Source organism: Dermacentor silvarum, chromosome 10 (genome assembly GCF_013339745.2).
Source record: "Dermacentor silvarum isolate Dsil-2018 chromosome 10, BIME_Dsil_1.4, whole genome shotgun sequence".
Classification (NCBI taxonomy): domain Eukaryota; kingdom Metazoa; phylum Arthropoda; class Arachnida; order Ixodida; family Ixodidae; genus Dermacentor; species Dermacentor silvarum.
In genome coordinates, this window is record NC_051163.1 from 20,055,041 (window position 1) to 20,127,129 (window position 72,089).

Consider the following 72,089-nt stretch of genomic DNA (forward strand, 5'->3'; position numbering starts at 1 on the left):
AGGTAGGATATCGAATATCGCAGTTATTGGACGTATGGTCTTTACAGAAGGACCGAATATGGACATATATTGCACATTCTGTCCGCGACATGAATGCGGTCTTCATTTCTTCAATAGGGATGGTTCTGTTTATGCCATCGTTGCGCAAGTGAACGAATGTGTGAAAGTGAATTGAGAACATTCGCGCTTGCTTGCTGGTAGATCCAGAGCCTCGCAGGTGCTTTTACAGGTGTCACACGTACGGCGCACTTTTGATCATCGAGCCCGATCGGGAACGAATTTCTCGGTCGCGATTGGCTCTGTTGTGCAAGCTGCGGAGGGGATCGAACCAGTCATCGGTCAATAATTTCGATGCGGATCGGGCTCGCTCACGATCGGAAGTGCGCCGTGTGACACTGGTATTAGAAGATTCCTGACAGCAAGCTTTATTAGAGCTATCTACAAATACCATCTACATCTCAACTCCTCTGCGCGTGGGACTTTGTCTGGCTCCGGTGAGGACACTTTTTTGAATGGTGGGACAGTGAGCTTTCGCAATGCCCAACCGGAATCGTAATTTATGGCACGTTTCGGCTATCATTTGGAACGTGACATCTTAATGCTCCACTTTAATGTGCATATAGATGTTGCCTGTGTTGACGGACGACATAGGCACCATCGAGACTGGACCTTCTGCTATGCACCACGTTAGACAAAGCTGCATGGACCGAAGGTCATTGGCGGTGACAAAGGTTGTCCCTGGACTGTATAGACCACACGCGTCGCAAGCGCAGAAAGTGACACGCGTATCACTGCAGCTCGTGAAGTCGACAGGCCTCTGTGAACGACTATATAGCCTTGATGGGCACCTTCTAGATAAATTAACTAGAAGGAACTGTGGCACTATATCAGTCGAGAGTTTTAGCGTGTCCGGTATTCCGGTAAACGCAAGCGCGGACTGGGCGTTTACCGGGATACCGGACACGCTAAAACTCTCTAATGTCTACAGGAGCTGGAGGCGGTTCAGCTGTGATGGAAATATATGGAACAAGGATTGACTTCAACATCGTCCTAGCTTCCGGCTTCAACTGACTTCGCGGCTTCGCAAGTTGGCCATAAATATACATTCAACGAAACGTCGCGTTAAGCGCACCGAGGTATATAACGCGTGATAAATAACGCCACAAGAAAGTCTGTGGCCACAAGCACGAATATCACCCAAATCCACGTGGCTACCCACCAATTATACCGTGCTATAGCCGAACGATCGCAAAGCCAGAGTTCCCTGTAGTAGTGTTTCTGGGACAATGCACGGCAAATTGGACGTTCGCCTGGTTGACATCCTTGCATTTCCTTTACTTATATATATATATATATATATATATATATATATATATATATATATATATCTTTCCAAAGTAGACTTATTTGCATAAATAGCCGCAGAGTTACACGTCCCGCTTACGGAGATCTTGCTACGTGTTTGTGGAGTCTGGTCAGGGAGATCGTCTCGTACCTAAATGTCGTTGCTAAGCGCAGCAGCTTGAGCAAGTTCCAGAACTTCCTCCATTAAATTACGTGTTGCCTACGCACTTGCCCAGAAACGTGACCTCAAGCTCCGTCTCCAGGCTAAATAAGGACATTCCCCGGTTACAGCCGCAGCACCTCCCTTTTTTTGTATTTATGCGTTTATTTAGTTGGGTTTTTTTTTTCTGCGCAGCGGCAGTAATTGTTTTCTCGGGAAACCGCAGCGTCCGTGGATAGTATCTTACATATAGGAGCCATGCTGATGACGCAAACTAGACTACGGGTAGCTGACACCAGCCGTCGTTGCTAGAGTTCGCGTACAATTATGTATACATAGCAGCTCAGGACCTATATGGTTGGCCGGAAAGCTGTAATAAGCATGTCCAGTTCTATACTATAGCACGATATTCGTGCTATACACTGTAAAATAATTTACACCCCTAAAAGTGAAAAAGGGTGTAAATGTGTCTATAACTCACACCCTTAGGGTGTGATTTATATAAGTAACACCCTAAGGGTGTGAGTTATAGACACATTTACACCCTTTTTCACTTTTAGGGGTGTAAATTATTTTACAGTGTACTCTCACCTGCCGCGGCTATGGCATTGAGATGGTAAGCACAAGGTCCCGGGTTTGACTCCCGTATGAGGCGGCGGCCGCGTTTGGATGGGGTCGAACAGCAGAAACGCCCGTGCACTGTGCATTGGGGGCACGTTAAAGAACCCCAGGGGGTCAAAACTATTTCGGAGTCCTCCACTAGGGCGCGCCTCATATTCACATCATGGTTTGGCCCGTAAAAACCCAGAATTTGATTTAAGCTTGATTTCTTGGTCAGGAAACTCCGGGAAAACGAGTACGTTTACCGCTTGGACAGCCTACTCCCACTTAATGACATGCTTGCGAAAAAAACTAAGAGGGAGAGAGAGAGAGAGAGAAATGTAATGAAAAGAAAGGCAGAGAGGAGGGCAAGAGGCGCACATCTCGAGCTCAATGTGAAAGTGATCACCTCATCTGTGTTGGAACCGAGATTGCTGCAAAGCTGCAAGACAGAACCTCACTTACTGCTACTTTGTTAGTTCTCCAGTTGTAGAAACCTGCTCACGGAATATTTTCCTTATTACAAGTACACGCAAGGAAAATCACCGGCTTTGAACACAAAATCCGCTGTTCCCTTTCATATTGAACGAAGGTGTACATACATTTCTCTAGCCAGCTTCTTGGCAGTTGTGGAAAACGGAAGAGCGAATGAAAGAGGAACATGATGGCTGACGATGACGACGGAGGCAAGAGGCAAACAATATTCACGCAGAAACTCCTCTGAGAGTTGTCTAAGTATGCGTAAGCATTGAGCCACTTGCTCATCTCCACGCAACACGGTGTCATTATCAATGTTATGAAACTTGATCCGACCAGTAGAAACCCTTATCAGCCCTCATCGGTCGTTATAAACCTTATCGAACATGCTCCGACCCTTTTCAACGCTTATCGGTTCTTATCAACCTGGATGCCCGGCAAAGCTGTTGCAAAACAACCACTACAACTGCTGAGGGGGGATGCAATGCTTTATCGATGGTTCACATTGTTCTTTATTGAAACGTATGCTGTTCTATGTGTTGTATGGGTGATTCCAATTAACGTATGCAGTGTTCGCTTCCATTTGCTGAGCGCTCGTACCTTTTACGGGGTTGTGAGCCATTGTCGAGGGTGGTATGAGCCGTTGCATTCGTTTTACGTGACAGTCAGGATTCTCGTTGGGGAGGCATAGAAATGCTTACGCATTTAATACCCTGGCGGGTTAGTCTATAGAGAGTGTAAAGCCCGTAGTCTTTAAAAAAAAGTCAAAGCGATAAGAATACGCATTTGCAGAACAAGAAATCAATCTACCTGTAGGTGTCTCGCGCATGATACAGTAAAGGGAATCACACAGAATGCAAACGCACTACATTCTAGAGCAATCAAGTTCTTTAATATTCATCAGTTTGTTAGCACGAACCGCGGACTTTATCGGCCGAGAATAAACGCAGTAGAAGAAGTAAACATAGGAAACCTTGGTTGCACCTAATTACGGACGCTGATAAAAATCCAACCATTCATCTCACCCATCCAATACGTGTATGTGGAATGGAAACGCAAACTCTTCGTGTGCGTATACTTGTCGCGTACTCCGCCGAACGCAATATAAAATCGCTTCCGATGTGAAATGAACCCTAACATGTGTCATCGCAGGCCACAACAGCGATTGGCCACGCATACGACATGCGCATGCCAGCAGAACACGAACCCCAGAAACTGGTTGAATTCGGCGCCGGTTGAAGCCGACGATACATCCATCTTCCGCAAGGCTACACTGTTTCACATAGACGGGCCGTCAAACTTCGGCTGGCTTTTTTATACCAGCAGCCGCCAGTGCACCCCGCTGCGTAACCGACAACGTATAGCTGTGGAGGGAAGTTATTCTGTAAGTGTACACCTAGTGGAAATGTTCATTTCTCTTTCCAACCTCTACATCCCCCAACCCAGTGCAGGGTAGCAAACCGGGAACTCGCCTCTGGTTAACCTCCCTGCCTTTCATACCTCGCTCAACACCAGAATTTATCCTAGAAAAGCTTTAGTAGGAGACACTATACGCTGCTATACGACTTCCCTCCCCCGGAACAATTTAACGAGAGGCCATACTGCAACCTTCCGCCGACACGTATCGGCCGCGGCCCGACACCGAAGTGACCCAGCACGACGCTTAAAAAATTGTCTTCTAGAAAGAACAGCGCAGAGCGTCTCGACGTCGAGGCGGTGTGTGTGTGTGTGCCTGTTCAGCATGCAGAGCGTGCAGAGCGCGCACAACGCAGACAACCGCGCTACGCGCTCGCCGATCCGAGCAACACACCGAGAGAGGCCTCTTCGTGCGACCGAGAGCTACACGAGCGGAGGTAAGCGGGGAGAGGGTGTGCTCTCGCGGTGACACTGACGTCAGGGGCGGCGGCAATTAAGGCTCGGGGGGCCAGCAGAGCGTGTCCGGCGCGGGGTCGGGGGTCAAGGGGACCCGTCCCGCTTCCCTCCGCGAGCGGAGCGGGCAGCAGAAAATCACCGTAATTGCGGCGGGCGGGCGGGTGCTCCCCCCCCCCCCTCCCTCTATCTTTTGTGTTCTCTCTCTCTTTTTTTTTTTTGTTCCTTCCTTCTTTCATTCTTTGCTCAGGACACGCGCTCGGTCTCTCTCTCTCTCTCACTTCGGACCGAAAAGCTGCTGAGGACGGCGGGGCTCCTTGCAGTTCGTTCGTACGTCCACGCTGCTGCTGCCGCTGCTGTTGGTGTGTAACTGCAGGAAGAGGAGATAGCAGGAACAAGGAGCTCGGCCGAGAGCGTCTAGAGAGAGAGAGAGTGAGACGCGAGAGGGAAAGAGGGAGGACTCCGTCGACGACGACGTCGACGTCTCGTCGTCCCAGCGCCAGCGACGACGGCGCGCCGGGCGCCCGCCGCTCGGTGCTGTCGGGCGCGTGGCCGTCGGGAGCGGCGATTGAGGAGGTGCGACTCCGAGGGGCGTCTTGCGGAGCGGCTGTACGCGCGTTACCACTTGCGGGGGGCAAGCCGTGTGGAACCTGATTTATGGAAAAGCCTGATAGGTGGATTTGTGTTTGCGTCTGCCGACGGTGTCAGTTTGGCGGTAAAAATAAAAGTTGATTGATTAAGTCAACGCGTTTATCTTAAGACTGTGTGTAGAAGACACGGATCATTTGTGAGGCGCACGGAGATACATATGGAAACTTCGAGTGCATACTTCACAAACAGCCGTTGCACCAACAGCGCGCCTCCCCACAGAACATACGAAAGTCGCATACAGTAACTCTACATAATCATCATCATCATCAGCCTTAAAGTGTCGTCGACGATCTTTTTTCTTAGCTTTTAGAGCGGCGGTCCACTTCGCGCATTGCGATGGCTACGTTGTGAACATGTTTGAAGTGTGTGGTTAATCTCCCTAGTTAACAGCCCAGTTTATCTATCTATCTATCTATCTATCTATCTATCTATCTATCTATCTATCTATCTATCTATCTATCTATCTATCTATCTATCTATCTATCTATCTATCTATCTATCTATCTATCTATCTATCTATCTCGCTCCATGTGGCTACCACGCTTATAGCTTGGTCCAACTGGACAGTACAACATCCAATCGATGAATATACAGCCGCTATTAGAGGCGTGGGAATACGCTAGCGCAAGACAGGCTTAATTGGAGACCGCAGGGAGAGGCCTTCGTCCTGCAGTGGACATAAAATATAGGCTGATGATGATGATGATGATGATTAGAGGCGTGAGCTAAACTCCTATATCGTCGACGCCTGTCGAGGGGATAGTCAGCTTATACGTCAAGCTTTATAACAAGAACAAGAATCTGTTGCGAGCATTGATGCACATGAAATGCAAACCAGAAACGCGGTGCGCTCACGACTAATCTCGGGTGGTTTACAGCTAACTTATGAGCGGCCAACCAGAGCAGTTCTTCCGTATACACGCGAAAAGAAGCAAGACACCCTCTTCTAAATCCGACATGCCGTTTAGTGCACCTCATTCCGTATACATTATACGGCGCTGCAAAGTTCCATAGCGGGACAGACTGACCGTGTTTAGCGCCGCTGTAGTTAGCAGCCACCTCCGACGGGCCCCTTTCTTCGTGTCTATATTGTCCCCGCCACGCGACGCTCACAATAGAACAAAAAATGCGCCCAGAAGTGGCTTCAAACAAAGAGCGTGTATGTATACAACATAACGACGCTGTGTGAACTGACAAAAGGGTACCGTGTATAACACGGGCGAGTATTAAGTTGTATAACGGTGAACAAAAGGCGGCACACAAGAAAGACGCGGGGGCAAACAAAAGCGCACAGGCGAAAGTGATTAGGTTTGTAAAACAAAGAAATAGAAAAAAAATGTCGTATTACTCCACGCTATAAAGACTCTTTTGTGACGCGTGATAAAGCCAGACAGCACGATGATAGACAGTCGTGGCAGACTGCCGGTCTGGCACTTGTATATACCGCACAAACCGGTATACAGCTGAGCTCGCGAGTTTTCTGCCCCCCTTACGATAGCTTAATCAAAACTAATTGGAACGGCTGACAGTCCTGCATGTGATACGTCTGCGGATGTGAGGAGAACATTGACCACTTATTGTGCCACTGTCCTCAATTTGAAGCAGAAGGACAATCTACGATTAACGCATTCAGGAAACTAGAAGATCGTCCTCTGAGTGAGCAGACTATATACTATAGAACACCGTCCCCACCGATCATCGGCTCAGAAGGCAGTGAAGGCGCTTTCTGAGAGCGTCTGGTTTGTACGAGCGCCTTTGACTCTGTAGTACGGTTCGTGCACGTCTCCACACCCCCACTCCTCTCTCTCTCCCTTCTTTCTATTCCCCTTCTCCCTTCCCCCAGCGTAGGGTAGCCAACCGGACTCTTGACTGGTTAACATCCCTGCCTTCCTTGCATCCCCCCCCCTCTCTCAATTGCTTTTGCAGCGAAAGAGCACGGAGCTGTACTAAGCACGAGCTGCCCCCCCCAAAAAAACTGCTATAAGCTCACGTGCTGCGTCATGCCTGCGCTTCAAAGGACGTTCGATCCGCCGCCAGGGCGGGAAGCGGCGCTGGCTAACAATCCCGGGACTAATCTTGTACGCACACACAAGTACCAAATGACTTCCCGACTATTTCTACACTTAGACTGAACGTAATAATCATCTTCCCCTATGATTTATCAGGCTTCAATGTCTGTTTTCTTCATTCGGCTGTGCCCAACAAAAACACTGAGCCGATCAGGACACCTTATTCTTCTCACTCGACCAGGAAGAGAGGAATAAAATGACCAGAAACCGCAGATATCCGATTCTCATTGCAAAGTCAAGCGATAGCTACCCAATAGACCTGCTGATATCTATTCTGCTGGGGATACTTAACCGGTTAGCTCTATCGGTTAACGGTATAAGTGTGTGGGTGCTGTGACGTTGCACTGCCTCTAAGATCGGCCCGCGTTGCAAACCACATTAAAGCTCATATTATGCACTGGTACCAGGATCGACCCTCATGGTCACCACCTTTGGTTACACATCCTCCGAGATCGGGCCCGCTTACCCGGCCATACAGCCGGCCACGAAAGGTGAGGCGGGAATGGAGCCAAAGAACACTTCGTTTTAATGGGGAGTGTCCAAATCCGCGCCTCAGCCACGGTTCCCTGCGCGTCATAGAAACAGACCTCGACGAAGGCTATGCCAACGAGCTATGCTTCAGCGCGATGTATTGTGCCGGAAGTAATTCCAGAGCCGGAAGCCCGTCATGGCCGCCATGTTTGAGACACCACTCATAAGCAGGCCAAGGTCCGTGCTGTTTTGCATTCGAGCAAAGTGAAAACCCACCGACGCCCGCTCCGGCCAGCATCGCGCGCTACCAAAGCCGGCCACATGAGACACGTTATTTTTAACCCACACATCTTTTTTACTTCTTTTTTCCGCTGTTCTCTCGTTTTCATTATACGGTTTCGTTTCGCCTCACAGGCGCACATAGCAGTGGCTTGCTTTTCTAAAACGACTGCTGCACGGTCCTCTCCAAGCTCGAGAAATAAAAATAAAAAATAAAAGAAGAAGAACGAGGAAAAAGCTCAGGACCGTCATAAACGCGCGAGCACACACACACACGCACTCCGCCGTCGGCAGGCGCACCGCCCTTGACGGCGGCGAGCGGCGATTGGCCGGGGCTCGGGTTTGAGCTCCGCCTCCTAGTGTCGATGACGTCGACAGCGGAAAAAACGAAGCTGCGCTCCTCACGATAGCGCGTCGCCGGCGCCGCTGCTGCGGCTCTAGGCTTGGAGTTGGCGCCGGCTTCACTCGCATCCGATTTCTTCAGCGGGAGAGCTCGCTTCTAAAGCCCTCTACGCGCGATCGCAGGCGCGTACTTTGTAGAGTTCTTTACAAACATTAACAGAAGGAACTCGGGCCCTACAAGCGCTCAGCTGGCACAGGATGAACGGCCATGGTACTGCAGTAATTTGCCTAAATTTTCATACTGGTGACTTCAGACGTTCGTCCAGGGCTATTTATTACGCTTTATTGTTCGAAATTTCCAAGCAACCATAACTTTATAAACTCACGAAGAAAATATGTATGCGTACACGCCTAATCCCTGAAAATTGTTTCATTTTATAACGCGGTATTTTGTAGAGGAGGATCGATTTGCAAAGTCGTTTGAAGCCAGAAGTTTAGACAAATCCATGCATATATTAACCACCATTCCCATGATGACTGAACACCCTGCATGTATAGCTCACGTACCGCTACGTACGCTCTCGTACCAGAAGTATCTCTAGTAATTTTTGTGGGAAACTCTCTGACGTACACAGCACAATTCCACGGGTCTGGTCACAGTCATGAACAAAATATACTTGGACGGCGGTCACAACGACCAGTATGCGCTAAATGCAACCAGCTTATAGGGGGTGCTGTTCGGGACATTGTCCAATTCCACCATACTGTCGAGTTCGCCATCTTGTCAGCTCTGATTGGCCCACAGGGCTGCTACGGCCTCTCTGATTGGCTCAAAGTGCCGCCATTACAAAATTCGACAATATGGAGGAATATGACTGTGGATTTTGACAATGCACAGAATAGCACCACAGAGTGCTTTATAGTTCGCTTCCTGCAGTCTATACGGTTTTGCGAGATAGACTGCGATAGTGACGTGTGCCGCCTCATAATTCTGTGCGCCGATTCGTTTCCCTATATACTCATCTTTCTCCCTTCATATCTCTTGGAAGACAAACTGCAAAATTTATTGAGTAGTAAAACGAGCTGCGGGAGACCGACTATGCCAGCCAAGGTTAACGTTATAGCAAGCGGAACTTGGCAAAGACGCATACGTAAGCAGTTAGTGGATATTAGGGAACTGACTTGGTCCTAAGGGGTCGGCATGTCATAACAAAGCAGATGGTAGTAGGAATATCTTTTAGCTAAAGCGGGCACTTAACGGCTTCTCATTCCAATTACAACTCTTCCATATACATCGGGGCCTTCGGTATACTTTCGTTCACCAACCTGTTTAGAATTTGCCGTTTAACGTCAGTACGCATGAAAGCTGTGTGGCCGACTCAGGCCACCACCTTACCAGCGCAGCATAATTATTCGGTCGTGTTCGTTGGCGCATGCGCTGAAGCGTCACACCAGCGAGGCTGTGTCCTGAAGTTCTTTACTGTTTTCTCGTGATCAATAGTTTTATCTCTATCTCATCAGAATGAAAAAGACCTCAGCAAATCATGGAATGGTATTCGGATAGCGCAGCAAAGCACGGACACGAGAAAGAAACGAAGACAGCAAATCGTTATTCCATGGACGCACGCCCGACGAAGAAGACCACAATGACAGTGTTTGCGAAGGAAAATATGTTCTGCGGAAATCTGCAACGTGGACAAAGTTTCATGAAAAGGAAAAGCCTGTCTTGCATCCGACAACATACCATGAAGCTACAAAGGAAACCCGTACAATCTTCATAGAAAGAAGACCTTTCTTGTTCAACATTTTGGTCCGAATTTTCATTTCAGAAAATAAGATTTTGATGTTTGAACGGGAAGTCTTCTTTCTGAGAAACCCGCGTGGGTTTTCTTCGTAGCATTTTCCTCTTTCTATTCCCCCTTTCTCTTACCCCTAGTGTAGGGTAGCAAACCGGACGCTCTTCTGGTTGACCTCCCTGCCTTTCCTCTCCGTGATCTCTCTCTCTCTCTCTCTCGTGCTATATATACTGTCAGTGTATATACTGCTATGTATACTGATAAGCTATATTGAGTTCCTCTTCGAGTTGTCGATTGATTTGACCTCAATCTGCGATGTGCTAGCTTTCCGGTTAGCTTAAATGGTAGAGCGACCAACTGATAAGCTATATTCAGTTCCTCTTCGAGTTGTCGATTGATTTGACCTCAATCTGCGATCTTCTATATAGCTTTCCGGTTAGCTTAAATGGTAGAGCGACCAACTGATAAGCTATATTGAGTTCCTCTTCGAGTTGTCGATTGATTTGACCTCAATCTGCGATGTGCTAGCTTTCCGGTTAGCTTAAATGGTAGAGCGACCAACTGATAAGCTATATTCAGTTCCTCTTCGAGTTGTCGATTGATTTGACCTCAATCTGCGATCTGCTATAGCTTTCCGGTTAGCTTAAATGGTAGAGCGACCACCCCTGACAGGCATTGGTCCCGGGTTCGATCCCCAGAGCAGGAGGAATTTTCCTTTAATTGCGAAGTTTTCTTTAGTTGGTACAGGTTTCCTTTGCAGTTTCGTGCTATGCTGTCGAGTGGATGACAGATTTTACACTTCAGTGTTTTGCACAGTGTAAAACCGTCTCTACATATTAGTGACGAAATTTTTCATTCACACCAGTCCCGTTGCAAAAATACTCCTATTCTGGAATTACCCATCTCATGGTAATCGGTTGTCTGCAGCTATCAGACGCACCTGCTTGTTCCACACGCCTACCTCCCCCTAATCCTCTGCCGAAAAAGAATCCACAGACATTTCCAATGTACCAAAGAATGAATGAATGAATGAATGAATGAATGAATGAATGAATGAATGAATGAATGAATGAATGAATCAATCAATCAATCAATCCGTCTAGACGTTAGCAAATGTCTCTATGGTTTGGTCATCCAATAATTATCAAAGTTTTACTCTCAACGCAGCAATTTGTGGGCCTTCAACTCTGAAACATGTTCACGATCCTGCCTTGAAACACGCCGCCGAATGGCAGCCAAGAAGTGGGAAAGAATGCGTGATTCGGTCATTGAGACTATAGTGTTAGTCTGATTGACTAAATGGTCTCTATACGGAGTAGCAGCACTGCATTTGTCCAACAATTTCAACGGCGGTTGTGGGAGCTATTGGCGTAGTACTAACGAAGTCGATTATATATATATATATATATATATATATATATATATATATATATATATATATAAGGAAAACCGTTGACATTTCACGAAAGCTCCCTAGCAGAACGCTATATGCGTCGTGCTCAGAGACTGGGCGCGATTATCAGCCCCGGCAGACAGAGATAAAGACCAGAGACAAGGGGGTGGTGGTCGCAACCGATAAACAAGGTCTCCTCTTATCAAGCAACGCAACGCGAGGCTTTCCGAAAATGCCCCCCGGCCATCGAGAAATGCGGGGCGTTCAGCTCCACACCTTATCTGACACCGGCAGGGGAATATCTATCTCCTCAGGTGTCGTTTGCCAAGTCGAAACGGTCGCCCATCCGTAATCGGCAGTCGCATTTTTCCGGACACATCTCTATTCTGCTCGGGTTCTTCTTTCTTTCTTCCTCTTGTTGCTTATCCCGAACGCTGTAGCAGCATCATATATAATACACACGCGCGTACTCCTACACGCAAGCCCACCAAACGCCATCGCATGGCTTCTCTGCTCGATGACCAATCTAAATAATCAATACTAGATGCGGCCACAAAACTACCCTCTGTGCTTCGGCACACAAAACAAGAAAAAAAAAAGCAGGACAGAGACAAAGAAACCAATTGGCAGACTCAAGACGTCTATGTAATGCAAGGCATTCATGATTTGTAGAGAACGGTTGCACGAATAACGTTACTATTAGGTGTTTCTATTTATAATAGTCCTCGGCTCTTTGCCGATGACTGCGTACTGTACCACCGCATAAGTTCACACAGCGATCAGTTGTTTTTACAGCGCGACCTAAACACAATTGAAAAAAAAAATAATAAGGAAATCGTTCACTGAGTGGCTCGTGCAGCTAAACGTCACACAAAATGTAAGTTCATGTGCGTGTCACGGGAACACCCTCTCATTTCACACCCTTACTCTTTGTGTTCCTTACCAGTTCGGCAGGTGCATTCATACAGGTACCTTGGCGTTACATTCACTAAGCAAACTTACATGGTCCGAACATATCCAAAATACGACTGCTGCAGCTATTAAAGCCCTTGGATTCATAAGACGATCCATTTCATCCGTAAACTGGCCTACGAGTCATTTATCCGTATATACTAAACTGGAATTCGCATCGGCATAATGGAACCCCCACCAAGCGTACGTACCTTGTTTGACCTACTTATAGCCGTCCAGAACCACGCAGTCCGATTTATCACTTCCCAGTAGGACGATCGGCTAAGTGTGCAGAAACATCAAATCATCCATACATGGAATACCGCCGAAATTATATCCCTTGTGTCTATTTCAAAAGCTTTATTGCAACTTTCCATATTTATGCGACTCGCTTCTTGTGCCACCAAACCGCATTTGACGCCGTCTGTTCAATTCGTCAGTCTTCAACGTCTTCACGGCTGAACTAAATATTTCAATAACTCCTTCTTGCCGATAGCTATTCAGGAGTCGACTAGTTAACCTGACCACGCTGTAATATCGAACGTAACCCTTCCAAGTTTCGGCATTTACTAACAACCAATCTGAGTCTTGTTGTCTAACATGTTTAGATATATTTTTCTTCTTCGCACATTTTGTTTACTTTGAGTGTACTGGTATGTAACTCCACTTTATGTGTTTGAATGTCACTGTAATACAGTGGTGGGAATGACCTTCAGTGTTTTGGAACAGCCATTGGAGCAGGCGAAATCTACTTTTGTAGCAGCTGCGCCTGTGTTTGGGGCAGGTGTGGGGTTTTCACGAAAGCACACGCCAGATGTACGAAATTTAGGTCAGTGTTCTCACTAGTTTACATGATCGTGAAAAGAACCATGAACAATATAAGTACAGGAATATATTATTTTCATAGTTGAGCAAAATTCAAGCCTCTGACCGGTTGAATAAAAATGTTAGCACAGTTCGTTACAGAAAAAGAAATGAAAGATCCTCATAATACTATAAACATCGCAGAAGGAGCCCCCTTTCAACAAAGGCGTGACTCTGTATTAACCTAAAGAACAGCATAACACATTATAAAACGTATATAATAGCCCATTCTATTAGTTTAACACAAAGTATCGCAGGGTCTATGCATATTAGGGAATTAACCGAAATGGTGTTATGATGTTGTACATAGGAACAAGCAGCTTGCAGCATGAGCATGTTCGTAAGAACACGCTTTTTCAAAAAATGAAAGCCCAGTATATATCACTACTTTTCCCTTTTTGTGCCAGCACAGTACCAGAACATCCAATAAGCACTAACAAGCATAAGATCTAGCAAACTGAACTCGTGATGTGCTTGAATTTTAACACAAGCATATTCGTATAGAACGTACACGTCAGTGTGCACTGCCCTGTTTTTTCTTTGCCGTATTCACCAACTCGAGCTGCTTAACACTAGCTGCCATTTTCTCCCTCGCTCGCATCAACACAGCTTGCCCACTCTGAATGTCACTGACATTTTCCTCTTCATGTCACGCTCAATTAGCAGTTCTGCATTATTTAGCATACGCTCTGCATCCGCAGCATTCGTTTCGTGCCTGTGCTTCAGATTTGATTTGTGTTGAAGATTGTTCGTGCTCTTCTTCTTCTTTCTGTGGTTTTACGTGCTAAAACCAGTTCTGATTATGAGGCACGCCGTAGCGGAGGGCTCCGGGTTAATTTTGACCATCTGGGGTTCTTTAACGTGCACTACAACGCAAGAACACGGGCGTTTTTGCATTTCGCCACCATCGAAATGCGGCCGCCGCGGCCGGGAGTCGATGCCGCGATGTTCGTGTTCAGTGCGTAGCCATTTAAGAGCCTGCTGTTCTCTTGCGGCGCGTTCTGAATAGCGTTTCGAAGCGTTTCTCACAGCTCTGACAACGTCTGTTCCAATCACAAACTTGCAAGGGTCATTGCCATATCTTCGTGCAAATGCTAGCATATGGCGGATACCATTTATACTCCGAAGAAACAGACTAGGCCTATCGTGCAGGACTTTGTTGTTCTGGCTGAAGCCACGCACGTTCAATATCTGCATTCCCATGTGGTAAGCAGAGTGGAGCCTTCACAAGCTTCGTTAGCAAGAAGTACTTTGTTTAATTATCTGCATCCTTGCGCTCAAACACATTTTGCCAGTACTTATCTAGCCGTCCATCCAAATCTTCAGGTAATGGCTCCAAGCTGAGTTCTGTCACTTCATCCAAGAGCGATGCCACCTCCCTTGCAAGGATGGTCTACATGAGGTGCATATCTAGCAAGTGGTCTGAAGGCCTCTCCCGAATACGCAGAAACTGAGGGCACCAGGCTCCAAGCACGACAGGTGGATAAGAACATGGCTTCGAAGAGGAAGTCGCTTGAGAAGGTATACTTACCACGCGTGATGTAAAATGTTCTCCCCTCAAGTCGGAAGGCTACTTTGTCTTAATTCTGTGTTCCATGACGCCATGGCTGCCTCAGTGTCAGCACCAACTTCAACGCTTGCTTTCCAGTTCTGAGAACACTCCACGTTCAGGTCGGCCAGCTCAGACCCGGACACTCTATGAAGGGTATTTAGTCTGAGAAATCGTCCAAGAATTTCTTTGATGAGCGTCACAGACTGAGTCAAGAATGTGAATAAGGGGCTCACTTTTCTGAAACAATGTAAAGAACACCTGTAAAGAGCGCAGCTGCGTTCTTTGCAAACACAGCCTTCGTATAAAAAGCTTTGTCATTTATGTTCCTCGTTAAGGGATCTTTCACAATGCCGCCATTGCAAACTGGTGTTTGGGCAGTTAGTACACTCTTCAAAGCAGGCAACTGTTGAAGCAGACGTTTCAGAGCTGGCATAAGTGACAGCCAGCGACTGTTGACGTGGCTCAGAAACACAGTCTCAGGCAATCCAAGAAGGGCTTTCTGTTCTTTCAGGTGACCGCTCTGTGCACCGCTGAGTGTTTAAAGAAAATAGTAGGTATCAACCACCGCAGCTTCAACTTCAACATGAAAAAAAAAATCTAGCCCACGCGAAAAGGCATTGTGCACTTTGTGCAACCAGCAAAACAAGTTTCTTTTTCAACGACTTCGTGGCATTTGGGCCGTCACCGAAGAAAGAAATAAAAGCCACTGCGGGGAACGTTCTCAAGCGAAATCATCGCAAATGTTGCACAACGAGTTCCTTCTGGACGTTCGAAAAGTAACGGACAACAACATCGAGCTGCTGACGACGCAACTCTGGCAGAGGTGTTTCGTCCACAACTATATGCTGCAAGAGAGAGCAGACTCTTGAAGTTCCGTCAAGACAAGGCCTTCAAAGTAAGGACCGATGACGTCCGAGACAATGTAACATGCCTTTTTCCTGCTGCAGGAAAAGTCTTCTGCTATTTCGGAGTCTGGGAACATTGCATGATACCAGTGGTCCGACTGTGTCCGCCTGCAGCAGTACGGACGTCGGTTCAACGCTATATAGCCAAAACAAAACGTGCTTCACTGGTAGTTACTGAGTCGGCATGGGACATGATGCTGTTTGATCAAGAGAAGTCCAAGATCCAGAAAATAGGAATCTAGGAATACACGGATCCACGGATCAAGATCCAGAGAAGTCGAGCACAGCCTGAACAATGGGCGGTCGCTTCAGTTTTCCGGCAGGCCTACGTAAAGCTCTGCAAAGCTCTACGTGCCTCTTGCACTGAGCATGCTTTTTGACTGCTGCTGCTCCGTGATGGAAACAGTGTATGTTTGTGCTGCACACAATGCAATGCGGTCACCATTTTCATCATCTTGGTTTAAGGTGCCGCAGAAAAGTGATTCGCACGGACACACAAAACAATGTTTACCACGAAATCAAAGGGGGTCGCATAATCCAATCATTACTTAAAAAAAAAAAAAAGTTTATGACGACTGCACTCTGGTGGCTTTCTGTGAGGATGACCGCATATAAGCCGTACGCGCAAGTTTTATCGAGTCTTAAACTCCTGTAATTCGAAAAGACCGCGGTGTCTATGTTCGCAAGAAAGTTCTTACGCTAGAACTGTTCGCAAGAGTAGGTTCCAGCCAATCATAATGTCGGTCGTATCTATTACTAATGCGCAGGCGACCGGCCATGTGCACTGGATGTGTTCATTTCAGTCATGGCAACGGGCACATGTGGCACAAAAAAAATTAAAAAATATATGCTGCATCACCCCCACGCCCCGTCTTCCTTCCGAGTAAGACAACAACATGACAAAAGTATGTCGACCTGGCATACTTGCACATTACAAGAACACTAAAGAGAAAAATAAGTTAATCTGCGTTGATGACTTGCGTTTCTACAATATCGAAGAATAAAGAGCCACAATCACAACCGTGAGAGGCGTGATAAGCGAAAATGAAATAGAGCTGGCGGCTCCGCCTTGACGTGATCGATGGCCCTTGACGGTCTGCTTGGACCTCAGCAATTCTTTTTTTTTTTCTTTTCTTATTGTATACAGGCAAAGATGGGGACGTACTCTCGGACGATCACTTTCGGCGATACTACTGCCTTCGCGTGACGCAGGGCTCAGCCAGCCAATAAGCTCATCCGGTTTTGCCTGACCAGCCAATCAGTGATTCTTGAATGTGGCATCGCCGAAAGCGATAGTCCGAGAGTACATCCGATTGACTATACATTGTATTCGAAAGGAGCCAAAGCGGCTGAGCTTAGGAAGTTCTCGTAACTCTTACTACGTCACAACGGCCCAAACACGAGAAAATACTTTGAAATTCATGACGTCACACTGACATACCGGTGCTGGTGTTTCTGCGCGAAATTAACAAAAAAAAAATGAAGAAAATTTAGCTTCATTTTCTCTTCTAGTATTCAACCTATAACCGCGAAATTAACCAAAATAGAGTTTCGAAAGAATACTTTATCAGTGTTAAAGTGATTCACTGGGTTTCCATCAGTGTCATTTTAACACCAACATCGCGTAATAACAAAGCGCTCAGAAGAGCGAAGGAAAACGTCCCCAGCAGCGACGTTTCCTTCTCCGTCTGCTTGTCTCGCGTCGTCTTATTTCTAAAAATGTCTATAAACAGTGACATTCCTATAATACGCGTCAATTGTTAGTCGGTGCACGTTGATGACATCTCCGCCACCTTTGTTCCGTCTTCGTTTACTTCTTCGCGTCGCGTATATAGTTGTTAATGGTGCTATTATCGTTGTATCGATCTCCATATAAAGTCTCTCCCCCCCCCCCCCCCCCGCGCGCGCGCTTCGCCGTCAATTAACAGCTGCGATATAGGCAGCGTGAAGGCAATCCCGCCACGAGAGACATGTCCGTCTGCAGCCTCGTGATCGCGCGAGACAAATGTTAATGGAACACAGAGGCCGCGTGTCGCGACGCGCTGTTCACAATGGAACGGTTCTGCACGCCAGCATAGACACATACGGAAGGCATTCAGCCATCACTCGCACGCATGACGCCCGCGCGCCGTCGTCGCGATCGAGGTCGCTGCCACAATTCTCCAATATTTTGAACTTTCCGCGCGAGACTCGCGTTGATGATGCCGCGCGGTGACAACAATGGGTGCGGCTTATGCGACACGCATTTACGGCGTGCATCTATCCGTTTCGAGCGTTTGCGCGGAAATCCTTGCGCGAATTGATCATCGCTACACGCGTCTGCCGCTCATGCCAGCCCAACCAGACAGGCTATGCAGGCATTGTAGGCTATGCAGGCTATGTAGACCATACAACCATGCTGGTCGCAAAGGTGCGCATCGACACGCACGCTATGCAGGCTATGCAGGCATTGTAGGCTATGCAGGCTATGCCGACCACACAACCATGCTGGTCGCAAAGGTGCGCATCGACACAGGCAAGATTCGCGACTTTTTTTTTTTTTTTCCCCGTTCGTAAGAGATATTTGGTTGGTGTTTCTTCTTATGAATTTGGTGTAAGAACTTGGGCTTGCGGCGTAAGAGAGAGAGAATAAACATATTTGATATGTAAATGCAGCTTTGGAGAGGCGTTCTCATTCCAGAATGCCTTGAGCACGGGCCGCGTCCTGGGCCCTCGCAATCAGCCGTTGCTGATCTTCGAGGTCGGAGCTGGCCAAGGCTCTCTCCCAAAGCTCGTTGGTGTGGTAAGGGTTTGGAGGATAAGAACCAACGTAAGAACGTGCGTAAGAACTTGCTTCTTGCCATTAGCTAGCCGCCTTCACTGAAGATGCGTCAAACGTGCACGATTCGCTGGCTGCTGCTCTTACGAGCAGTTTTCAAGCGCTGAAACCTCTTGTGAATACGGGCACTTAGGGAATACGGTACCAGAGCCAAAAAAAAAAAAGAGTCCTTACGCTAGAATTATTCGTATAAGCGCAGATGCAGGCCAGTCTGCCAATGGCGAAAACAGCTATTGCCAGGTGAATGACCAGCTCAATGGCAAACGAAACAGTTTAGGAATTCGACCCCAGGGCCGGTATTCACAATAAAGTGCTTACGCTAAAGCTGTTCAGTAATGTTTTCGTCGTCGGTACTTCTTGCTTCTTAGTTTTTTATTGGAGCGTGAAGTCTCTCGTGTGATGATCGGCAGCGATGATCAAACGCAGACAGGAAACGAGGCAGACCTGATTATTCCTGTGGCAGTGCTGCAAGCACGGCCAATGTAGATTCTACGTTGGCTAGTACTGGCTATACATAGGATTACATTGGTACTACGTCGGGATCCCATCGGCCCCGCTTCTCGTGCTACTTAGGATATCCCAAGGTTGATAGCAAGAAGAAGAAAACGCATTAGCGGCTTTACACGAGAACGCTATAGCCAATCTCTTACGCCAGTCACACCGAAGCCCCCGCTTATTCGGCGGGAGAAAGAGCCCATGGAGATTAAGCGTGTTCGCGTTACGCGTGATGTAGGCTATACGTTTCATGAATGTTCTGAAAAAGGAAACATTGGCGGCTTAGGGAAGATCGCGAGCCAAGCTTTACACACCAACATCACCGGGTATCTCAAGCTTATTTGGAGGGAGAATGGGTCAGGAAGATGAAGCGTGTTCTCATTAAGCGTGACGGAGGCTGAGTGCTATGCATTAGACCGACAAGAAAAATAACTAACGCATACACCATTTGCGACGCTATTTGTCACCTTTCACGCATAACCACTCCGCAATTCGACGTGAAGCGCGAGTCGTCGTTGACTGCACGAGCACGTGTTGTAAAGGCACGCGCCAGGTTATGAATGAACAGCTCTGTGAATCAAGCAAGGGGTGAGGAGGGGTTTGTAGTATACTACAGTGTATAATAGTGAATGGAGCAAGAGAGAGAGAGAGAAAGCGGCACGCGAGCATTCTTTTGTGCGCGTTTGTGGGGCCCACCACAATGCGGGCTTTCGTCAGTTTTTCTCCCTCTTTTCTTCAACCCAGCCACCGCCGTCGCAGCTTTTGTTCGTCCGATGAACAAAAGGCGCGTCACACGGATGCACTGGGCTGCCAAATGGCTCATCACACAGCGGCCGCGCGGCGACGAGCGAGTCGACGCGAGAGCGTTTTTTTTCTCGCTCGCGCGCCCGCACTGTGCACGCTCAGTGCGGACAAAGCGGCAGCCACAGCCAATTCGCATGTAAACACAGTCTGGGCGCGCGACTGCAGAGAGAAACGCGCGGCCTGTTGATACCGCAGTTACGCCGGTTTTAGCCTCCCCCGAAATTCGTGCACCAGTCGTCCGATATGCGCATTTTTTCCGCACTATGCGGCTTGCTGTGATGGGCGGCTCGAGCGTATAAAGAGTCCCTTATCCGCCCCGTGAGCGCTTTGGGAAGAGCGGAGAAGAGCAGGGACCACGTTGACTCCTCTGCAATATGACAGACGAAATAGGAAGTTCTAAGTTTCGTTTTACGTATACAGCTGCGTTTAAATCTAAACGATAAAGTCGGGTCGAGTCAGCTTGTTGTGATGCAATCCGGTCGTCGGGTCTTGGCAGGCGGGTTGGGTGATTCAACCCCCCATTTGCAGGCGGGCTGATGGAATTCCCCTCGACGTTTGCTCGGCCCGACCCGCTATAGCGCCCACACGAACCCGACGACCGGTTTTCATCCCGACAAGCCGCAACTCGATCCGACTTTATCGGGTTGATGTAAGCGTAGCTGTACCTTGTTGTGATGGTGCTCGGACATGTAACGACTTTGACACGTAGTGGGCTCCAAGAATCATGGAGCCAGTCCGTCTTGTAAGCCATCATCATGTAAGTTTGTACATAACACTTGTTTTCTCATCGCTCAGACGTCGATCTGGACCTCTCTCACGCCCGGCGCCTGGCACAGCAACAGCCACGGAACCCTCTCGGCCGCTCGGGCCCACGGCTTCACAACAACGTGAACGAAGCCTAAAACTTCTTATTTCGTTTGCGATTTTTTCGAGGCCGTCAACGCATTCTCTGCCGTTCTCTGCTCATCCCAAAGCGCCCGTGGGGCGTGTAAGGAACGAGGGAGGCTAAAACCGGCGTAACTGCGGTATTAACAGGCCTGCGCGTTTCCCTGTTTAGTCGCGCGCCGAGACTGAGAAAAAAAAAAAAAACTGCCAGCCCTTCCACTGGGGTAGAGATGGAAGACCAGCGAAGCTGTACTATGGTGGGAATTACGTATTTCCAATTATGACTATTAAGTTGTGATGGTGTAATTGGTTATTCGAACTATTAAAGAATGAGAAATATATATGATCCGGTGGTTTTCATTTATTTAGTGACCAACAGAGACCATGGCCTTGGTCCGCTACGGTACACCGCCATAGGGTGTACGGCAAAGGTTGGCACGTTCTTCATATAAACACGTCACCAACGCCACGCGCGTTCTGTGCGAACGCGGGCAAAACTCCGCCTCCATCGACAACAGTTCTGCGCGTTGCTGGTGCTGCTCCCCTCCCTCCTTCCCGTCCCCCCACGGCATTTCGCGCGACGGAAGAAGTCGCGTTTGCTCTCCGCCGTGCGTTCGCTCCCCGTGAAAGCGCGCGTCCCTCGCGCGCTTTCACTCGCACACTACAGCATACGGCCAATGAGTTTTTTTTTTCTACATCCGGACGCGACCATCGAAGACTGAGCCCTTAACAGTTTCGCTGTAAAAAATGGCTGAGGTTTAACTCTCGTAAACCTAGTTATCACGAGCGAAAAGTCTGTTTGGCTTGGTTTTGCAAAGACTATGCACACAGTGTTTCATTAATGCACGCTTCCGCGCTTGGTAAGCTTCTCTATAACGTGCTAATCTGACTTCCCTTTACTCCGGTGTTTCAGCAACCAACTTTGCCTTTGCTTGAGATTTCGCAGCCTGCTGTCTAGCTATATCTACTGGATGATCGGATTCAGCCTCTCACTTGCGCTGAAGCGCACGCACAGACGGCCCAGCTGGCGCGCCATCCAGGGCGAGACTGAGGGACCGAGCGCCCGCGAAGCAGCCGTTAAACCATCGCCTAGTCACGTGGTACCGCAGCGGCGAGGCTCCGAGCGAGCGCAGCTGCGACGCCTCTCCGCAGCAGATCACGTGATGTGACGTCACACCTGCCACACTTGCGCTCCTGCAGCTCGCGCTCCGGCGGCTGAAGGTCATTGTGACGAGATGAATGACCTTGCGAGACATGGTGTAGTAGAGCTTTCACTCTAAAATCACTCTCGCGTAGACTATCTCCGGCGGGAACTACAGAGAACTCTGGCGCTGTCATCAAATTCAGCTGCATAACCATATAGTGACGTCGTTAATCGCGCTCTCTCTTTATAAAATTCCCAAGAAACCACATTTTACCACGCATGAACGCAAATTATAGTTTCTCCGCACACGTGCGTAATCAATCCGAATCGCTGCACATGTAAACGCCATACAAATTGTTGAAAACGATCAATATGCAATGACACAAAGCCGTTTGAAGCCAGACTGACTAAGCGCATAGGCAAGTCCACGTTCGCTGACCATGATTACCGACCTCCATACTTGGTAGCCCATATACTAAGCAACTGCTGCTGCCTTCGAGCGAGACCGTGAGCCATGCAAACAGCTCCCAGAGAGTATACTATCCGAAAGATGTGAGAATTAGCTTCTACAGTCTTTGATGTCTATCCATGGTCAGATTGGCATATACATCTGCAAAGAAGATCTTTTTTCTTCTTGTAGGAAGCTCTACAGGAAGCTCTCCGCTACAGTGGCCGTAATATAGACTGCTGCTGCTGAGGGTACGCTACTGCTGCATGCTGACTACTGGGGAGGGGGGGGGGGGGGGTTGCATTCCATGCGACGTTCGTCGTATTCGATCGCGCCCGCAAACCGCTTCGGACCGCACGGCGGCGATACGAGGAGGATCCGACGGTCGTCGCCAAGGCAGTCCAGGTAGGTGTATACACATAACGCCGACCGCGGCATGCACGGGCGGCGTTCCAGCCCCGGACAGAAGCGTCGTCTTCGCGAGTGTCATCTGTGCAGCTCGGAGAGAAGGACGGACGTCTCGGACGCAGCGCGCCGCATGCAGCAGCAGCAGCAGCAGCAGCGGTGCCGACGACCACGACGACGAACTGCCTGCCGACCAGGCATCGTCGTCGGGTGTCGCGTGTCTGTCGTCGCCGACGCCGCCGCCTGCAGCTCTTATACACCGTCTAAAACGGTGCAGCGAGCTACTCATTGGAGCTAGGAATCCGTGCGTGGAATTCGTAAACAGCTACTTATGAATTCTCCAATTCCCAAGTCTACAGCTTTCGGGGATTTACCAAGTGCTATTTAAAGCGGAGCTATACCTTTGTCGAGTTTGGCGCGTGGCTGCATGACTGCTGCTGGAATGGTCGCTATCTCGGTGGATATATATGTGGATATTTATACAACGCTTACATGGGCGCAGAACGAAGTTATACCAGCAAGCCGGCTTATATATAATTGGCTGACCAAGCAAGCATGCCGGCCTCAGTTTCACGTAACTAAGAACTACTTCTTACATAAAACCTGAACATGTAATGCCGGCTCACAGGCATCTTTAAAAGCCACCGACCTGTTAGCGAAATGGTGAATTATATTGAACGGATTCTTCGATTTAGTTTATTTTCTTCGATTTAGCCACTCAGTATGTGCCACGGGGTCTATGCCCTTTTGTTGCCAATCCTCCAGAATGGGCCTGCATGTCCCACTATGACTTCTACACGAAGCCTGAATCTCGGCTGACATATATCTCTAAAGATATGCACTCTAACAGATATGCCCTCTAAAGCACGCCGCTTTATAAACGCGTGCGGTTACCCTCAGTCACACTATACTGGCTTATCAAACTATAATGCGGCCTAAACTGGAATACGCATGCGCAGTCTGGGACCCTCACCAAACTAACCTCATAACAAATATTACGATCAGTTCCACAAACCGCGCCGTTCGATTCATCCTCTCTGATTATTCCCATCATTAAAGCGTAACCGCAATGCAATCACGTGCTAACCTCTCCGACCTCTCATTGCGTAGTGACTCGTCTCTGCCTCTCTCATAAACTTTATCACGTGTTATCTCGAACGGCTCTTGCCGTAACACCAGCCCACCATTCTTCTAAGCCGCCTCAACTATCATGAACTAGTATGCACGTATACCCTCCGATAGCCAGTTTTTCTGCGCACCAGGGAAGGTATTCTGTGAGAGTCCACCTAGTCGACTTTCCATTTCAGCCGCCGCTGATTGGCTGGAGCTGTACTGCCTGTCTCCTCTTCGGTGGCACAGCTTTCCAGCCAATCAGCGGCAGCCGAAATGGACAGTCAACTTTGGGCACTCTTGCATCTCTCCCCCCCCCCCCCCTTAGTTATCATGTTTGGTGCGCACTTCAACGGATTGGAATGGTCTTCCCACCGGCAATGTGCAACCCTCTAACATGGCCCAATTCAAAGAAGTCATTGAAAGCATCTTCTACAAATAACTTCCCCCACCCCTCAAGTAATACAGTCGAACCCGGATATACCGAATTCACATATAACGAATATTGTGTATATGGAACAGTTGTAAAATGTCCTCGAACATTTCTGTGTCAAATTGTATTTTATATATCGATTTATCGAGTTATTGGGATCTTTCACGTATTCAAAATAAAAAAAAATAATAAAAACAGTACTAGAAGTTGTCCGTGACAACATGAAGTTTCGAATCTGCCGCACCGTGTCGAAAATTTCTCCGATGGCCGCATGCACCTGTTGACGCCAATGTGTGTCTTCAGCAGAACTGCACGCATTTAGATGAGTCACCGGCCAGGCGGCAGCGGCGAGGCATGCCGGGAGAAGGAGAGCCGATGAAGCCACCGCCGGCGGCGGGCGGGTTTCGTGTGGTGTCGGTGTCACCTGGCAGACGCCGACGACGACGACTCCGGTGCAAAACGACGCGTCGCCCAGGTAGGGACGTGCCTACGCGCGCGCGTCGGTCTACCCTACTCCGAGCTCGCATGTCCCGCGAAGGTCAAAGTGGAAGTCGAACTTCTTTCGTGACAGCAATAAAAAATAAATAAAAAAAAACCGACACGTCGAACAATCACCGCCCCGCGATGGCTGGGTGGTGTGGCGTGGCTGTGGTGGTTGCCGATGAAATTATTGGCGCTATTGCAGCCGAGCCACGTAAAAGGGCAACAAAGAGTGAGCGACGAATTATTCGTTGAGAGGGCTCACAAGAACAATCCTATGATGTCAGTCTAGTGAAGTATTTGCCTGGGTTATGCTTTCTCAGTACGCTTGATTTTCGATCTGTGCATCGTTTAGATGCCTCCTATTGCAGGTTAATCTGCCATTCTCATTCATGGGAGAGTGAGTGAGTGAGTGAGTGAGTGAGTGAGTGAGTGAGTGAGTGAGTGAGTGAGTGAGTGAGTGAGTGAGTGAGTGAGTGAGTGAGTGAGTGAGTGAGTGAGTGAGTAAACGAGCGTGCGTGCGTGCGTGCGTGTCACTGCAATGAATGCGTCATAGCTCCTGGCACAGCTCCCAACCACGGCAATCAAGACTTTATGATATGCAGCAAGCTTCTTGCTACGCATGGCATGAAATTTCAACGCTCAACTTTATGTTCGGTATATTTGCGTATGCGCACAATACCAGAAACACTTCATTTGGTCCTGCCACGGCGCTTCAATCTTGAACGGGAAACTCCATACTTGACAACCGGCAAACAAGAGCGTTTCCAAAAGCGTGTGTGGGGCCTAGCATGTCCCCCGAAAGGACCTAGGGTAGTTTGTAAGGAGATTACACGCCTTCTGCTCGCATATCTACGCGACCTTGAACTAATTGGCATCAGGTAATTAACAGATCCCTGAACAGCGAGAGAGACGAACAGTCGGTACAATTGCCAGGCCCTAGAATGCCAGGCTAACAGCGCGCCTGTATAGTAAACACCGTAAACAACCAATCAACCAACTAAACAGCCGGAAACAGGAATGGTCCTCAGGTGTTTCGCGCATCGACGACACCGCGTGAGCGATCAAACGTTCCTATATATCCGAGAACGGAACCTGTACGAGTCAAGCCATCGTCAGACCAGCAGTCGGCCGCGCAAGACAGGCATTGAGGGATCGATCGCAGGTGGCATCGGCACGAAAATATGAGATGAGGGGAAAAAAGAAAAACTGCCAAAACGTGCTCGAAAAAGGAAAAAAGGAAATTGATATTGACGATTTCTCGGGATGCGCGTAGACATCTATATAGCAGCAGCTACGCAGGCCGCAGGCCACTTATATATATTACGGAGCGGCCAGATGGGCATCCGCAAAATAAAAACACTCGACGCGTCGACAGCTCAACTGAAACGAAGAGAGACGTGAAGAAAAATAAGTACCGGACAAACACGCCGAAATGCTTTAATAAAAGTTAGCAAGAAAGCCGGTAAAGAGAGAAAGCTCATGCAGTGGGCAAAAAAAGGAAAAAAAAAAAGAAAGAAAGAAAGAAAGTTAGGAAAAGAAAGGAGCGAAATAGACAGGTACGCTAAGCCAATGTCACATGGATCATAGCATGCTAGGCGTATGGCGATGCAGATATTTCAAGCACCAGCTAAAAAAAAAAAATGTCTCTCTTTTAGACGCCTGCATCACCCCAGAAAAGCATGCTGTCTTGAGCGACCATCGTGAGAATAAGTGCAGGACCAGAGATAAGATAAGAATCAGTACAGGATAAGCACATCATTTAATGCTTCGTGAAGTGAGTAAGAAAGCTAGAAGTAATTGTAAAGAGCGAAAGAGAGGCATCGGGTGAGCGTGTCGGTAGTTGACCGACACGATCGTTATTGACCAAAATTGTGTCTATTTCATCAGAGATCAGATAAGAATAAGGCTCAGAAATCAGCTCGGGATGTTACATCAGATAAGAATAGGTACAAGATAAACACAGCGGAAAGATACAATAAAGGCGAGCAAGAGCACCGGTGAAATAAGAAAGTTCACTCGGCGAAAAAAGAACGAAAAAGACACGCACTCTATAGATCCTCTAGAAGCGTGCATAGCATTGAAAACGATAGCTGCCGTGAGCAGCCCTCGCGAAAATAAATACAGCATCAGAGATAAGATAGGAATAAGGGCAGAATAATCGCACCGAAACACTTCACTAAAACGACTGTGGAAGCCAGAAGAATAGTAAAATTCAATCGGCAAGAAAGAGGGAAACATCGCCTTGATGATCATGTCAGCAGCTATCGTGATTGATCGGAAGATTTTTCTATTCTATCAGAGATAGGAACAAGTAACGCTCAGAAAATAGGTGCCAGATCAGAGATCATATAAGCACAAGTGTAGGATAAGTTTAGGAACGCTACAATACAGCGAGTGAGAAAGCTGATCTCTTCAAAAGGGAAGTTCCCTCTGCAATTAATGAACAGGCAATCTATACATCAGCTGAAAGCGTGCAAAAATACTGAAAGCAATAGATTATTGTCATTCATCGGCAAGCTTTACAGACGAAGGAGAACGAATTTTCATTGGTCAACACTTTCGCTGTTGTATCGGCGTGATTGGTCGGCTCTGCAGATATCGTATCGGAGGCAGCCATGTTCACATTGCGCGTTGGCTATTTTTCTTAACCCTGTCGATATTACGAGATATAATCGTGAATGACCGACATCGCGATTATTTTATATGGCATGCTACTGCGAGTGGCCGGCACGTAGGATATCGCACTGTGCATATACCAATGCTATCAAAATTGTCCAGCGCCTCGAATACCGCGCCGAAAGTTAACGCGATTGGCCGAAACTATGTCGATATTACCTGGAATCATTGTGAATAACTGACACCAACACGACCACTGCTATTTTATGACAGACTATACCGCGATTAGCCGGCACAAAGGCTAACGCATCATAAGCTATTGTGACCTCCCGACCTCATGGATGTCATATCGAATATCCTTGTTATTAGCCGAGGCCTCATCAATGTTTTCATTATCAGATATTACTGTGAATGACCGACACCGCGACGGCTAATTAGTCTACAATATAGAAGGCTACTGCGATTTGCAGACACACAGGCTGTCGCATCCTAAGCTATCGCGATATCCCGACCATGCACTTGGAGAGGCAAGCAGCGCACAGCAGTGGATACGCCATCATGAATCGGTTCACTGCGCCCGCTTCCTCTCATCTTTATTGTTATTTTTCTTAAGAGGACTGCATAGCTTTTGCGAACAAGAAACAAAATGGACAGTTAATGAACGTTTGACGCACGTCGTCCCTTCACCACTCGCAGACTCGCAGTCGTGTATGCGTATAAGACTGACACGAAGACTGCCTTCGTTCGTTTAAAATGCATTTCCGTCGCTTTCCATCAAGTCTATCAAAAGGCCCTTTCTAGATTCTCTGGATCCTTCGGTTAGCGCAGTGAAAAGGAAGAGCATACGAGGAAGGGTGGAGAGAGGGGAGAGGGGGGAGGGAGGAGGGCATACAGAAGCACGTAGATAGCTCGTCAAAGCATTGTAAAAAAAAAAAAAAAAGTACGAAGAAAGCAAACACGCGATTTACGGATGTTCTGCCCCGCAAGTGTTCCTCGTCGTACTTACAACCGCTGCTTTTCTTGTAGCATTACCTTTTTCTCTCTTTAATTTCATCTCCCTGTCCCGGTTTTTGTTTTCTCTCTTTTTTTTGCCCATCGTCTATGGCAGACAGACAAGTCTCAGTCTCCTAGCCTTTCTTATATTTACTTCCCTACGTAGCTCCACATGCTTCACTTCTTTCAGCAACCATGCCAGCCAGCACGTGTCTCACAGCTCCTTTCTTTCTTTCTTTCTTTTCCCTGCCCGTCATATCGTCGTCAGTGGGATTCTCAGTGCGAAGAAGACACAACCTCCCACCCCCACCACATTCGCGCTCCGGCGCAACGTACGTACATCTCAGGCCTGATCCATTCTATGAGGGCCACACACTGCCGTACAAGTGTACGCTAGTCCGTTTGTGCGTAGCACGGCGAATGAGACAGGCCAGGCGCACACTTGCGGCCCGAGCTGATATCCCATCAATCTGTCCGGTGTCAGTGGCGCGAAATCGCTTCTGTATATATATACCTGCGAAGGCGCGGAGGACTCCAGTTGCACCCTGGCCGTGGGCCCCCGAAACCCCTGTTCCCCCTTGCCAGGAATACGCGTGGTGGCAGAAGATGTGGCATTTCGTGCATAGCGAGTCGATTGGCAACGGTCCACGGTTTTAAAGAGCACTCTTAAAGAGTGCACGAACTCACAACTACGAACGTACTCAAAACTACGAATGTACCCACGTACGTACTTGCGAACGTGCTTGCGAACGTACTTGCGAGCGTTCTTGCGAACGTACTTGCGAACGTACTTGCGAACGTTCGCGAACGTTCGCGAACGTGCTTGCGAACTCAAGAACGTGCTTGCGCTATTCAAAATATTTGCCATGTATACCAACAGGCCCACCCAAATTGCTTCGGTTGTGAACTTCACAACTTAAGCTGTATAGGGAAATTACGCTTCTGCATTTCCATTAAAAGCCACTCTCACCGTGACAGGACGGCGCGGTAAGCCAGTAAAGACGCAAATACAAAATACAGGTGGCGACGCTAGTGTCGAGTTCTGGCACCAGAGTGCCCTGACGTCATGAATTTTGACCGTGCTTGCTGGGGACAAGCTAACTTTCTTTCTTTAATCGATGACAGTGGACTGCACTGTACAATAAAGGGGCCAATGAATCGATAGTTTCGAGAATTTGGACTCCACCACAGGTTGCCCAAGTACGAGAAAAAAGTTTGAAATGCGTGACGTCCCACTGGCGTACCAACGCAGGGTATCGGCGCGAAATTGAAAAAAAAAAAAACAATTGAAGTGTCGGCTTCATTCTTCTAGTAATCAATCCATTGACGCGAAATTGGCGAACAAGGAGTTTTAAAAGACTACTTTATCTGTTCCAAAGTGGTTTAGTGTTTATATCCAGTGCCCCTTTAAAGTGCAACTTTACATCGGCGCGAAAGTGTGACCCCATTAGTTTGGAAGTTTATATATATATATATATATATATATATATATATATATAACGTTCATTATTACTGAAAAAATAATATAGGCGGAACTTTTTCTTTTTTAATATTCGGCCTGGAACAACGTGACGTTACTGGTTACAAAGCCATTTTCTTGCATTTGGATCATTTTGGTACGACGCAAGTTTGTCAAAACTCCCCGCTCCACTCTCTCGCATACTCTCAGTGCGTTCGGCATCTAAATGTTGCTGCTTGTCTATCCCACGGTGAGGGCCGGTTTCCCATAAGCCATATTCCTTTATAGGTTTTATGATTATTAGGCTTCGAGACTGTCACGTGGCGCTCACTCATAGTTTTTGCTTTTCCCCTTCCTCCATGGTTTGTAGCACCATACAGCACCGAACAAAACATCCGGCCTCCGAGCGGAAGTCACGTCAGCGCGAGCTCGATCCTTCGCAATGGATGACGTGTGCGTCACGTGATGCGCATTCCTCAGGGCGAACCGTAGGATTTCTCCGTCGTGTCAATACTAGTTAACCGGCTATTCCATGCAGGGAAATACTTTGCATACTCATTGATCAGCGCGAAAACAACTGAAGACAAAGAAGGCCACATGTCTTCAGTTGTTTTCGCGCTGATCAATAAGTGTGCGTCCTTTCCAACGGGCCAATCTTTCTACCTAACGGCAATACTTTATACGGACAAGCTGAAGCTCTGTAGTTTGTGCCGTCGGCAAAAGTGTGACGTGTTCTCTCCGTAACGTTGAGACCAGCGACGTGAACTTTGGCGCAGTATGAGCGAAATACTTGGTCATCGGGGTGAGGCAGAATTGGCTTCTGTCGAAATCATGCGAAGACCACGGATGGCTGGGAGTCTGCACGAGAGAATTTGCACCAGAGAATCTGCACAATTTTGCGCAGGGTCACTGAAGTCGCGTGCCCTAATATGAGTGGCCATCTTGGATGATATTGGCGTTTCGCCTGCAGGAGCGTGTCCACGACTGCACGTATAACGCAGGTGAACACGAACAATGGATAACGCTTTGACATTGCCTGCTTTGACAAGAACACCTGTATTTTTAAATTTTAAAAAATTTTCCTTACTTTTCTTTTTTTACCTCTGTGGAAAAGTAACGGCGTAACGATAAACCGCTCCATCTTGGCTTTTCTGATATAGAGGATTTCGCGTAGGTTCCCTTCTTGAACTCAGTTTAGCCGCTTTCTATTTTCTTGTATTTTTTTTTCATTCCTAGAAAATAGCCGCTCGCTAAGCTAAGCCCGAAGGACACGTCCTGTTCGTAATCTGGTAACACCTGCGCTCATACTACGCGCAAGTTGACAGTAGCAACAAGAAATACCTGGAATATAGAGAACCCGCAGATATCGTTCACTCTTTTTTTTTTCTTTCTAGATTGGTTTCACGTCTGCTTCCCACTCTTTCCTTACTCGCACTATCTCTGATCCTACTTTCACCCCGCCATCGGTTTTTGTTTTTATTTCTTTTCTTTTTTCGCGGATCAAGAACACACGTACTCAGCCTCTTCGAGCAAGGTGCGCAACACGTGTGTATAGCAGCGGGGGGCAGCTAGGCCTGGTTGCGTCGTCGGTCGAGCCGGCAGGCAGAGCATCGACGCAAACAGCATGGCCAGCTACAGAGCGCATGCATATAGCCGTCAACAGCCCCAAACCCCTATCTATCTTCTGGGTGGTTCTTGTGTTTTAATCATTCTATGAGCAATTAGTGCGCGTTGACAAACAACAAATATATATATATATATATATATATATATATATATATATACACGGCGCAATGTTTCCCTAACACCCGAGCCGAACTGCATAAAACAGCTGTCGTTACCCATGGTAAACCTTTCTTTGATAAAGACCGGTTTATAATATATAGTCATATCGTCAGAAGTCGACAAGCAATGGCACCAAGGAGAGCTTAGGGGCGATTATCTGCAGTTATTACTTGAAAATAAAGACATAGTAAATTCATGGAAATGAAAGTGGATGAAAAAATAACTAGCCGTGAGTGGGGCACGGACCCACGTCTTCGCATTACGCGTGCGATGCCTCTTTCAATTGAGCTACCGCGGCGCCGTTTTCCCATCCATTTTCTGGATTATTTATGTTTATCAACCAGAACTAACCTAGGGAGCGCTGGCTAACACTCCCAGGTTTAGTTCTAGCGGATAAACATTGAAATATTCGCCGTAAGGTAATTAATTGCAAAGCTACTCAGTGTAATTATGTTCATTATTCAAATAAGCGTTTTGATTTCTCGTAGAAGTATTGGCCGCCTCATCGAGCAATTTAGCTCAAGGGCTAGAATTGTGCTAACTGGTACAATCAATTTCTCGAAATTCGGTCAGAAAAAACAAACGTATACTGTAGTCATCGGTAATATAATTAGCAATACCTTTAGAAACAACACAGAGAAATACAGTAGGAACAAAAATGATACAAAGAGTGGGTTGATGATTTTAAGTTATACCCGAGGCGAAACTTCTTATCTCGGTTTCATTGTCATTTAAAGCGGGTTTAGGCTATTATTGAGGCATAAATTTAGCAGCTTAGGTAAAGTGCGCTTTATCATTTGTTCACCATAAGTTGTTCCGCAAGAGCACATGTGACACGTATCAGAGTTTCTTGTTGTCTGTACGATTCCTTATTTTACGGAGAAATGATGTTTCTTTAAAATAAGGTACATTATTCTTTGCTCCCATTCCATAATGCTATATTATTAGGCGGTAATTGTGAATATAAAATACCTGCATTATGCCTGCTCTTTCGAATAATGACGAAGGGCGGTTGGTCATATGCTGCATTGTATACATTTCGTGGCATTCTTTTCTGAAGTGTCATGAAGTTTCTTTGTGCTTGTCAGTGACGTATTCCCCCATATTAAGTGACAATAATTTACATGTGGACAAAACAATGCGTTATACAAAAGGAGTTTCACTTTAATAGGTAACATGTGCCTGTTTGCGTAAGTTAATCCAATAAAAGTATATTATTTATTTGTTATATGCTGAGTATGTAAATCCGACGTCATGTTTTCAGTGAAGAAGACTCCTATAATGGTTTAAATGAGTTTATTATCTCTATTTTTTTTCATCGTGAAGCATGATCGCTTCATTGATGCACTCAATTTTGTTTTTAAGGCGGTAAACAGTGGCCTTGGTTTTAATTGTGTTAATTCTCAATGCGTTATACTGCGACCATTCATTAAGCTGCCTGCATGAGCCTGGTGTTCGCTCTAGTGATTAACTGTGAGGCAGTTGGAGCTGAAAATTGTGATCTCGTATCATCCGCACATATAAAGAAATTGTATAATTAAAGATGATGCAAATGATAGAATTGGTGTAATATGTGATGAATGGGTATCTATATCCACATATTGCTGCCTGGTACCTAGATAGCTTTGCAAGAGTGTCAAGCTTCTTTCCCTCGGAATCCGCGAGTTTCTACTTTCTTTTTAAAGCATTACGTGTTTAAGGTGGTCAAAAAATTTTTGAAATATTTATGCAAATTCCAAGCGCGAGTTTGTCATGCTCGAATGATTTTAAAGTGAATTATTGTTGTTCTAATAATAATACCAGTTCTGTAGATGGATGTTTGAGAACCATGTGTGCTGATGTTATAACGCCACGTTTCTTCTAAAAGAAAGACATAAGGGATAATATCAGTTTCTCAAGACCTTTTGAAAAAAAATAGGCATATCGATATAGGCCCATGATTTCTAAGATCCTTAACGTGTCCCTTCTTGTGCACAACTGCAACACTCGCCAGTTGCATATTTTCAGGAAACTGAGTTTTCAAGGCAAAGGTTAAAGTTTGGAACCAAACTGGGCGCTATAAGGTCAAGTACGTATTTTATTTGTTTGATTTTCAGGTGCTTTGTATCGCAACTCCCACTATTATAGCAATAAAAAAATAATTTAGTTCAGTTTTCTGACACTGAATTTAGACAGCAGGACTTGACATTCATGTGTTTTGCGTAACCAAGTGCTCTCTCATCGAAGTTAGATCTGCCTAGATCAACAATGTAATCATTAAATTTCTTAGCGAGTAAGCTACCACTCGTAGCTCTCCATTGTTGTTTATTATTTTTATTAGATTTATTGAAGTAGAGCAGTTAAAGAGAGCATTAAGACTTTTCCAAGTTACATCTGCTCTTCTAGTCGGGGTAAAAAGGTTGCAAACGTAGTCCGATTTGGCTGCTCGGACCTCTTTGGTAAGTTTGTCGCGATAACGCTTAAATTCTGTAGGAGCTTCTTGGTTGCGTGTTTTCAGAAACTGGTTGTGCAGTTATACAACTTGTCTTTTGTCTTTATTTTTCTGCGTAATACAGGTGTTATCCAAGGCTTACGAATTTTTTTCCACCGTTGTAGATGCTTCTATGGGAATGAACGGGTGTATATGTTCAAAAAACTGACTAACAAGCAATCGTAAGCAGTGTCTGCGTCACTTAACACAAAAACGGGAAGCCAATCAAAATTTTATACTTTTTTCTCTACAATGGTTTACACTAATCGACGTCATTTCTTGGACAAGTACTGGGTCTCTATTTTTAATCTCTCTCTCTAAGCAATGTTCAACTTTCTCAATATATAATCACGAAGGGGGCCGACAGATGGGGCAGCACACTGTCGAGCGAAAGTTACATAAACAGGGATGAAGTGCTTCAGAAAGGCTGGCCTAGGTCACGATAGGTTGACCTACATGTATATACCGTCGCGATTACTAATACATAAATTTATAACACCAGATTTTGCAGGCGGACTAAAAACTCGTCTCTTATGCGCATTTACGTGCTTGCAATGCTGAACCAACTCGCCCAACTATCTGTGTCGATAAACATATTAGTTACAAATAAATCGGGCAAAGAGGCAGAACTGTTGGTGGTACGAGTAGGCGAAGTGTTAGCGTTTAGGCAGCCCAAAGTTCGAATAAGGTGTACGATACTAGCAAAGGGCAGCATTGACTCGAAAAAGACAAATAGGATATGTGTATTACCAGTGTGTGTGTGCGTGTGCGTGTGTGTAGGTGTGTGTGTTTCACGCGCATAATATATATACCTTTCACGCGCATTGCCATCTTCTCGCCTCCGTGCGAGTTCTCCTCGGAGCCTTTGATCCCATCGCGAGAGCTACTGCTGCTACTGCACCGAGGTTGCAACTTGCGAAAGAGACAAGTGCGCAGCGCTGAACCGCGACTTGCACGCCCACACAACTCAGCAGCACACCGCACAAGACCGAGCCAGCTGCGGCCTGGGCCTGTGGCCTGACCGTCGGCCGCGGTTCGTCGACGCCTGCTGCTGCTGCTGCTGCTGCGGCTTCTTGCAGCAGGCGACTCGCGCGGTGAAACGACCTGCGGTATATAGAGCGAACTGCTTGCGCACGGAGCGACCGCACACCGACTGCATTGCGCACATTCGGCGATCTTACTCGAATCTTACTCGACCCGCTGGCGTTCACGTAAACCGTAAATATTTATTCTGGGTCAGGTGTCACTTCCGGTTAGCAATAATGGCGGCGTTTTTATTGCGGTAGCAATTATATACGCACACACCAGGCGCATTGCTGCCGTCGGCGTCGCCGTGATGTTCCGTCTAAAGTTCAAGCGCGATAAGATCCTCGCCGCGCGCCGTATGCCGTATGTGCTAGCGAAAGCGTGTGAGCCGACGATGGTGGCTAAATCTCTCGCGCGCGAGGGAGGAAAGCGGGGAGGAAGTGCGCCGTCTTCCGTCGCGCGCAAGTCACCGGGGGGAGGGTAGGGAAGGAAGGGGGTTCAAACTCCGGCGGGCCCTATCTTGAAAACCATCTGCGATAGGGGCAGAGTGCGCCTGGTGATGATAGTTTCTTGTGCGCAGTGTTCTCGCCGCTTAGTTCTCGTTGAAGCACGAAGTCCAATTAGCTCGTTGCTGCTGCGGCGGCGCTTTCTCACTCCAGCGTTCTGACAGCGAGTGAGTTCGTGGTCATCGAGTGAGATGTGTTCATGTTTGCTTGATCGCGCGTGGCCCCATGCTTGCCGATTTCGTTAGTAAGCGAATGTTTACAAATTTCTATGGCCAATAAATCTAATATCCTAACTTCGTATAGCTGTCTACTAATTTGCAATCGCAATCGATGCTTCGCCTTTCGGGCGAAAGTGGAAATTCTTATTTTCAAGTTTCTGGATAAAAACCGTATATTTTTGCGAAATTTTCATGGCGCAATCAGTCGCATCGGAAACGTAAACTTTTGCAAGGAGGTTGCTCTGTATTTGCAGTGTCTAAGGCTATGCTTACTTACTTGGTCCGAAAGTGCGGTGCAGTTAGTTTTTAACACGTGTGCGCTAGTGCTGAAGTATTATACACAGGTATTAACGAACATAATACTCTATACGAGTACGTGGCGTCGTGCGATCTGATGTTTGGTTACTCATTGTCATAGTGCACCAGACAATTGAATTCACCTGACGTAAGCTTGTGAACCATATTGTATATTGTATGCATGTACCATATTGTATGCATGTATAAAATAATGCAAATGAGCCCTTTTTACCAGACGGACTCCACTTAAACTTTATAGTTCAGTTTGTTTAGAAACGATAAGATATTCACTATTCATTTCGACGTTACAATGTATTCGCTATTGATATTCAATATAAGAACACGCCTAATTAAAATAACAAAGGACAGCGTTGCGCTAAATAGGAAGCTGGAAATTTTCACCAAGGAAGGTTATTATAGTGCTTTTAAGACAGTTTAAATATATAGATAGAGTATAATTTCCATTAAATAGCATTATTGTATCCATTAATTACCACTTATCATGTCTTTGTGCTTCCTTCTTTATTGATTTTACATTCCTGACGTGGCTTGATTGATTGACATGTTTATGATAGAAGAAACTGCTGGACGTGGCGTTTTAACGCTGTGTTTTTTTTTTCTTTTTCTTTCTATACTAACTGCTTGACGTTTGCGAAAACTGCTTACGCGAAAGTGCAGCGTCATAAGTACCGTGGTTATAGCGCGCGATCACCCAAGAAGAGAATCTTGACCTTTTTTTGTTCTCCGCTAATAAACGATATATTTCTTTTTTTTTTCTGCACAAGGAATTCGGAGAAAGTTTTGGAGAAGGTCATGTACTTGTTTAGCCTGATCTTGTGTTTTCTTTCTTTAATTTATTGTGCCTTTAAGAGATGACAAGCTGGTAAAGGTACACGACGGCAAAGAGAACTGTTAAATACATTGCATGATTGGAAATGAAACTGGAATTAAACTTGCAACACTTCTGAATATATAATTAAGAGACGAATTCGACTTCACTGGCACGTCGCTTTACAGGCAGGTTCGCAGTTGAGATTTCAGAGCTCTGCGCTGCTCCTTCACACTTGGCATTATGCAGAAGGAACTAATTAAAAAAATAATTAACGGAAGAGCAATGACGTGGTATAACGCAAAACATCTTCAGTGGAATATGATAGGGTGGAGAGAGGACTCCCCGCAGATGCAGTCAAACGTTTACCACTACAGGCGAACCGGCGTACAACGAATCCGGATAAAGCGAATTGTTCTCTACCTCGAACACTTGAAACTTACCGACCGACCGCTCATGTAAAATAACTCTATCGTAACGACGTCGACACTGGACATGTCGAACTCGAGGCATCCACTGCCATTCAATTAAATCCATAAAGCAGATGCACACAATCCCAATTAAAGCCATAAAGGAGAATGAACTGATGCAGATCCACACAATCTCGAGACGCTTCAAGTCAAGTCAAGTCCAAGTCACAGGCAGAATGCACTACCCGCTACGCGTATTTTTGTCTTCAATAAATGTTTTTTCATTTCAGTGGAGATAACAGATCCGTATATAAAGAACGTATCACAATAGTTCGCTTAGGTTAGTTACAAGAAAGTTTGGATGTATCGAATTACCGGATATATCGAACTATTCATTGTGCATCAGCCTGTTCGTTATATAAGCAGGTTCAAGTGTATTATTGATGCAGCGCGTATGTGCAGCAAGTATACGACGCAGCAAACAGTAATTGCTGTAAACACAGCCATGCGAATGACGCAGTTCAGAGGAAAAGTTCGGCCTCTATGGGGTCAGTCGCGTCACCGTTTTCAAACAACCGTTCAAGCGCTTTCATTGTTAGCTGATGGGTTACGATGGTAACATACTCAAATTTAGGTGCACAAGTAAATAAATAAATAAATAAATAAATAAATAAATAAATATGCCAAGGAACGTAGATAGTTCAATGAAGCGTCGCAAAGGGACCATCACTGCTTCTGTGAGGTCGGTTACACCAAAGACAGTGTCTGCGTGGTAGAGAGCTATACAGGGAGAAAGCGCAGCATATCTTGCATACGTATACATTTGAGCCTCGATATAACGAACACGGATGCAACAAAATGTCGGATATAACAAAGTAACTTAAAGATTTTTCTCTTCGGTATTAGCGTAGCACGAGTATATGGCAATAGTATCGGATATAACGAAAATACTTTCGAAACGAATGCGACTTAATTCGCTATAACGAGGCTCGACAGTATACGCACGCAGTTAGTGTATGCAGTGCCGATGTTGCTGAACACAACAGTACAAGAAGAGGCTTCCCTTTAGCCGCCTAACTTTGCGCGAGAAAATGCTATGGGCGTCTAACAAAACTTCGAATTTCCTTTAAAAAACTATACTAGGCTTGATTAAGCACCTTAATGTTCACTTTAAATAAACCGGCGTTCATGCATCCATCTCCATATAGACCATGTGCACCTCAAGTTCACTCTCACGAAGTTTCAGCGGTCGCCATAACATCATTTTATTCACGTTGCCCGGTACTGTCATTCATGTACCGTCAACCGCTGTCGCTCACTTAACGCGTGACAAAGTTGTCATTTCTTCGCTACAAAACAGCATTTTCTTGCCCCAGTGGCGGATGAAAGAACCCGCGTACAATTCCCGGTTCTATTATGATCGACATTTAACAAAGCCCGTTGTTCGTTGTTTCGCTTACAACCTCTTGATATACAATACAACTCAGAAACACGCTTTTTAATATCAACGTTTCATCAATGTACCGAGTGACACGTTTCTCGATGTCCCGCTCGATGCCATTCACCAGGCGACCGAGGGTACTGGAACACGCATTGTATGCATTGGTACACGCATTGTTCTTACATATTGCATTGTTCTTCCGTTTAGAATTCTCTTGTTGACGTGGCGTATTTAACGGTATTAGCACCGACTAGAGCACGCGGACAAAAGAGGCTAGCTTCTGCTCGTCTAATGTTTTTCATCGTATTTTACAGTCGAGAGACGAAATGTTCTGGGGCTGCTCTTTTATAATTTTTTTTTTTTGCAGCTGTATCGCTAAGTGGATACGAGCCTGTCTTCAAATCGTTCCTTTATGCTTACAGCCACAAACAACCCGACGAGCTTCATTGCTGGATGTTTAGGAGTTCATTGCATTTACTTCGTTTATTAATTTCATATCACTTGGGCAATAACAAGGTTTGCCCGCGAGGCATGGGAAAATGAGGACGTAATCCTCGTGGCTGACTGAGACCTCCGCCTCGCTTTGGCAGCAGAAATAGCTGCTCCCATCTAAAAAAGAAAAAAAAAAAGGAGGCAGTTGGGAAAATTAAATTTCATTCTCGAGTGTTCATTTCATTTCATTTCAGTTTTATTTTTAAAAAAATAAGCACTTTTGGTAGGTATACCTGGATAAAAATCTGTTTTTAGACATCTGCCAGGCACCTGCCCGTTTTAGATAACCGCCAAAACCTCGATCTGATTATGAGACATGATGTAGTAGGGGATTCCAGATTAATGCTGACCATCTGGAATTCTTTCACGTGCCCCCAATGCGTGGTACACAGGCGTTTTTGCATTCCGCACCCATCGGAAGGCGGCCGCCGCAGTCGGGATTTGAACCCGCGACCTCGCGTATCAGTAGCGCCATGCCGTAGCCACCGAGCTTCCCCGGCGGGTAAAACAATTAGGTATTGTGAACAATACACAACATTTTAAACACATACAACTCACAAACGTGTTATCAGTCTCGCATAATAATACATCATACACTAATGTACTTTGTGTTGCTGTGTGTCTGAGTTCACTTTCCGTTTTAGTGTGGCATTAGTGTACTTATGTGACTGGACTTTGTGTTATTGTTATTTGGAGTCGACTTTTAGCTTTAATGCGTGTAGATTAATTAATTCTTTCTTTTTATTCCATATCTCAATGTGAAAAGGAGTTTCCGGCGCCAATTAAAGGCGGCGCGACATCTCCTAAATACCGTATAATTGAAAAATAAGTATTGAGAACATCGTTTCTATAGATACAATGCCACCAGAAAACAACGAACAAATAAAAAAATTGTAAGGTACACTTAAACAAATCGCCATTCACCAAACACTTCGCAATACGAAGAAAACATGTTTTGCATCGCAAACGTAAACACCGCGAGTTGTTCTACAATTCGTGGCTTTGTGAACGATGACAGGGTATACATGTTGCATAAACGCATATAGTCTGACACGACCAATAAACCCACGCGAGCCTTGTTCATTTCAGTAGAAGTGAAAACTTGGCCCGTTAGTTTATACAGTTCAACCCGGATATATCGAACCGACATATAACGAATTACTGTGTACAACGAACTTTTTCGTGATCCCCTTCAGATTCGGTGTATCCGGGTTCGACTGTATTTATCTTTCTCTCTCTCTTTCCCCTTCCGCTCTCTTTCTCTTTTTATCTTCCTACTTCTTCCCCCTGTGCAAGGTACCCAACCGGAATTACCTCTGGTTAACCTCTCCGCATATTTATGCAGCCTCTATCTCTCTTGGCTGGTTGGTAAACACTGAGCATGGCGAAAAACAGCGCGAACAGCAGGAGACACAGGAAGGTCACCATCGTCTTCGACTGAACCTGGCATACACGAACGATTATCTGTACCACATACGGCGTACCACTAACTCCTACTGTGATAACTGTGGCACCTTAGAGACAATGGAGCACATATTACTAGAATCCAGCACGTACCGCGACGAGAGACAATTTCTCGAGCAACAAATGGAAATGACTTGCCACGATCCATTAACATTAATCAGCTTCTTAGGTCCGATGCCTGGCCCTTCAAAACTGCGGCGGGATTTGGATTTGTTGTTAAAATACCTGTCAAAAATTGGTCTAATCGGAAAGCTTTAAAGATTCACCATTTCATATAGAAAAGACTAAATTTACCCGCCATCTCACCTGTAAATATTAGTATCAGGTCCACTTGCGCATTTCATATTTATTCTTATTCTCTTTTTTTCCCACTCTCCTCTGCAATCGTTTAATCCAATTCCCCATCCCTATACAGAGTAGCATGCCAGCGGTTGTATACGCACCGGCAAAAATCTCCGTTTTTCTAATAAAGAGTCTCTCTCTCTCTCTCTCATCGCGCTCATGTGATCCAAGTAGTACAGTAAGCGAGGGAAGAAAACTGGTGAAGAACAATGTTGGACCAACATTGTCCGATGTAAGGCTATGGCATAGCCAACGTTTGACACGCGCGCGTTGGGCCCATTTTCCAATCTGCGACAAGGGATGTGAGCGGACCTCATCGAAACCGCCATATTGTTGTACAGCCGGTACGGCGGTAAGCTGCGCCTTATCTCAATCCTCTGATCTCAGCAGCAGAGTGGAGGAACGATTACGGAAGCTGTAAATGGGAAATTCAAAAAAAAAAAATTACTTACGGCCACGTGACGTGAATACTCCCATAGGATCGATCATGGGTGCACAAAATAATCGCGGCTTATTACCATCATCGTTATGATCATCACCCTTCGCCGCCATCTATCATCGCCTAATATGCGATCATTATCGCAATCGCTGCAAATGAATGCAGTGTGTTCGGTAAACCAGTAGCGCACCCAGAATCTCTGCCAAGGGGGGGGGGGGGGGGGGGCAGTTTGCTAATACCATCTAAACAGCACTAATGTCAATTGCTTCCCGGGAAATGGTCAAAAAATGCGCTTTTTGCGAGTGTGCAGACGATTGCGCGTCTTACATCTTAGTTGCAGTACTCAAATGCGCAAGGAAAGAAAAGGGGTTAAACAAAATGGGGGGTTAAGTCGGCCTCAGGGGGGGGGGGGGAGTTACAACCCCCCCCCCCCCCGCCCCCCGTCGGTGCGCCACTGAGGTAAACTCCCGCGCCGTGGCCACGTAGGTATGGGTTGCGCTCGGATTTTTTAGGCGCCCGAATAAATGTAGTACGACGATTCTTTTCCGCTTCTCCTCTCTGTCACGGTTCTTCAGTGGTCACAACGGCATGCCGCGGGCGGCTCCTAATCTCTGAGGTTCATGAGGAGCAGAGAGAGAGAGACAAATAGAAGATAGGAAAGGCAGGGAGGTTAGACGCAGGTCCGGTTTGCTACCTTGCACTGGGGGAGAGAGGGTATAGGATGCGGAGCAGTCGCGCTCATAAACACTCCTGCTAAAATTACTTAGAGGGAACTCCGTCCAGCTACCACAGGAAATATATAGGCAGCACATGAATTTACCTAAGCCATGTGTGTGTGTGTGTGCTTTCGAGCGTTATTGTGGCTGTATTTATTAAGGCGAAAGCCTCATATGTCTCACTGTTCAGTCGACCTTCAAAGTCCTTCAGCGAAAGCGCGTCGACGACACGAAATATACACAAACTATCATCATCAATAGTTCATACCCCTGTATGTCTTTCCTATATGCAAACGTTCACGCAACAATTTTGATAGTATGCGGGTCACCGTCGTCTTCTATGAGTAAGCGGATTAAGAGTACGAGCAAGCGAATTAAGAGGATGAGGAAGGGGGATGACAAAGCCAATTAAACTAAGCGAATTAAGGCGGTCAGTCTTTAATGCATCGGCACTTGGGCTTTCGCCTTCAAGTCGTCATAGGGATAACATAAGACTGTGAATTTTACGCTTCACCTGCATTTTTACTGGCCTAAATTTCCAAGCAACCGTAGTGTTCTAAACGCATGAAGGCGATAAATTTCTACGCACATGTATATATATTGGAAACTGTTGCGTTTATAACGCAATATTCCGTTTAAATTAATTCACCCGCAAAGTCACACAGCCGTCAGAAGCTAGAAGGACGAAGTTCAGGCAGAGCCATGAACTGCACGCCATTCATATATGTTGGCTTAACCACCATGCTATAGCAGCTTCCGTAGAAACTAGCACCAAAGTTCTCTACAGTAATTTTTTTTCTTGTCTCGATATCAAAAACGTCTATTTTGCGAGCTTTTTCGTGACGCATCCAGCACGTATTTCGTACGCAAAACGTTGCAGTAAGCCTGCTGTCCGGTTGCAGTGATGACAGCAGTAAGACTGGCTGCAGTCATGACCTTGAACAGCGAACCATACTGTATACAGTGCTCAGCGATTGAAAGGCCGTATACTCGGAGCACATGGTATCCGGCACTTTCTTGCGCTACCCAGTGGACTCTGTGGACACAGGAGTTGGTGAATTTCTTGTGTCAGAAGAAAGCGAGAGTCTTGGTGACACATTGCGACTGCATTCGGTCTCTTAGTGACCACCGATCGCTCACTAGCGACGCAAAAGAGCGCCATTCGCTATACGGTAGGTGTATCGCGTTTCAATCGCTGAACACTGTAGTACATATCTTCCTTCACCGCCTCTCTTGGCTAGATCGTCAGTTTCTCAGAGCGCGCGTTCCCGACCTCTGACATATGCCTTGCTTCGCCGAAGGTTGGTTCACCGAACTGGGCATTCCACCCGCGTCATGTACATTCGGTAAGCGTCTAACAGCGAACCGATAACTGTGCGCGCTCTAAGTGACGGGGTATTTGCCCTTCAACCACGCCCGAGATGCACATTTACCATTCAAATAACGCGGCAGGCACCCGTGATCAAACCACGAAAAGGCAGCCCGAACTGAAGAGACGTAGAATGACGCCGAATTCCGAGAACTGCGCTCCCATTTTGAACAAGTACGTCAGTGCATGTGGCGAGCATGCGAGCATAAGCGCGCGGAGCATCGACAGACAAGTGTTTTGTCTCGCCGATTCCAGGAACACAAAGGTTGCGGCGGCGGCTGCTCTTAATTGTCATTTGCTCGCGTGGCTTTTATTTTTCTTAATGACGATTTAAGACGGGCGCATACTTCGGTTCACCCCCCCCCCCCCCCCCTCCTTCCATTGCCTCCCCAGTGAAGTTCGATATTTCGACGGGGATGTGTGCACACACAGATCATCGTCTTTGGAACGCGACAGCTTGGCCGATTGGTAACCTGCAGCCATCAGTATCTATACTGCGCACAAGAACAAAATTAAGCGTCTCGCGAGCTTCAGAGCTTAAGCGCAAGCAAGCTGAGTTCTCGGAAATGATTTGCTCAAACCTTTGCTTGGCGTCTCTCGAGTTTTCGAACGCAATCACGGAGCACGTGGAAGTTCTGGAGCTTGAGGCTTCTTCTTCTTTTTTGCTTTTTTGCTTTCTTTGCGTCCGCGTTGGAAAACGCGTACGCAAAAAGGGCACGTCATCATATACGAAGTGTTCAGCAATGATGGTTCGAGTGCTGCGTTGGCAAGATTCTATCCGACGGAGGCGGCGATGTTTTTACGTTGCGTTAAAATAAATTGAGACCATATTTCCACGGACGAGTTCGACGGTCCCAGAGCAAATCGCGGGATATAAGAGACGCCTATAAAGGGAGGGCTGCGGTTTCATTTCTACCACGGGGGGAAGGGGGGTATTGAGCCAAATTAACACTTGTGTTTGTTGGCGAGTCATCTCAAATGCACTTGCAACGCGACTCGAAATACAGCACGGAAGCGAGGAAAAAAAAAAAAAGGGGGGGGGGGGGGGGGACAGCGCTGACTTGGTATTATTATTCGCTTATGGTATGTACACGTACTCGGAAACAAAAGCACTGAAATCAAAAGATACGGAAGCAAAGCTGTGAAGAAAACAGAACTGGTGCCGAACATTGCACGGTGAAAAAAATCATTAAAAAAAACTCCAGCCCTTCGCCTGTCGAGAAAATGGGGGTAAGCGCAGCTTGTCGTGCATGTATCTGAGCTTCGTCAGGGTAACGTAAGGTTCACGACATGTCACGGTAATAAAACATAAACGTTGATTAAATTTATACATCGAGGCAAGGAAACGTACAGAGCAACGGAAGGAAAAGTTGCACGAAAGGGAAACAAAAGTAGAAGGAAAGGGAACGAAAAGTAGTAGGAAAAGGAAGGGAAAGTAGCCGGTCAAGTACACATACGACAACCTTTGCTTACCCCCAATTTCTTGACAGGGGAAGGGCTAGTGATTGTCTTTCTTTTTTTCTTTCTCTTTCTTTCTCTCTTTCTCGGCTTTGCACTCCGCCTCCAGTTCAGTGCAGAAGAGACAATGCAGATGACCCAGGAGGTCAGGCAGCAAATAATGGTTTCCCCAATTCCGAAGAATATGACTCCGAGATGTCATGCAGGGCGCCGGAAGGCCCGAGCGAGAACCTTGCACCAGATATTTAGAGGACAACCGCACGTGTACTACACAGACGCGAGTCAAACGGACAGGGACAAGTATACGGTGGTAGCCACGAACCAAAATCGTGTGATAGCTGCATCGGTCAGGGCAAAATCTGCCAGCACAGCAGAAGCCGCACCGATTGCACTTGCAATATAGGGACGCGGAGAAGAGGGACGTATCTGCTGCCATACTCACTGACTCACAAACCGCCAGTCGCTTGTATCTCTCCGGGACAGCTCCGCACTTAGTACTAAAAATTCTAGGGAGTCAAATTACCGGATTCCACAACCTCACTTGGTGCCCCGCACACGGGGGCATGGAGGGCAACACAAGGGCGGACCGGCTAGCTCGCGTACTAAGCATCCGAGCTGCGGGCCGACCCAGTGACGAGCCTTCCTCTACACCGCGCGACATCCTCGAACACCAAAGACAGGAGCGGAGGCAATATGGACGCCCTCACCCTAAGTTAAAAAGTCAACAGGCGAGGAATTGGCGCCGACTTCAAACACACACATACCCAAACCTACATACACTTAGCCGCATTCACCAAGCACGATACACTGACGAATGCCCGTGGTGCGGGGACACGCCAACGTTACCGCACATCACGTGGATATGCCCAAATAGACCGACACATATAAACTCCACACTACTAAAAACACAAGATTTTAACAGGCAGTGGGAGGCGCGGCTTGCGGACGAGGACCAGGACGGCCAACTGGCTCTTCTGGCCCAAGCCCAGCGAACCGCTCGTGCCAGTGGAGCCCTGGACTAGGGGTCCCAACCACGGGACCTCAAATTTCATTTTATCCATTAAAATTTCTCTCTCTTTCTCTTTCTCTCGTTCTTTCTTTCTTTCCCTCTTTCTTTCTTCTTTGTCCCTGGTATGTGCCATTGGGCTTGGACCCTTTCTGCACTATCATCAGGATCGGCCCACACGACAGGGGTATGTGCCATTGACCTTGGACCCTTTCTGCACTGTCGCTAGGATCTGCCCACTTTTCAGCGTGACACGCCACTACCGGCGACACTTGTGAGCCTCAGAAGCTTCACTGAAAAATTGACGTTTCTTGCCCAGCAAGCGAGCATTGTTTCTTCATGAGTTCGTCAGATTCTCGGGACTTCAGGGAAAGAATTCATAAAACTTTTCGTTTTAACGTTGTTTGCGTGCGTGCGTGTATGTGCGTGTGTGCGTGCGTGCGTGTTCGTGTGCGTGTGTGTGTGTGTCCCGATCTCGTGTGTATGCATGCGGGCCTTGCGATATTACACGATATATTACACGACAGTTGTATTCTCGTTTTCAGTCATTTTCAAACCAAAGCGCTATACGCCCTTTCCCCTTACTTTGCAGGTACTGCTCGCTGCTACAAGCATTCTGATGCAAGCATACGTGCTCATTCTTGGCCAACGATGGGCATGTATCACTATGACACAATAAGTATGGAAGCCTTCAATGTATTTTGACTCGCATTCTGGTCCACATTCTTCCCTCGGCAAGCATCATATACATCGCCTTCGTCCTAGTGATGCAAGGCTATCAATAAATTGACTATCGATAGCATCGATACATTCCTTTTTTAAACTATCGATAGTGTAAAAAAAGACTATCGATAGTATCGCGACAGTTCGCTATTGACAGTGGGATCGATAGCTTTTGCAATTACTGGCTAGTAATATGACCAAAAGTTTTGCGATATAACGGACCATCGGTGATACTCAGTTCACGCAAATGGGAACAGCGAAACGTCACCAAGCTTGCGTCGCAGTGCTTACGTGCACTACGTCGTGTTATATTACATTATCGGTAGAGAAATATCGGTAGTACTATCGACAATGCGCACGAGAGTACTATCGTAGTACAATAATGCAATATCCTATCGTACTGTCGATATCAATACGGCGCTGTGGATGGCGCGCTACATTGCACTATCGATAGTACTAGTACATTTGATAACTCGACGATATAACTAAACTATCTATAGTGTCAATAGTACTAGCAGCAGGTTTTGCACAACTACTTCGTCCTCGTAGCACAGACAGTCAACAGCTAACAAACAGAAGCGACGAGGCTGTGATCGCATCATCAGCTACTGAAAACAGCTAGCTCGCTAACCCAAATAAGCCTCGCGCCATTTAGAATCCAACCTTGTGTTGGATCTGGGCATTTTGTTTTCTTTTTTTAAGCGAAACTTTTCTTTGCGAACCTCGCTGGGTTTTCGTGACCGCGGGTGCTGCGTGGCTGTTCTGTATCCGAATGGGCCAACCAATCCCAGCGGAGATCGCGCGTCGCTGGGTTCCTTGCGCCACCACCAGACGCCGCTCGCTTCCGTGCATCCGCGGCGGCGGCGGCGCCGGCCGTGAGGGGGAAAGAAAGAGAAATAACCAGGAAGCCCACCTTCGCCAATACGCGGCAGCGGTGGCGGTATTGCACTGCCTCTCTACAATGCCTGAATAAAGCGTTCCGTGTCACTTTGTGCGGACATTCGATAAACACAAATTCGCGTTTTGACTCTTTATGCCCTCCCACAAAAGCTTCGCTGTATATAAATCCCAACTCGTTGGATCTGCTGAATTTGGTTTTACCTTTGTTTCTTTTGTTTTGCGCCAGAAAAATTTGCCAAGTGATCCGACAAGTAGCAACAAATTTGCGTAAGCGTGGCCCAGTTATCTATACCATTTAGGAATCGCCATTGTATTCAGCGGTTCCGTAGAAATACAAAAGCCACGTTTGACAAACGAGCAAGCGATTGTGATGGCCCGAGTAAGCCCGTCTGTGTCTGTTGTTCTTCTGTTAAGTGCGCCCTTTAGGGTTTGCACAGATCGCGCAAATCTATAGAAGTGATAAACACAGACCCTCATGACAGCGAGCACAGCTCGGAGCATTGTTCGCGAGAAGGGACGTCGCGGTGCTATAGATGCGACTTGACTGATTTGGGACACGCCGGGCTCAATAGAAGTCAAAGTTGTAGTTTTGTCGCAGTTCATATAAAAAAAACACCAGTATTTTTGTTTATTAACATTAGCAACAGATGCGAGCCCTTGTCGCTATAATGTTGGAAAAATTTAAGGTTGGTGTTATCACAGAAACTGAAACGTCTTAAGCTCAATCTCCTGGTAAAAGCTTTGCTGTTCGGTGAACACCGAGACATGGGGTCGAGGGAACGCGTTTGAGAGCTTAAATCACTCTATCTCCGATTTTATGGACTTTTTGGTTTTCCAAAGTCTATCAGTGCTTTTAGAATCATATAAACACTCCCGACTTAACACTTACGACTGGACCTTAGTACGAAACGACAACGACGATTGCACATTTTTTGTTTGTCCAGTGGTTGTTTTCAAAACACAGTAGCATCTGTTTTTTCTTACTCGGCGCAGCGTCTATTATTTCTTACTATTACGCCTGTACAGTCTTTTACTGAGGCCAGTCGATTTCAGAAATCACACCAATGCCTGCCTTGGCTTTTGGCTTGGCAGTCCGCGACCCATGAGACCTCAGTCCTAGAAGAATTATTGTGTCTGAAAAATGGTCTAGGATACAGCTAGTTTAACACCTCCTGAAGAAGTCTGCGCTACACGTCGTGACGAGGGCAAACAAAAGACGCGTTTTCTTACTGGTAGTGGCTAATCTCTTCCTTATGTTTTTTTCTCTCCTCAACGTCCTTATACCCGTCCAGGGTAACAAACCAGACGCGTGTCTGGTTGATCTCACCTTTCTTTCTTCTCTATCTCTCCTCCATTTTTATTCTGCGGGAAAACCCACACGAGCATGGACGTTGGCTTCTATGTTGATGACGATGGTCTACTGGTATCTTCTTCGAAACGGGGCGCTGGCAAATAATCACCTAGCCTGCTTGAGTTAATCAGTTATGCCATACATGCTTTACATTCTAGCATTTTTGTATAATACATCTCCTTAATCTTCTTTTCTTTTCCTCAAAACGTATCTATCTACCTTGTACTGCTACCTATGCCTGTAGCGGATCCGGTCGTATCAATCCCTTCCTTGTTTTTTTCCCGCCAATACTCTAAACGGCTCTTGCTTATCTCGACTGCTGAAGCCGAATGGTGAATGCCTTCGCATTCCATTAGGATGTGATGAGTGGTCTCCGGATTTTCCGTGCAACATACACATCACTCATCTAGTTGCGAATATTTGCTCCGGTACGTTTTTGTCCTTGGGCAACCAGCTCGAGCCTCAAATAGCAAGAAACTGCCATTTGTGTTATCGTGCAGATTCTCGCTTTTAATTTCTATCCTCTCATTCTTGTAAATTTCCGTGGTCTTTTTCGGTTCCATTCTCTACATCCAGTTCGCTGTCTCTGTTCCTCTCATTTTATTTTTGATGACTCCTAGTTCTATATTTACACTTTCAATTACCCCGTACATGGTCACCAACTTTCTTGACCTGTTCCTCCATTCCTTGTCCACGCTTTTCAGGTACAGATACTTGTGCAATTTAGACGCCCATTTATTCTCATCCGTGTTCCCGAGTCTTCCTTCAAAACTAATTTTGATCTGCGCTTCTTCGACTTCAAAAGAGGCCCAACCCATGTCAACCTATAACTGCCTAATTTGTAGTTTTGCCGTGGGCTCCCAAAGTCAACCGTCCTGCTCAAATCTGGTTAACTTCCAACCTCGACAAGATATAAGATATCCGATTTTAAGCATAGAATAGCATTCGCGAACGTTAGCGCTGGGACCATTACTCCTTTCCAGATTCCACGCACCACCTCATAGTTTATGTGGCCCCACAGTACGCTGTGTTTCATTATTGCTGCATTCCGCTTCGCCTTTATATTCAGATTATCTTGGTGAGTGCTCGAGTAAGCTTTTCTTTCGTTTATGTATACACCGAGGTATTTATATTGCTTCATTCTGGAACTGCGCGCTGTTCCACACAGCACAACAGGGGCCGGGTTCACGCAGCTTTTCGTTCGTAAAGGCTGTTTACCGTTGTTCGACCATCTGCTCATACGAAATGTTTCGCGTAAGAGCTCTCTTTTGTCAATATGGGCCCAGAATCCAGCCATTCTCTTATACCTTGTTGGCAGCAAGTAGACCCTCGGGCAACCGCCTCCAGCTCTAAGTGGACGAGAATTCACACGCCGCTGTGTCATCAAGAATGGCCTCACCCCCCCCCCCCCCTCTCCCCACCACCGCCACTTTTGCTTTGTATTACTTGATCATATAGTAGAGAGATGAAGACACCAGAAAATGGTGGCCATTGCAGTTTCTCGTCACATGAGGACAAAATGCAAATACGTCATATAGAGCTTCGAAAACAGAACAAATGTACAAGCAAAATGTTCCAGATCCCAAGGCAAGGCGCATAGATCATCACAAGGAACAACTCACACGCACGCACGCACACTGGCACAACACGTCAACGCAAACGGGCGCGTACATACAAAGACACGCGCAAAAAAACACAAACACAAATAAACAGACATAGTGAGTGACTTCACTCTGAGACAATAACAATGATCTTTCACAAAAAGCCGCGAACACCCATACACAATCTCATCGACAGCCTCCATCCTTTCACAAATTTTGCAAACATATCGGTATCATTTCAATTGCCACGCGAAAATTTGTACGCCATTCCATCTGAACCCACGGGACTTATGCGAAGACTCGCAGTGGCTATGAGGCTCAGTGCTGAAACTACACAGGCACCGGCGACGTGCAGCGAACTTCTAGAGAAATATAAAATAAAGAAGGTATACGCTCGACGCCTCAACATAGTTCTACCAGCCGCGATATTACAGAAACGGCGGCGAGAACAATACAGTCCGCAGGATTCGAACAATGTTCGACCTGTCATTTACTCGAGCCTCAGCATGTAACCGCGGCGAAAGGCCAGCAAAGGCCGCGAGACATTGGAGTCAAAGTCACGCTGCATGCTGCACCGCGCTGCACGGTACATGCCTACACAGCTGCATCTCGAAAGCAGTTCACGAAACGCTCAACTCCTATTCGTATACATTGGCTCACATTACGCTCCTTTTGGATGCAGTTCGGTGCAGTAAATTTTACAGCCGATTGTTATTGGACGGGTTATTAAAGGGGCGCTAATGTGTGGTACCTGATTAAGTAAGCTTTTTGTTCTTGAGCGCTTTTTTTTTTCTTTTTGTCATTGGCCGACCGCCTTTGCTAATGATATGTCCAAAGTCACGATTGGCTGGACTCAGTTCTTACGAACAGTTCTAGCGTGAACTGAAGTAGTGTCCTTGGCTGGGCTGGTTGGTACACTATCAGGGCGGGAACAAACGGCGCTTGGACTGGACGAAGTGAGTACCACAGACAAGGCGCTGAACTAACAACCACCGGTTTATTGCGGGGAATGCAATACGGCTGCCAACCTATATTTGATAAACGCACAATATTAGGTATATACATAGCAAAGAGCACGTGAGATTTGCGAAGCGTCTTGCATCCAGTCGCATGGAATTTCCTGCGTCAGTGTCTCTGCGTGTCTCATCTGTGTCTCTGCATAGCTGCGAGATTAGCTATTTGTTAAAAACGTGACAATGTGCTATGACGACGCACGTGATGTGATGATTTCATTCCTATCTCGGCGTAGATACCGCGTTTTTGTTGGTGTTCCGCGCTGAACCTGTGTTTTGTATACAGGGTGTTCATGTTTTACGGAATTTTCAGAAATCGCTTGTGGCAGGTAGCATAATTTTTATGATTTATCTGGGCTATTCGATGAGGCGGTTCGAGATCACTCTTCGATTCGAAATCACTAATTAAATTCTTAGTTAATGACTTTACGACACATATTACAATTTACGAATTGTAGCCGGTGAGCTTGTCAGACGTATCCACTTGTAATGAATCTCCAGAATGACGCCAGTTTGCGCCATCAAACTCGCCGTAAAGATGCACTGTTGCTCCACTTACTTTTTTTTTTTTACCGAAATGCTGTTCTATACATTGAAGCATAAAAGTAACTGGAACGCCCACGTATTTCGTCTCACACTTTAGGAAATAATATCTCGAAACTGGTGTCATCATGGAAATTCACTTCAAGTGGATGCGGCTTGCAAACTCACCGGCTACAATTCGTAAATTGCAATATGCGTCGTAAAGTAATTAACCAAGAAGTTCATTAGTCATTTTTTGTTAATTAGTTGAATATGTGTTTCAATTTCTCCTGCTACTAATGTTCGCCTCTTCGAATAACCCAACTCAACGATAAGAATTATGCTACCTGCCACAGGCGATTTTTAAAAATTCCGTAAAGCTTAATTTTGAACACCCGGTAAATAGCATTCCCCGCAATAAACCAGTGGTCGTTCGTTCAGCGCCTTGTCTGTCATACTCACTTCGTCCCATCCAAGCGCTGTTTGTTCCCGTCCTAAAACGCTATAGCGTAATAACTCTCTTTATGAATACGGGTCAAAGAGCCGAGGCTGCGCTGCGACTATTACAACGCGGGTTGCCATTTCACGTGTACTCAACATACGTTACATGCTGTCATAAAATTACGAAGGCTTCACGACTAATAAACAATAACTGCTCTAAAAAAAGATCATGGGGCTTTACGTGCCAATACCGCGATATCATTACGACACACGCCGTAATGGGAGATGCCTAATTAATGTAGTGGAAAAACACCGGATTAATTTTGACCCGCTGGTGTTGTTTAACATGTACCCAATACAGAGCACCTGGGCGTTTCTTTTTTTTCTTTTTTTTTTCTTTTTTTTTGCGTTCCGTCACCGTCAAAATGCGGCAGCCGCAGCAGGGATGGACCCGGGGACCTCGATCTCAGCAGCGCAAAAAAAAGTGCTGCAGTGCATCGCTTCATTAACAAGAATTCAATATTTATTTTGCGATCCATTTCTCTTAATATTTATTACTCAATTTGTTTTCCTGCCATAGACGAATGAAGGCGGAGCCCCCGCAGTGTTATCTGTTACAAATCGAGGCCCACTAACAATAATGGCACAGTCATCCACCTTCAACTTGCAGGGGCGAATTCTGACATGAAGCCTCTCGCTCTTGCACCAAATTCGCCTCGTCGTTTAACCTACAGTCGAAAAGGCATTTTCACCCATTTCCAGCTTCAAGTGACTGAAGCTTGAGGTAAGCGATTCAGTAATCAATTTCTTGAACTCATCGAGTGCTGTAGGTTAGTCGAGGGAACAGCGGATTCTCTTTTAGAGCGATAGCTCTACTACTTCAGGTACAATATTAAATGGACCCAGAAAGCACCTGGTTCCGTGAGTCTGACCTTCAAGCTCAGCCAAGGTCAAACTGGGACTTATCCTGCCACTACCTTAGCCTGCTGCGTACGCCGCGTGGGCGCCCATGTCATGAAAGCGATCTGCAACGTGGAAAAAGTGCACGGTCGCGCGGGCCTCATCTTGAAAGCGATCTGCGATGTGTAAAAAGTGCGCCGAGTGCTGGTAGCTTCGTATGCGCTGTGCTTTCGACGCTTAGTTCGTGTTGAAGCGTGACGCGCAGCATGAAGGTCAATTCGCTCGCTGCTGCTGCCGAGCCGAGCAGCGTCTGTGTGTTGTCTTGTGGTGCAATTATAGATGCGGTTGCTGACGGCACCAAGCAGCGTCTGCGTCCTTTCCAAAAGCAAGCAAAACCGTGCTATTGGACAAACTTGGTTTAACCGCGTCAACCACGGCAATTGTTTTTCCTTCGTTGCCCGAGAGGAGTAGTCCGTGAGCAAAGTACGCCGAAGAGGATGCCTTACCGCAAGAACTACGTGCTAACAGGCGAAGCCTGACTTGTGCTAGCTTTCGGCAGAGTCTTCGCGCAGCTGCACTTGCGACACGGCGAGCTATAATAGAATCGCACTAGCGCAGTTTCCTTTTATTTTTCTTCCAAGAAACATGCCTCACTGTTCTTTAGCGGTGTCTGCCTTTCGGCTGAGGCAGCTGACGTCGTTTGTCATATTTTAGATCTGCTGACGTCAGAGACACACACGTGCGCGCGCACGCGCTCGCGTACTTTATTCGCGGAATGGGAATGACGTCAAGGAAACTGAGCTTCACTGGAGAGAGCTCGCGTCCGCCACTGTGTTCGAAGTCCTAACCTAGGCTCGGTTTAATTCGCGAGCAGCGGCCGGCAGTATACAGACCGCCAGTACACACACACACACTGAAATCATCACTAGATCGGAGACCGTTCAGTTTCAATAAATTCTTGGCACCGTGGCCTGCAAAGGTCACGCAAATGTTTTGTCTAATAATTTTGAAAACATTTCTTGACTGCAGAAGTACAGTTCTTTGTTCGACACTATTAGGGCGATGTGCATACAGCATAATCTGTAGTACGAAAGTAATTTTTTTTATGGCTGTTGTATTTATACTGTTATTCTGAACTTTGTATGTTAAGTATAGTAGCGCTGTCTTGTTGGAACTGTTGTTTTCAGTTTATTAGTAATGGTGCGTTGTTTCGCGGGCTTCTTTCACGCTCGGAAAAACACTTTTATGTAGCACGTATTGAGCAACAGAAAGCTTCATCGGGAGTTTTTCATGTTGCTCTACAGTTTTCTCATTGACACCTTTAATCCAATTATACCATTTGAGAAATTCATTAATTAATTAAGACCAATTATGTAATTCGGCGGTTACCATGGTACACCCTTTATATAGTACGCTTATAGGTATATGATACATGTTCTGCAAGAGTATCACAGTTGTGTAAACGGATTAATCCTGAGACAAGAAGTAGGCGGTAGGCACATTTGTGCGCCAACATTTCCTGTTTATCTTGTCAACATAAAAGAAAGACACCGCAGTCATCTTATGGCGATTGCAGTAACGCACGGTGTTTGGCAGCTGGTGCATATTTTTAGGCCGAAAGCTGTATGGCAACCCACTGGCATCTATTGTTCCCCTTTCCCTCTCGCCAAGCGTAGGGTAGCCAACCGGACACGTCCTTGGTTAACCTCCCGACCTTTCCTTTCTCCTTTCTCTCTATCTCTCTTTCTCACTGACATAGAACTAATACCCAAAGACAACGCAAACATTATACTAGTAGATTTGTTCAGCTACCTCTAATTATCGACCACGCGTTCGTCAATATCGAAATGTCTGCCGGTCTGTTGTACGTGTGCCTCCCGAAATAGAATTAAAAAAAAACTCGGGGACGTAGCCTAGCAATATCTGTGGGCGTTGTCCCCGTTTGACCATTATGAACGCCTTTCTTACTGTTTTAGTTTTGATTAGTTATTACAGTTAGCACGAGTTAAGTCGTAGGCTCGGTTTGAGCGGTGAATTAAATTTTGTGCGTAAGTGTCAAATGACCCATTGAGCGAAATGCAGCTCCACTATAGCGTGAAACCTGGGGATGGGCGAAGCATGCAGTGATGCACCGCCAATGGGCTCATATACTGCCTTAAGCAATGGCTCATAACCCCGTAAACGTGGCCTCCCCATTATGACGACAGAAGAGAAGTGAAATTCTACGTTGGAATGATGAGCGGCAACGCAGCCAGCTATGGAAGACGACGACGACGACGAACGCGGGAGCAGTGGCATGAGCGCGTGCCGAGAGCGAGCACGAGCCGCTTGCTTTACCGTGACGACGACGACAGGAGACGCCGACAGCCCGAGCGCATAAGGTGCTTCGCACCCAAAACGATTTTTGCTGCCACGCCCCCCCCCCTTTTTTTTTTTCTTTTTTTTTTTCGGACGTATGAGTCATCGCACAGTGACTTTCACGCTTAAACACGACTCGTTCGCGTTATTCCTCCTGTTAAGCCGCAATCGGGCCTTCCTTGCGTACGTGGCGCATGCCAAGGGAACTTGAAATAACACCTGCCAGTGAATTCTTGAGGGGCAAATGACTGAGAAAGGTATTTGAATGTTAATAAGTCATCGCGTTTCTAAATGACAGAGGAACGCGCCTTGCCTCAAGGAAAATAACGGAGTGCTTTAATAGCATGGTATTTCTGTCTAACCGATACCGTCACTCCTCCACCACGCACGCGTGCGGGCGCGCGCGGCTGAGAGGAAGCGATATCGATAACGAAAAGAGCGATAACGTTAAAGTAAAATACTCTAATTCGTGAGTACGTGACATCTAGACGAACCACATCGGTATATGCTCACTATTTCATTATATATATATATATATATATATATATATATATATATATATATATATATATATTTTTTTTTAAGGTTTAGCGCCGAACACGACACCCTGCGTTCTATACCGCGAACTTTGCAAATTACACACGAATCTGGATATATCGACTCTGAAGAGTATCACAAGAAAGTTTTATATATATAGTAATTGGATATGTAAAATAAACATCTTATACAAAAAATTCAAGGGGATTTTACTGCTGTTCGTTATACACAATAATTCGTTATATGTGGGTTTGATATATTCTGGTTCGACGATACCATACAACGAAGACCTTCGGTGGCACAACAGAACATCAGTTTCAGTGCACCCCGATTGGTTGAACCAGCGAAGGGGAGCGTCAGGTGTTTTATCACTTCGTCATATCGCTTTATTATCACTCTCTCTCTCTCTCTCTCTCTCTCTCTCTCAACACAACACCACAGTACTTTGCGCCACATATTTTTTTTTCCGGTGGAGTTGAACAAGAGAAATAATTCTGAGCACGCGGGATACTTTATCGGGTATACCTCAATGCTCAGTTACAGCAGCGTTTTCATCTTCCGTCTCCATGGGAACGCGGCCGCCGGGGCAAGTGATCGAACCCATCGACCTCGATGCTGCGCAATAGCAGAACGCTGCAGTCACTGAGCCAGTGTTGCTAACGTTCCGTTAGATAATGTTGTCTGGTCGCGGTCCAAAACACTCATTTTTTATCCAAAAGCGGCTAAGGTATATGGCGAGGGTGATGAGTTGCTCTGAATTTTGTCTCTTCCATGTTTTAATTGCTCTTAGACGCATTTTTTCTTTTAATTTCTCGCACTATATAGCTTTAAGTTACCTCCTGCTCCGGGAGCGAGCCAGCGGTCATAATGTGGAAAGAGAAAATAACCTCCGATTTTCCCAAACGGTGTCAAATCTCAGCATAGTGCTTTGCCTATGAAAAGCCGCTTCGATGCACCTAGATTTCTCGTCATATAGGATACTCGGTGCATATTTAGAAGTAGCGACAGATGCAGGCGCATATGTCAGTCTTCGGACAAAATTGGGGCGAACATTAAACTTACGCAATGTTCCTTGAACAATATTGCCAGGCCAACTTACTGGTTAATTTACGTCACTAAAACATCACTGAAACGTCACTAAAATGTCGCTAAGACGCCAACAGGGTAAACTGCCCTTAAGTTGACGAAAAGCTCGCTAACTTCAGCGACTTCCTCGCTAAGTTACCCCAACTGCATTGCGCCCCCGTTGGCGGGTTCAACGGAGAAGTATGGACAATCGGTATATACGATATGCAGCATTCCGGGACAGTGAACGTAAATGTGGTAGGTCAAAGTTCGCGAAAGCCAGGTGAAACCACCGGCAGCTGACACTATTACCGGAATATTATTTTACGGAAACTTGGCATCCGCCGCAAAAATTTCGGATCGAATGCGCGTGCGCCGGAAGGTGTCGAAAACGCGTCACTATAATCAGTGGTGACGTAACATCCGGCGCGCTTTAGTCACCGCCTGTAGCAGGTATACATACATACGTCAGCAAGTTTTAAAGCAGAAACATCGTGACGTTGACGAATCGCTTTCGCTGGACTGAACCGTTACGCTGGATGCTGACTAAGCGATTGGTTTACATAATTTAAATCGGGAGTTCAAAATGTCGACAGCTATACATTATAGCTATACAGTGGTTGAAAGTAAAATAATTACGACGCAAGGTTAAATAAAACGCACTAGCACGTCCCAGCTGTCGACAACAGTTCCACTAAATTAGGCGCAGTCATCGGATAAACCGAATATGATGACCTTGAGGCATCGAAGCGATTGTAACTGTGGAATACGGTGCCGGTGATACAAACGCACTTAACGCAGGCAGTCATTCGGTCTAGCTGGCCGGTCAGACTGGGAAAGTGGGTAGCATTAAAAGGATAAGGACAAAGATGATAACGACAGCAGACGGCTAGTACACTATATCACCGCGTGTTGGCGTTCTTATCCTCGTTCTTGTCCTCATATCGCGATTCAGTTTCACAGCTATATATCAACGCATGTAGGGTGACCGAATCGAGGGCTTACTTAGGTATTCGTGTGTGTGTGTGAGAGAGAGAGAGAGAGAATTTCGCAATAACGAAATTCGAATTACGACGACGTTGCGTATAGCGTTTGCACGTACTCACGGGCATCATCCTCGAACAGAGCCGGCCAGCGCGATATTCGCCGCACAGACAAAAAGCACGCACTCTCGCGTTGAGCGACGCTGACACGCGACTGACCGTCCGGCTCACAATTTAGACGGATTTGACACTGCCTCGGTTTGGAATACAACGTGCGCTCGAGATTTAATCGCATCTGCACGTCTAATTGTTGCGCGCCGTATCTGAAAGAGGAGAGCTCGGAAACAAAGAGCCTTCCATTTCGCGAGAAGTGTGGGGTGACATTATACTTCTCCCTCCGGCGATGTCGATGTACGCGCATACGCTCCAGACGAGAAAATAAGCCGCGTTGCCGCGGATCATTTGACGGAAAGCCGTCAGTACTAACGAACAATGAAGCCTCGTAGACATACAATCACAGATAGAGATGCAGGAACAGTGAGTGGGGCGCGCGAGACAGAGCTCCTCGTCTCTCGCGGAAAGAGAGAAGTGCTCGCAACACGCAAGTGAGAGAAGCTGCGACGCGCCTAAAACAGTGCTCGCGCCGACCAGTAGCAGCAGCACACGTGTCGGCGGCCATTCATATATACTTGCTCACGTCGCGTGACGTAGTAAACATGGTCATGTACATCGTCAACAGACAATATAGTATCTTACGCGCCAAAGAAAACGTTCTCGGGCGACAAGCGATGACTGTGACGTCCAATTTAAGCGTAAACCGTGTGAAAACGTACGCTCGGACGTACACAAACACACAGACACGCACAGACAAGCACACACACACACACAAACACACACACACACACACACACACACACACACACACACACACACACACACACACACACACACACACACGCACACACACACGCACACACACGCACACAAACGTTCCCTTTTTCTCTAACTCACACAAACTATCGCACACCCAAGCCCACAACCGGTTATACAGAAACACCCACCAATATAAAGACAAGCGCCCACACAAACACATAAACCCTCTCTCATACGCACAATGCATTATCACTTCACATATACACAAACACAGACACAAGCGTGCACACACAAATCCACCCACGCATAAACAAGTACACTCACAAATCCGCTCAAACGCTTTCAGGCACAAAACACAAACACATACGCACGCAAACGTTCTCTTTTTCTCACTCGCACACTATCACACATACACACAAGACCACAAACACACAGAAACACCCACTAATATAAAGACAACCACACACACAAACACTACGTCCTCTCTCATAGGAACGCACGAAAAGCACAGTACATTCTCACTTCACATATTCACACACACAAACACAAGCGCGTACACGCACACATCCACCCCCACGCATAGACAAGTACACTCACAAACATGCTCAAACGCTTTCAGACGCATAGTACAAACACGTACGCACATTCTCCACGCGCACGCTATACAAATACAAAACACAAGCACGCACTCACACACATATAAACACTTACACAAAAACAGAAGCACCCACCAACCTACCGTAGACAAATACACACACAAAACCCAGTCAAAACACACGGCCTATATACGTATCCTATATAGACGCAACCTATGTCCGCACATACGCAAATAAATAAAACAAAAAGCACATATCTCACAAACACACAAGCGCCCGAGCGAGCGCGCACACACTCGCACCGTACATATAGTGTACACATACACAGTGGTATAGTGCCCTACAAACACACACACAGGGACGCGCGCATAAAACAAGCCTTGTATTGTACCCGCACGCGAACGAGCACGCGCCAAGTTCATTGTCTCTCCGAGTGTGTATATATATGTACCACACTAAACATTGCGCACATAATCCATTGTGCGCCTCTGCCGGCCCGTAGAATACTACCACAAGGGGAGGGCATTGTGCTACCTCGTTACGAGAGACCCCCCCCCCTCCCTCTCCCTCCTCCCTGTCTATTGTGCGTTGTGTGTATTACGCTACGGGACCACAATTACGAGATAAGCGCCCGATTCAGAGCCTTTTTTTCAGTGAATGAACCCTGGGGTGGGCAGCTAACACTGCCGGGGCAGTGAACAGTCGCTCTTTTTTCTCTTTGGGTGGAAGCTTGTAAGCATTTAACGCTGGTGGTTATTTCTATGCCCTTCGAAACGGGGCGGCGACAAATAGTCACCATGCAAGCCTGCTTCAGCTGAGTTTATATACACGCGCAGCAGTGTAGCATTTTTGCCTATATTTCCTTGATGTTTTCTCGTTTCATTCAAACATCTATATCTGCAGGGTGCGTTTTCTTTTCTCTTTTCTTTTGCCGGTGCTCTAAACGCTACTTGCTCATCTCAAACTGCTGACCAGTTAATGCAAGCGCCGAGTAAAACGTCACCTTTCGGAGAAGATGGCATCTATCTCCATACTAACTTTACCACGAGGAGAAAAAAAGAAATGAATAACAAACACACACTATAGAATACGTTGTCGTCAACCGACACGTGCACGAAATTGAGTAACGAAAGAAACACTCAGCACTAGCAGAAATTTTTCTCATATATCAGAAGTGACATTCGATTCCTTACGTGCAAGAGAATAGACATCACTCAAAAAGAAGTAGGTTAGCACTTGTTTCTTGGAAGGTGCACCACTACCCCTGGCATGCAGAGAGAGAGAGAGAAAAGTCGTAAGGGAAAGGCAGGGAGGTTAACCAGGCTGAGCCCGGTAGGCTACCCTGCACTGGGGAAGGGGGGAAAAGGGATTGAAAGAGCAGAAGCAAGAGACAAGTTCACACCCTGCACATTTGCACAGTCAAGCGTTCATCGCTGAGTTTCGTCACAGCGGTCATACAGGCCTGTGCGCCTCAAAAAACGCAGCAGCGCCTTTGTAGCCGTGCATACAGCAGACGCACGAGGTCACGCGCCCAAGATCTTCTCCGTAAAAGGCCTGTCGTCTAAGTGCCCCAAAGCAGTCCGAAGGGCAATCCTCTCATCTTCGTATCTGGGGCAGTCACATAAGAGATGTCTGGTGGTTTCCTCAACACCACATGTGCTGCAGTTGGCACTGTCCGCCATTCCAATTAGGAATGAATAGGAGTTTGTGAAAGATACTCCTATTCGCATGCGGCACAGTAAGGCTTCTTCTTGTCGTTTAAAACCCGGTAAATGTTGTAATGGCATCTGTGGGTCCATGGCATATAGGCGCCGGTTGGTAAACTCTGGTGTATTCCATTTTCTATAGTTATAGTATGGGCAAGACTGCTGAGGTACCGCGCTTGCATCCAATCTTGACAATGGTATCGAGATTCTTTCATATTCGTCATGTGCCTCACGGGCAGCTTTGTCGGCACATTCAGTGCCAGTGATGTCGCAGTGCCCAGGTATAGCCACTGAAATACAATGTCGTGGCCTCTCGACCACCGCTTGACGGTAGCGTACTCGTATCTCTGCTACCAATTGTTCATGTGGGCTGCGGCGCAGAGCTGATGAAAGTGAGTGTAGGGCTGCCTTTGAATCACAGAATAAAGCCCAATTATTTGGTGATTGTTTGTGCACATAAAGCACTGCGCTACGGAGGGCGGCAAGTTCAGACCACGGAGTAAGATAAGACAGGAGCGCCGACTCCGCTCGTCTGGAAGGGACACATTCTGCAACGCCGGCTCCTGCTTCACAGCGTGTTCGCCAGACGGCGCTACGAATTAAGAAAAACTCTGCAGCGGAGAGGAGCAAAGGCGCGGGGACTCTCTCGCGGCGCCTGCTTGCCTATCCGTTTTGTCGTCTGCTCCGCGCACGCCCTGACGACTGTAGTACTCGCGCTTTATTATTTGGGCGCATATATTTTTTGTGTTTGATTGCTGTCAAATTGAGACGGCCGACGGTCCACGTTTGTAGCAGACGACACGCTCAGCGGGTGCCGCGCTGCCCGTTCTGCGCCGCCGTCGCCGCCGGTCTCCGCCACTCAGCGCATGCGCACATGGAAGCAAGCTGTTGAGTGTTTTCCACGCGCCTCGACAGATGGCGCTACGAGATGTATAATTTGCGTTGCACGTTTTGTCCCGAGCGAATGCGTTGCGCAGCGGCGGAGTCGGCGCTCCTGTCTTATCTTGCTCCGCGGTTCAGACCCTGTCGATGTTGTGATGTGACTGATCTTAAACTTCTTACAGAATGACGCCGATGGAATAACTACCGCACCAGTAGAGCTGGTAAGAGTTGAAGAGCCATCTGTATAAATGTGAATTCGTTCAGAGTAGGAATCATGCAGCAGATGTAGAGCAGCTTGACCCTACATGCGTTAGCGTCTAGTGGCTAAACTTTACTTTATACTTCAGTGACGCGTGTGACAACCGCGCATGCGTCCGTAAGGAGCGCTGATTGCATCGACGGCAGAGAGCTCAACGGAGCTCACAGGTTCTGCGGCAACCTACCTTGGACTGGAAATCAAATAGTCCAAACATTTTTATTGCGATAGCAATTATATGGATACTCCAAGCGAATCTTTTCCCTCGGTGTCACCGTGAGGTTCTGTATATAATTTTACGCCCGCGTTGTTTTTTGCATGCGCTTCCATAATGAGATTGAAAAGGGTGAAGACGCGACACAAAGCTAATCAGTACCGTCAAAACGGCACACAACGTCAAATAAATTTTGCTGTGGGATTACGCAGTTGCCAACGGAAGGCAATGTCAAACTTGTGGTATGCACTACAGTCATATATAGAGAATTTGTATTGGTTAAAACCGTCTCTCTTCGTGTCTCTCTCTCTCTTAAGGCCTTATAATGAGACATTGAATTCAGTTGAATTGAATTTTAGCGTTAACAATGCAATGCATACACACGTACTATAATATTCTAATACGTAAACGCCTTCCGGGGCCAACTGAATTGTTAATAGCTCCGCTGTAGATCATGTTGTCTCTCTTGGTGTCTACAGGTCTTAATGAGACTTGGAATTGAATCTGATTTTATTGTTAGCAACACAATATGCACACGCATATGTATAGAAGCTTTCCAGAAGCGAATACAATTGTTAAAGGGTCCCATTCTATTTCTACTAATAGTACGTAAATATCGTTCGATAGCAGTTGCAACACAAGGCTTCAATTATCACGCAAAATACAAAAAGATAAAACACGAACAATTGCAAGAAGAGAACATTCGAAGCTATTATTTGCGCAAACAAAGAGACCAAAGAAATATACCACATCAAGAAAATAACAAACTCCGGCAACCCCGAGTCAGTGACTGTGCTCAGAAGCTCCTCTACAATGTACTTCTTCACATGTCCTAACAAGCACAGCGGACACGCATAAATAGTATAATGTCAGATATTTCAGCGTTAACCACAAAACCAAACCCTTTTAATAAGCAAAAGGCAAAATATATACAATTAAAAAATAGAATATTCAGATAAATGTTTGAGGATTTAACGCGATGAACAGCTTTAGCGTGCGTGTGCGTCTTTTTTGTTTCCGCGATCAATGTGTGTCATATTCATCACTCATAACTTGGTGCAGCAGTACGATAGGTCATCAGACAGGCTAACATCTCCAGCTTCTCATTAAAATCTAGGAGTTCCTTTTTAGTATACGCCGAATACAACGTGTACACTATTCTGGGCCAAGTGATTTCGGTAGATTTGCTATACTGTCCCAGTCCCTCCGCGTACCGTTTAGTCGAGTGAACAAGCTCGATCAAGACCTGTGGAATAGTTTATTAAGCCATAATATACAAGAGTAATTTGCCCCGCTGCAATATATATCGGCTTCACGGATCGGCTGATGGAATCGACTGTATAAGGCAGTTCGTCTGAAAGTAATCTGACAAAATCTGCCAAGCACCGACAACATTGCGGGCCCATAGACTCAAGATGTCAGCCGAAGTGCTCCGGTGAAGCGCGATTTATGCGAATACATTGCCTGTAAACCGCTGGCTGGTGTTTACATTTAAGGTAGCGTTTTCGGCTTCGGCTTCGGGAAGCGACTATATGCGTACGAGATTTGTATTATTTTAGAAGATGTGGCAACCTCTCGAAAGGCCGTAGTAACATTTATCTGACTCGAAGGCTCACAGCTGCAGTACACGTGCAGCTTGCCAGCTGATCAAGAAACTGTGACAAAACAAACACCCGTGTACTTAAAACACCCGTGTACTTAAAAACACCCGTGTACTTAAAAACACCCGTGTACTTAGATTTAGGTGCACGTTAAAGAACCCCAGGTGGTCAAAATTTCCGGAGTCCCCCACTACGGCGTGCCTCATAATCAGAACTGGTTTTGGCACGTAAAACCCCATAATTTAATTTTTTTTTAATTTAAGAAACTGTGACTCTGTTCAAGAAACTGTTCGCTCTAAAGTGCAATTTAACTTCTTGGCGACGAAAGCTGAAGTCGAGAGAAAACTCTTTTCGATGTGCGAGCTGAACCTTCGTTTCACGATGTTTTTTTTTTTTTTTTTGCACTATAGGGCGCACAAAAAATACTCGGTAATGTTTTCGTATCTGAAGAAATTTTGAAAGAGAGAGGAACGTTTATCTAGAAAGCAAAAGTAAAAAAAAAAAAAGAAGCTAAAGAGAGAGAGAAAGTTAAAGCGTAGTGTTCACATCAAAACTATTATTGTTGGTAATTTCCGAATTCCTAATAATGTTCTGCCGCTATATTTTGTGTATATGCTGAAACATCGTGCTGGCGTTCCGGCCGAAACTGAAATACCGACCAACTGATGTCGACATTTCGGCGTGTCTCAGCCAAAACATCGAAATAAGTTTGTCGTGTTTTTCAACGTGTATCTACTCATATATATATATATATATATATATATATATATATATATATACAGAGAGAGAGAGAGTTCTTTGTTTTTCATCGTTACCAGAATTTTAAAAATTACCCGTGTCTTGTAACACAATTCTACTCCTTCAGCTGGATTGCTCTCAGAGGCAGATATTACTTGCACTATAAATCAAAATTAATAACTGAGTAACTAACCAAATTTCGAAAATTAACTTTTAAATAATTTACGTAATGGCACATATTGCAATTTACGAATTGTAGCCGCTGGCTCCGAAAGTCATATCCACTTGGAACGAATTCTGAGGACAACGACCGTTTCGAGATACACATTAACAAAGTTTGCAAAGAAATGCATATTTGTGCTCCAGTAGTGTTTTAGCTTCGAGGCATAAAGAAGGCGTTTTGTTTAAAACGTAAGCGCAACAGCAAATACATTTTTATCGCAAGATTGACACTGCTTATATACACCGAGGTATCGTACCCTATACGAACCACAGTAGGTCCCTATACTGCGGCGAGTCAAAGCCCGACTAGAGATCGGTGTAGCAGTAGGTTTTAACCATTTCAGACGGCACTTTATCCTGTTGATTGAAAACTTAATTTTACCACACTTATTGCATCTTCAAAATCATAGAAATTGTACGGTTGCAGAAAATATTAAGAATTTTCAATTCTTTAGTGAGTTTTGTCAAGTTTACATAATGTGGACTCCATGCGAAAACTCACTACAGGAACATCAAATATGAGAACATCAACTATTTCGTGTATTGGAAAACTTGAAAAGCACTTATTGAGCCGCTTGAAAATTATACCTGGTGCATGATATTGTGAAAATCAATGAAAGAAGGGAACCCACCACATACAAAGACATACTGACACCAAAGAAAAACGCTTATTTTACTGAAACATCTTGCACATATGTTATCCAAAATTGAAGCACAATTCCAATCATGAGTGTTTCCAAATTTATGCGACACATTTTAAATCCCATTACGTTCATCAGTGTTTTTGCTGTTGATGCACTATCTTTGTTTAACACACTTGTGTACACAGCATCTGAAAGGGTTATGCAGTACTTGAGCAGTACTTGAGCAGTAGATCTCCACAGCTCAAGTATGACAAGGACTTGTGGACACTACAGCGAAACGCCTGATCACTTACTATTTGAATGTCTCACATTCAAAAAGTGTCACGATGTACAGCTGTGCAAGTTCCCACAACTTATCCTTGCTCCAACTGTGCTTACTGGTACCTTGTTTCCGAAAGGCCGTGCTTCAACTCCAAATGAGGCTCACAAAGATGTGCTGGAATTCTTGTCAACCAGTGGACTAGACTAACGTCTGTAATGCTCGTTGTCTGCGTGTGTGATGTGTTTCATAGTAAGCCTTCCTTTGCTTCTTGTTTCTTCTTTTATCTTTGTTCTCTTTTTTCTCCCCTCTTCAACCAGGTGGGCGTGGTGCCTATAGTAGAAGGCAATTGTTAGCTCCGTTTTCTTTTTCTTTGTCGTTTTGTATATGCTTGCGTGATTAATAATAATATTACACCGCGTACATAATAATAATACACCACTTATTTCACATTGACGTCCGTTGTGAAATCACTGGTTCCAATTCGCATAGCGCAACATGTGCTCTAAAGTAATTAGCTGAACTTTTGTAGTGAAATTTTGTTATTTAGTCAATCATCCATTTTGATTTCCACTGTAAGTAATGACAGCTCTTCGAGTGATCTAGCTCAATGAATACATTTGTGCTATATACCACAGGCGATTTTTCAAAAATTTGGTAACGTTACACACAAACACAAAAAAAAATACGAGAACGAAAGTTATTGCGTCATCATCATCTCTCTCTCTCTCAAGTAATGTCCGCCTCTTCGAGTAGACCAGCTCACGAACTAGAATTGTGCTATCTGCCACAGGCAACCTTTCAAAATTTTTTGAAAGTGTTCGCTGAAACACCCTGTATTATACGCTGAAGATGGCGAAAATTGTCGAAAACGAAATTCTGACACACACTCTTCTTGGACAAAACAGAATAAAGTGCCGCCAGGGAAAGGATACGCAAATCGATATCGAAACCGTCTACCACGCAACGCTATCGAACCGTTCGCTTCTCTCTCTCTCTCTCTCTCTCTTTTTCTTTTTTTTTATCCAGTCCCTGTCTTCTCGGCGGCTCTTGCAAGCATGCAGGGACACCGGAAGCGCCGTCTCCGCTTCACCGCTCACTGGCGCCCGGTGAGGCGCCTTCGCGACGCGAGCGAGGAGCGTCGCAGTCTCGTTAGCGCCAAGGCGCCCCCCGCACACGACAAGGCCGAACCGCTTTGCGCTGAACGCGGTCGCGGACTCTATTAACGCCGCGCGCACAAACAGAGCCACTCCGACACGGTTCTACAGGAAAGTAACAGGTACGCACACACACCGCGGCGGCGGCGGGACGTGCTAGCGAGAGAGGCAAATCTCGGGCTGTCCAGAGAGCCGGCGTGCTTTATACTATGGGGAAGGAAGCAGCCACAAATTCGCCAGACGGAGAAACAACTGGCGTACTTAAGAGGCGCACCGCATTGGCCTGGCAGCCGTGACCGAATGCGAAGAAGTATACGTGAGGTTGGCGGTGACGCGTCCAAACGAAAGCGTCGCGGTATAATGAAACGCGAAACGAGCAGTTTGCGCGTGGAAATAGCAGCCACCGCTCGGCTTAAACTTTCAGCGCTAAGATGTGTGAATTCCATTAGCAGTTTATAGCCGCGGTGATGCCTGCTTGATATACACCAGTGCCAGTCCAGAAAATAATGGCATTGCTGTACGCCCGTGCAGGGTGCAGCATGGTTAACCATCCTGCCTTTTTCTATCTATCTATCTATCTATCTATCTATTTCGTTCTACCTTGCCCTACCCTGCCCTGCCTTGCCTTGTCCTGCTCTGCGTTGTCCTGCCCTGTCCTGTCCTGCCCTGTCCTGCTCTGTCCTGCCCTGTCCTGCCCAGTCCTGCCCAGTCCTGCCCTGCCCTGCCCTGCCCTGCCCTGCCTGCCTGCCTGTCTGTCTGTCTGTCTGTCTGTCTGTCTGTCTGTCTGTCTGTCTATCTGAAGTTGCAGTGCAGCCATTTCGATATACAACCGACGGAAAAAAATCCACTGACGCCACCAACTTGAAGTCCCGTATGAGAATACATTGGTTCTCTGAAAATACGTCCATGAAACTTTTCTCTCTCCCAAAGACTCTAAGCGATGTTGCATATACGAAGGAGCAGAAAAAATGCAAATAAATGACGGGTTCGCGAGACTTATGGCGGATAGAAATGAGGAGACATATGAAAAAGAAAAAGACAGATTGTGCCCAGTCTCGCACGTGCCTCACAGAGCAAGGGCAGCGATACAGTTCAGAGTATCCTGCGGATTGGCGTCATTTGTTTCGACTGACACGAGCATTGAATGTCATAATATAGTTCGCTGCTGCACGGAGATCTTTGATTTCATTAGAATGGAACGTCATCCGCAACCGAATGAGTTCCGAGAACTCATGCGAATGCCTTTCGCAACGTAATGCATGTACTCTATCAAAGAGCGTCACCAAACAAACGAATAGCATAAATAATAATAATAATAATAATAATAATAATAATAATAATAATAATAATAATAATAATATAATAATAATAATAATAATAATAGGATTAATAATAATAATAAATAACAGCATGACGCACCAATAAGTCATCGTTCAAATTTTAAGCGGTTATTTCTATTTGGAAGAAATGGAAGTTTCACCCGAAGGGCGAAGCCAGCGATAACAAGGTTTGCGTTGCGCTCAAACTCTACCTACGGTGTTCTAACTATACGCAGGGGCGACATGGCACGGCGCAGCAGATGAGGCAGCCAGTGCTTGTAAATAAAGCGACAAAGTCGCTAAATCTGGTGAGCTTTTGTTGCCTTAACGAGTCAAAGCGAGATTTTTAGATATCTTTTAGTGACATAAATCGCCGGCGAACTACCCTGACAAAATTCCTCAAGGGACCTTGCAGTCGAACCTGGATATATAAAAACCCCATATAACAAATTATTGTGTATAACAAACATCAGTAAAATACCCTTGGAAACTTTGTATAACATTTTTATTTTATATATCGAATTACCTACATATCGAACTTTTTTGTCATCCCTTTCAGATTCGATATATTCGGGTTCGACTGTACAATGAGCCATCTATGGCTGTGTTTCAATAGTCACCGTAGACGGCAAAGTAGACGGCTAAGTGGACGGCGACCATCTTAAGTCTCCAAAAGAACTTCTTCTTGGGCGAGTTGGTGCTGAGATTTTCTAGATAAACTCGACTGCGGCGCGAAATACAGTTAGTGAAAAGGGGACATAAGAAAGGAGACAGTAAAGCGCCAAACTACCAACTGCTTAATGACAGCGTCAGAACATACAGAAAAAAGGTCAACTTCAGCGCGTGCGCAGAGAGCCAATGTATGACATAGAACTTCATGGTCATGATAACGTATTTTCAAGAAAGCACATTTCTGCAGAATACAATGTATGCAGAAATGTGCTTTCTGCGTACATTTTGTGCCAAGTTTATCGCGCTCAAATCAGATTTTGAGATATCAAACTCGGCGCAGCATAGATGATATACCGTATAGATTCGTGTAAGGGCCGCATTTTTTTCCCCACAATTTTGACAAGGTGCGGCCCTTACACGGGACCGAACCTTTTGCTTCAGTCCCCTGTAAAGGTCGCTACGAGATGGCTCTAGACACTAGAAGCCACTACTCGCCATCTAGTACTGGCACGCGGAAGCACGCAGCGTGCGAAAATTCTCCGATGCGCACGCGCGATATCGGGGCTCTGAGCGCGATTGCTTTTCCGTTGGAAATTTCTTTTTTTTTTCCCCAAATTTAAGGCAGCAAAGTTGGGAGTGCCACCCTTACACGAATGCGGCCCTTACACGAATGCGGCCCTTACACGAATGCGGCCCTTACACGACTCTATACGGTATACATTGGGTATTACGGGGTTAAAGGAGTTCTTACACGGCTTGACTTGTCATTTCACGTTAGCTACAGGTCCAAACCCTTTAAATCCTGAGATTAACACTGGGAAGCATCAGATAGCATTAAATAATTTTCCACAATACGAACCCACGGCAGGTAGGCTATGACGTCATGATACACTGGCTCACTCCATTTCAGCGATCTCTGCGGATGCGACTCGTGGGTGCAGCCAGTACAAGCGTGTGCAGCGCACTTGTTTATTAATGTGAAAGTATCATATTTCTCATGAGGCAGAAAAGCCGGCGTTGTCCTCAACGAGTGCTACCAAAGATCATCATCAGCCTGGATTAAAGTGGATTGAGGTTGGTACAAATTAGAGCAAGGTCGATTAAAGTGGATTAATGTTGGTACAAATTAGAGCAAGGTGTATTAACTTTGGTAGAAATTAGAGCAAGGTGGATTAAGGTTTGCAGAAATTAGAACAAGGTGGATTAAGGTGGAGTTGTAAAGGACACGTGACAGTGTATGACGTCACGTATCATGAACGTAACCAGTTAATTAGGTAAGCCATAATGCTTTCGCATTCAAATCATGTAAGGATACTTAAGCGACTGTCAGTGTATTTCTTTACGTGCAGCGTCATCACGTACAGGCCCTACAGCTCCACGAAATCATCAAATTTTGCTCTATGTCGTGACGTCGCGATAGCGTCGACGGTGTCCGGTGTTTCGAGGCTCCCATCTTTTAGTAACAAATCAAATATACGTGTTATGTTTACCAGCGTTCACACTATAGCTACGCGCAATTCATTTAAGTGCGAGAACCGTGTGGGAAAGTTTCTACAACTTCCAAAACATGTTTCAATATACTTCTTTAATAAAACGTATACCACGATATCAGCTTACGCGTCCAAAGATGTTAAGTTTCTGGAGTGATTGCTCAATAGGCAGAACACGCCGACGCAAGATTACACAACGCCGTGGTAATCCGTACGTCTCACAAAAGCTAATCCAACGTATAGGCAGGGAAATGGCGGAGGACACAACTTGCCCAGGGCAAGAGTGGCCGTTTGGTATAGTGGCTGAGTGGCTGTTTAAGAGTGGCTGTTTTGGTATAGTATAGGCGTCTGATTTACTAACAGAGCCTTATATTTTTGTTTTTTAGTGACACTTTAGTGAAACTTTCACCACGCTGCGCCTGTTTCTCGAAATGTTGCTAGCACCCAGTCGCCGGCGACAGCCTTGTTCGTTTCCCTGTACATGCGATTGCATTAAAATGAGACGGAAATAAGACAGAAGCAGTAGCAGCAGCAAAAAAAAAAAAAGAGAAAGAAAGAAATAAAGAAAGAAAGAAAGAAAGAAAGAAAGAAAGAAAGAAAGAAAGAAAGAAAGAAAGAAAGAAAGAAAGAAAGAAAGAGAAAAACGAAAGAAAGAAAGCAGCGAAATGGGCAGCGAGAAACTCGGCACGAAATACGGCAACAAGAATGCAACAAGAATGCAACAAGAATCTCCAGCCCCGACGTCCCGTGCGCGCCAAACCAAGGAACTGGACGCCGTCGTTGCGAGGCGGGTCGCGAGTGCTGCGGCCGTGGGTAATTATCTGACCGCCAGATAACGCCCCGGAGAGCGAGCGAGCGCTGTCGCGCCCGGCGCCATCTCCTGGACTCGGGCCAAGAGTGGACCACGTGCGTCACCGGGACAAGCAGTGGGCCCGTCACGCTCCGGAGTTGCGCAGAGCGCGTGCGGATTAGTTCGGCTCAA

At 46.2% G+C, this 72,089-nt stretch overlaps 1 long non-coding RNA gene across 1 annotated transcript; it reads right to left on the reverse strand.

The window, feature by feature from the left end:
* Window positions 1-12,795: 12,795 nt before the first annotated feature.
* LOC125940548 (uncharacterized) lies at window positions 12,796-58,894 on the reverse strand. The gene is made up of 3 exons (XR_007463746.1): window positions 58,598-58,894; window positions 18,860-18,985; window positions 12,796-13,171 (listed from the first exon to the last, which is right to left on the reverse strand). It is a non-coding gene; the product is annotated as an uncharacterized LOC125940548 (long non-coding RNA).
* Window positions 58,895-72,089: the final 13,195 nt, after the last annotated feature.